General features: G+C 36.6%; 1 protein-coding gene, 2 long non-coding RNA genes and 1 other non-coding gene across 6 annotated transcripts; 2 read left to right on the forward strand and 2 right to left on the reverse strand.

The window, feature by feature from the left end:
* The first annotated feature begins 10,147 nt into the window (after window positions 1-10,147).
* TRNAL-AAG lies at window positions 10,148-10,228 on the forward strand. The gene has a single exon. It is a non-coding gene; the product is annotated as a tRNA-Leu (tRNA).
* Window positions 10,229-11,133: 905 nt separating this feature from the next.
* On the reverse strand, window positions 11,134-14,328 carry LOC110884481. Of its 3 annotated transcripts, none has more exons than XR_002561215.2 (7): window positions 14,031-14,328; window positions 13,773-13,892; window positions 13,533-13,623; window positions 13,118-13,217; window positions 12,416-12,516; window positions 11,399-12,120; window positions 11,134-11,316 (listed from the first exon to the last, which is right to left on the reverse strand). It is a non-coding gene; the product is annotated as an uncharacterized LOC110884481 (long non-coding RNA). The 3 variants fall into 3 exon arrangements; XR_002561216.2 differs by having other exon boundaries at window positions 12,028-12,120; window positions 13,533-13,635; window positions 14,031-14,325; XR_002561214.2 differs by having other exon boundaries at window positions 12,028-12,120; window positions 14,031-14,323.
* Window positions 14,329-14,994: 666 nt separating this feature from the next.
* LOC110881185 lies at window positions 14,995-16,170 on the reverse strand. Its single transcript, XR_004860284.1, has 3 exons — window positions 16,130-16,170; window positions 15,881-16,061; window positions 14,995-15,400 (listed from the first exon to the last, which is right to left on the reverse strand). It is a non-coding gene; the product is annotated as an uncharacterized LOC110881185 (long non-coding RNA).
* Window positions 16,171-23,598: 7,428 nt separating this feature from the next.
* LOC110884480 (photosystem I reaction center subunit IV A, chloroplastic) lies at window positions 23,599-25,265 on the forward strand. The gene is made up of 3 exons (XM_022132196.2): window positions 23,599-23,948; window positions 24,842-24,907; window positions 25,017-25,265. Exons 1-3 carry the CDS (start codon window positions 23,715-23,717, stop codon window positions 25,116-25,118), a joined length of 402 nt encoding a protein of 133 aa, XP_021987888.1. The 5' UTR covers window positions 23,599-23,714; the 3' UTR covers window positions 25,119-25,265.
* Window positions 25,266-72,089: the final 46,824 nt, after the last annotated feature.

The raw sequence follows: 72,089 nt of genomic DNA on the forward strand, positions 1-72,089 counted from the left end.
GACCAGCTCGTGCTCCTCCTCTTTTCTCAGATTTCTTCCGATTCTGGTAAGTTTTCATCCTAAATATTGTACTTTCTTGATCAAAACATGCTCCTACACCTTTCTATCTTTCAAATCTTGATTTCCAACCGTGAAATCCTCAAGATCTAAGCATTCTAGGATGATGTCATCATGGTGTTCTTCAAGAACATCATGTTTTGGCCTCAATCCACCAGGAATAGCTCGGATCTAACTGATTTCCACATAAACAAGTTAAGATCTATCAAAGATCTAAACATTTACATGATGTGAGGGATTGGAAAGAAAGGATTCCAATTTTCTTTCAACTCTTTTACACTCAATGCCTCCAAACCGGTAGAAACGGAGCTTGAGCCAACTCACTAATCATTCCAATGGTTGTGTGATTCAAGATCCGGGTTCTATCTACGAGGTTCACCGACTTCGGGTTAAACGCTAAACCGCAGTTCCGAACCGTTCACCGGCCGGACTTGGGTGATTCCTGTCCGAGCAGGAGAAACAAGTAAGAACGAAGGTTCACCGGTTAAGGTCGTTGTCAAACTACCTCGATATAACGTCAAATAATCAGAACAACCAAGTGTTAGACGAACAGGCCGACCATGTCAGGATGCTGGCCGAACGGTTAGGCTGTTCGAACGAACAGGCCAACCGATCGGACATGCCAGCCGATCGACCAGGCCAGCCGATCGGCTAGCATATGGCCCCACACTTTGACAATTTCATGAAGTATGGTATTGAACGAGATGATGTTCGATCGAACGAGTCGTTTGGTAAACATTACCCATCGGATCATGAGATACTATGCTTCAACACTTAATCGATTTTACAATTCGTTCGTAGTATGGAGTGCCACCCGATCGAGCATGCTGTTCGATCGAGTGACATCCAGCTGAGGACTCACTATCAAAGTGTCTAACCGATCGGTTAAGCCGGCCAATCGAACAGACCGTTCGATCAATCGACCTGAAAGGTAAGAACACTTCAGTGTTCTCAAATACTACAACGAAAACTTCAAAAGTTCAAACCATCATACACAAACACATCCTACTTAAAGGAAGAAACAATCCACTCGAACAGTCCAGCCGATCGAGCCTACCGACCGATCGAACAGACAGTCTGAACAGATTGTCTAACCGAACGAACAACCCGTCCGATCGAACCTGCTGTTCGATCGACCAGGCTGTTCGACCCCTTATCACGTGTTCCATTTTACGTATTGCTTATCGTCATACTATCGAACTATTCAGGCTAACCCTACTCTCAAGCGCTCCCTTCAATCCATCAACCAATCGCTGTGAGTATACTCGATCCCTTTTTGCTTATAGCACTTTTGGGTGTTACATACGTTACTTATCAAAATCACAATCGAACACACTACTAAATTATTTGGACGCTAACCGATTATGCATGTATTACGTGACTAAATGAATGCTTGTTGATTGTGTTTACACGTGGAATGCTGTCTACCTGCCTTAACGACGTAGTACTATAGTTTGGACTCAGCACCCGTTCACACGGTGGTTGTTAAGGACAATTACTTGCATGGATTACGGTGGTAATCATGTATTGCGAACTGTCTCGGACAGTCAACCCGCAGTCATTGGTATCAATAAATCCATGTCGATAATTAACATGCTTCGTTTTCCTCATTGTACGTGCTCGTTATGCGTAAACTATTTCGAACTCTATATGCTATTATCAAACTTGTATGCTCACCTTTACATTATATATATTGACTTTATTTTAACGTATGTGACAGGTGTTTAAGATATTTGCTTGCTAGGAAAGCGAGGCTAGAATAAAGCTCTAGAGGCCCCCAACAAATAGTTGTCTGTCACGAACGAGCAACTAGAGCATAGTTGTCTGTAGATCTTGTCAGGCTGGGTCTTTAGGAGCATTTGAACAATATTTATGTTATTTATTTAAAATCTGAGTTGTCGGAACATAATACTTGACTGGTTGTTATCTGTAATAGTTGATTTTATTATTTGGGATACGGTATGGGACGTATCATTTAACTGAATAGTATTAATAGTTGTTGTGGAAACTTCTGGACAATCTGTTTCGCTCAGTGCCATGCCCTGATGATTCCGCCATCGGTTGGGGTGTGACACGAATGATTATAAAATATGACTTTGCGAAATGAATTTGTGCACTTATGCCTTATCGTAGGTTAGGATTTACATGTCTGAGGTAACGAAGTGCATTACGGTCCGTTGTCTATGACGTCGATAGCAATTGGCACCTAAGCTTCGTGATAGTAATCCGTTAATCACTATATGCAATTGAATCAAGTTAAAACATGTAGGAACCCTAGGTCTTGCAATAATCGAACCGGGTGTGGAACTTGTCTCTAATTTCTTGTTTTAATCATTTAGTAATTTAGTTGCAATTTTAGTTAATCACAAGTGTTTTAGATAATACCAATTGTCGGGTCACTCCGATTTATTTTCCAACCAAATAAACTTATAAAAAAAATTAGCAATCTTCATAATCACATTGTACATTTTTGTAAATAGTCTAACTAATCGAACGGGTCGTGCGATACTGACCACATGCTCTTCGTGGATTTGATACCCGACTTACCCTAGCTACCTAGGTTTAATTGGGTTTTTGACTGATTGGGACGACACGGTTACGTCAGTTACCGGGTTTTCTCTGAAATTGGTGGTGGACTCGGATTACTCTCGGAGTACTCCGTTTGGTCTAGTGAATGCCCCGAAAGTGTTTTTATGTTTTTTTTCTTTTAACTTCACCACTTATACTACATATAATATATACTTTTAACTCGTTTGATTTCTAATTTTCTTTTTGTTTGATAACTTTCGTTCGTTAACTTAAAAAAAAACTTAATATGGAATTGTGTTTAAGTTTTTGTTCCTCCACATTCTGGTATAAATTTGATCGGAAACGAAGTCGTATTTGAAGTAGATCCTTTTTTTGGTATCGCAAGATATAGTGAGTGTGGTTAAGTCTTATCGTGGTATCAAAACTGATACCAGTATTCATTTTTATATATATTATTTACCGAATTTTGTTACACTCACATATTTACTGTTCATTTTTTTACTTTTAACCCCTAAACTTTTTGTTTTTTACAAATTTCTCACAAAACATTTTTTATTTTCAACCCCAACACCTTTTTACTTTAACTTTGGTCCATATATTTTTCATCGTTTACATTTTATCTAAATTTTGTGAGTTAAAACGATCCAACGTACGTGCGTGGTTGAACGTTTTTTCGTCTATTTTTTTTCTCGTTTAACGGCCGAGTCGCAACGTGTGGGTCTTGGGTTGACTTCGTTATTCTTTTCTTTGTTTTACGTTTCAGTCAATTTTTTGCGCGTTAAAATGCCGCAACGGACGCGCGTGCTTCAATGTTTTTACGTCTACTTTTTGTTCAGTTTAACGGTCCCACAACAACGCTCAGGTCCCATATACTAGTTATAATAAAAGTTTGTAACTAAATCAGATTCATTTGTGCTTCACAATCATAAATAGGGATGAGAGTGTTACCGGTACCGAATATACCAGTACCGAAAAAAATCGATATAAAATGCTCGTCCCTGATTATAAATAAGGGTTATTAGATTTTATCACCCTCAACTATTGTCTATTGGCCGCTGCTACCCTCAACTATCACTTTGACACCCGTCACCTTCAACTTAACACTTAGTGTGTTATGTCACCACGTCGTTAACCGATCCCTAACTTTTGAACCTGCTACTACACTTTTTGGGGTGTCATAGGGATCTTGGGAAGGTTTTAGGGATCTTAGAACACCCCCAAAAGTATAATAACAGGATCAAAAGTGAGTGATCTGGTGACAGAACACACTAAGTGTTAAGTTGGGGGTGACGGGATTCAAAGTGATAGTTGGGGGTGGCAGCGGCCAATAGTCAGTAGTTAAGAGTGATAAAATCTAATAACCCTATAGATAATATGTTATGGTTGGAAAAAAAATATGTTATGATATAAATAAGGATCATGCTAATCACACACGGCCAAAATAATTTTCACACCCCTAAGCGCCGCGCTATGGCCAAAGCGGGGCGTTTAGGGCGACAAAAGTTGATACGAGGTTTCGACTGACTGACAGACTGACAGACATAAAGGTGATACGAGGTTTCAGTCGCCCCGTGAACCCTAAGCGCCGCGCTTTGGCCATAGCGCGGCGCTTCGACCCCAAATTCTGCCTTTAAATCACTGGCCAGACTCGAGATTCATAACTCCGATTGTTTTTTGTCGATCTTCTTTGCTCTATTAGTTACATTTTTTGAAAAAACGATGTCGTGGTTCAGTAACTATCTTTTCGGTCAATATTCTGACGAGTCAGTTGTTCCTGATTCTTACGAGGGGACCGCTATTTCTGACTCGTTTGAGAAACCGGTGTCGTCCAACTTGAGGGAGACAGAGATTGTATCTGGCATTCGTTATCGTGATAACACGGTGCAGCTGGATTTGAATACCCCTGTGGAGGACCCTTACGCACAACAAGGTTATTCGAATTTCGGTTACGGTGGCGACTATAGCTTTGTACAGCAGGAGGGTTATCCAAACGACAGTTACGGGTGTCAACAAGGTTATTCGAATTTCGGTTACGGTGGCGAGCAAAGCTTTGTACAGCAGGAGTGTTATCCAAACCAGAGTTACGGTTGTGAACAGAGCTTTGAACATCAAGTCTATTCGAACCTCGGTGACGATGGTGAGCCGGAGGATGTGTCTGTTGACGAGGAAGGTTGTTACCCGGTTACATTTTCGTTTGATACAACGCAGACCTTTTCGTCACGTAAAGAGTTGGTGCGTTGGGTACAAGACACGGCAAAAGACAATGGTTACCTCATTGTGACTAAGAGGTCGAATAAAAGAGGAGAGAATTACAAGATTTGGTTTCAATGTACTTTTGGTGGGAGCATAAGAGTGTAGCTACACAGAGGAAAACGGGTAGCAAGAAAATAGGCTGCCCGTTCGAGATGATCGGGTTTTCGGAATCATCCGGAAGTGTTTGGAGGATCGAGGTGACGAAGGCGAAGCATAACCACACTCCTATTGAAAACTTCGAGGGTCACGCGTATGCGAGAAGGCTTTCTTCGGAGGACAAAAAACTGGTTAAGGAGCTGGCAGAGCAAGATATTCGCAACCAAAGTATCTGGCGAACGCTGACAAAAAACAATCCGGCTAGCAGTTTGAGATGAGTGTGCGGGAGTTTGCTGTCCACACAGGTTTGTAAACTGAGCCTGAGCTTGATACTGATTTATATACGCAGGCTGTTACGATGATGGACAGGCAGACGCTTATCAGTTTCTGGAGGGCCATTTCCAGGGCTCCCTTTGGGAAATCCTGGCAAAAGGCCACCACCATTAAAGATCCATTGTACCGATACCTGCACCAGGTGATCGCGTCGACTATCGTGCCGCGGGGTTCCAGCAAGGAGAAGGTCAACCTTAGTGACCTTTTCTTTCTTTACTGCCTACTACGCCGCCAGCCCTGCGATCTAGCAGCCAGCCTGGCAGAGTACTTTTCTACTGCATACCACCGGCAGCTCCGCGGGTTTCTTCACACTGGCTCATTTATCACCGCCATTGCACGATCGCTAGGGATCGTGCCCGAGCATGATCCGCTGCTGTCCGATCCGGTCCCGTCATCCAGGTTGGGCCGCGCGTCAGTAGCCGCTATGCAGATCACCCGTACCTTTGATGTCGGTTTGCGGTTCAGGGGTGCTGACGGGCTGATTTGGCAGCCAGAGGTGTTGCCGGAGATCATCCCGGTTGTTATTGAGGTGAAGCCTGGGGTGTTAGCCCCTCCTGATGTTCAGCGGGCCGCTCGGCGGGCTCAGCTACAGGCTCTAGGCATCGATGAGCCTGAGGATCAGCCTGAGGGTCAGCCTGAGGCTCAGCCTCAGGCTCAGGCTCAGGATGATCCGGCGCAGGAGGAGCGGGTCGAGGAGGTCCCGGTACCACCAGTTCAACCAGCTCCTGAGCCGCCACAGTACCCGCAGCACGTTTACGCTGACCTGCCTCCGGCAGCGCGTGAGGTGGCTCGGGACTTCGACCGGCGCCTCAGACGTCAGGGCGCACGCATTGACTGGATCGTCCAGACGCTCGTCGATCTATGAGAGCTCGCTGCGTTGCCTCCACTTCCCCTCCCACCGTCCCCACCGCACGAGGATTAGTACATTACTTTGTTTGCTTAGTGTTTTGTTATGTATTATGTACTTAGTTGTACCTTTTTGTTGTGTATTGTATGTACAAACTGATATGTATATATATATTGCAGTTAATCTTCTATTTACATCACGTTGGTTCTGGATTGTTTACGTTTAATTCTTATGGTTTTCTGTACATTTTATTTAACGTGTTCGTTTAATTTAACAAAATAAACAACGTTAAGAATTTATATTATACACCTTCTATAAAAATAATGACGTAATGACGTAATTATAAAACAACTATGAATTATATGTAATAAAACTAAAATAAAATTTTTTTCCTCCAAAAATCTGTATCAAACTAATTCAACCAAAAATTCCTACCAAACTAACCCACAACAACCCCAAATCAACCCCACCAGTCCTTGTCTGTTGACCAAAGCCAAAGCGCCCCGCTTTGGCCATAGCGAGGCGCTTTGGATGTGCAAAAAGACAACAGCCGTGTGCGAATAGACCTGGCCATAAATAATAATTGATGATTTTGTTTTATATAATAGGGTGGGGTTTCGTCGTGTTCCGGTAGACAAGCTGGCAAAAAAGCTGAGACAGTAGTAAAGATTAAAGAATTGAAATGTGTGACTTCATTAGAACCGTTGAAACAGTGACGTTGACCTTGTTCAACATCCCTGCCATATTTTCTACGTACCGGACCCACCAACCATCTCCATCTTGTCAACCTTGTTTATTTTATTAAACTAGAATCTATATTTTTGTTTTGTATTTTGGATGACTAAGTATTCGGATTATCCAATAACTAACATTATTACGTGTTTTATGTTAATTATTATGTTGTGTTTTATATTCATACTTCTACGATGGTATGTTATACAAGGAAGGATTGAACTCATGACCTCTTGTTCGCTAAGAGAGATGTTTACCACTATACCAGTGTTCCTTTTCTTTCTATGGAATCCACCTAATTGTATTTATGGGGTCCTTATAAAATTTAATTTACCGATTCTACCAATTTTTTTTAAAAGCATTGGGGTCCGGAGACCCCGACCCGTTATATGTGGGTCCGCTCATATTCATTATATTATTTGTGGGTTTTAATGGTTTTTTGTTTGAAAGATGGTTTAGTGTCTTTTAAGACTGAAATTATGGTGTTTATAACTTTGGTACACTGAGATGTATCATGATACAATTATTTGTTTTTTTCTTTCAACCCTCCTACCTACCATACCGACGCAGATTGGACCTTATAACTTAGGATTCTTTTTGGTAGGGATTTATTAATTTTGCTATGGACCCATGTTATATTTTGTGACCCCCTCCCTCACTAGGCCTACATGATCACACCAAAAACTCAAGTATAATCGCGTATCAAACTTCTTTTTTATTTTTAGCCATCCCATATTGAAACTGCTTATCGGCAAATTGGATTTAAATAATCCCAACTTACTGTTATTGGCCAATAATAATTCCAACTCATTTAATCACCAATAATAATCCGAACTATTCACTTTTGTTTGTAAAATACTCCCAGTTAAAAAAACACTAACTAGGTTAAAATTTTGCTGATGTGGCTTGCCACGTCACCTGCCACATCAGTTGCCACGTCATAAAAATGCCACATCAACTGCCACATCAGCTGACACGTCATAAAAAATGCCACGTAGACTGCCACATCAGCTGCCACGTCATCAAAAAATGCCACATCAACTGCCACATCATATGACACATCAGCTAAAAGGGCCACATCAGATGCCACATCAGCAAATTTTTAACCTAGTTAGTGTTTTTTTAACTGGGAGTATTTTACAAACAAAAGTGAATAGTTCGGATTATTATTGGTGATTAAATGAGTTGGGATTATTATTGGCCAATAACAGTGAGTTGGGATTATTTAAATCCAATTTGCCTAATTTATAAAGATTCTTGCAAATCTATAATTTAGGGACGGGGATTTGATTACACATGGAAAGCGAGAAACGAGAAAACCTTCAATGATCGGCAAATCAATTACAATAAAACGGCGGACATTATCAAAGAAAACTCTTTTCTTTTTGTTAGCGAGTAAACTGTTAAAATGGTCCCTAAGGTTTGGTCACTTTTGACACTTTATTCCAAAACTCAAACCTTTTGAATCTGGGTCCCTATAGTTTCAATTTTGTTGTTGTCATTTTCATTCAAAAGCAAAATCTAGTCAGATTTTTCAGTTAACGTCCAACTTTTTTGTCTTTTTCCTCCCTTTTAATGAAGGGCAAAATTGTCAGATTTTTTTAATTTGTTATAACAAAATCTTAAAATACCATTTTGCCCTTTATTAAAAGGGAGAAAAAAGACATAAAAGTTGGATGTTAACTGAAAAATTTGACCAAAATTTGATTTTAGATGAAAATGGCAACAAAATTGAAACCACAGGGATCCAGATTCAAAAGGATTGAGTTTTGGACTAGTATGACAAAAGTGATCAAACCTCAAGGACCATTTTGACAGTTTACTCTTTTGTTAGCTCTAGATCAAAATTTTGTAATCTCAAGTGGGACAAGTGGAGCGATTTTAACATCCGCGATGTAATTGTGTAATTCGGGTTTCAGTTTCGGGCTGCCCGGTCTTTCTATAATTTTCTATAGAAGTTTTGCCGTTCAAAAAAAAGTTGTTCCGCTCGGTAAACTATTACCTTTTTTAATAAATGGTTATTGATTTGATTATAGGATGCAATGAATATGATATGATCATAGTATCAGTGTGTCTATTTGTGTCTGCCCACTGTAACTTCAGGCTTTTTACAAATTTTGCTTTGGTCAGTTTTGGATGAGGGACCATATGTTTGGTTATTCTGCCTCTGGGTTTGAATACAGCTATGCAACATACAAAAAGCCATTATTGTCTCTTATTTTATTTGTTTATCAACATCAGCAATACAAAGCCGTGAGGCTCCTGTGAATTTCTTTACGGACCCTATGGAAGGGAGATCTACTATGCGACCAGCGGATCTGCTCGTCTTTGGTTGGGCTAGGGGGAAACATGCTTGTGTGGACCTCAAGGGGGTTTCCTCTCTGGCTGGTTTAAGAGAAAACGGGTTTATAGCTGGACAAGCAGCAAGAAAGGTAGAATCGAAGAAAGTTGATAAGCACAGTAAAGCTTGTGCAGAGAACCAGCATGTTTTTGTCCCTTTTGCCTTTGACACATTTGGCTTCCTAGCGCTAGAAGCTATACAATTCCTGACTAGGGTCCAACGGGTCATCCACAACAATTGCTCAGTCTCAGGGGGACAGGGTTTTGTCTTTGGTAGATTAGGGTTTGCAATTCAGAAAGGGGTGGCGGCGCAGCTTGTTGCCCGTCTACCTTCTGTTTTGATGTAATTGGCAAGTATGAATAAAAAGTAAACTTCATATATAGTTGTTGTGTATGTAGCACCTTATGCTTTTGATTTTGTACCCTTAAAAATATCGCATGGAAACTCGACCTTATGATAGTAGCGATAAATGACCCTAATATTGTTCGCCTTACCAATATGATTACCTTACCAGTCGAGTACAGAGTAACGTTACAGCATCGTACGAACCTATATTTTTTGCTCCTAACTATTTAATTTTTCCATTGTGTATTTCACTTATATATCTTTGGATACAAACTTATACAACTATTTTTTTACTAAAAAGTAAATCTTATTTAAGGCTTCTAAAAACATTTTGGTAAGTGTAACGGTGGAAGAAATAACAGACAAGTCAAGTATAAGTAAAATTGAGCATGTTTTTTTCATGTATAAATCATGTTTGCCATTGTGTATTTCACTTGTATATCAATGTATTAAATATAATATATATATATATAGTATTACATTTATAATCATATAAGTTTTAAAAGACTTATATAGTAGAGAATTTGAAAGTATTATGATAAGCAATATTGTAGTGTTTGTAAACGTTGTTTCTGATAAAGATATATAAAGTTAGAAGAAGCAAACAAACAAAAGTTGAGATGGCCGAGTTGGTCTAAGGCGCCAGATTAAGGTTCTGGTCCGAAAGGGCGTGGGTTCAAATCCCACTCTCAACATTTATTTTTTCTAATTAGACTCCAGGGAATGGGCGTGGCATGGCAGGTGGGAATTGGTGGGTTAAAACCGTTGGGGGATTGTGCCAATCAGTTCAATGGCTGCTGCATTTAAAAAAAAGTTTAAAAATTAATATATAATTTCTACTCTATACCTTTTTAAATAAAATATTATAGTTTTATAAAAAAAAAATATATCCACACAATCTAGGGCTTAACCCAAACCAACCACCTCAAGGGTTTAACCCAAATCAACCGCCTTAAACCAGGCCAACTCAGATTTATTCACCGTGCCCGAAACTAGCGGGGTTCGCATCATATATTGGTGGACGATTATTTACAAATTTTCCATTTGACGACTCGTCCATACGGAAAAATATGGAATGTAGTTTTTTTTAATTGATGTGTTTTTTATTTAAATGGATGTGATGTATTTTTTTGTTGATGTAATTTTTTTTTATTTAATATAACATGTTTTATAGTTTAATTTTCAATGTATTTTATTTAATATAAATGGTTTTTTTATAAATTAAATTCATTTATTTATTTAAAAGAAAAAAAATAAAAATAGTGTCACGTGTCAACTTATGCTTCAAACTCAGGTCCTTCCACCCCCTCCCTTTTTTGGGCTTCAATTGTGTAGCCCACAATGCTTACGTGGATGCGACATGGCGACTCATGCTGCACGGTAGAAACCTATGTAATATATATTTTTTTTTTGAAAATTGCAAAATTAGAATATATCTTAAACTAGACTAGTGGGAATGCCCGCGCGTTGCGGCGGGTGTCCCGATTGATATTGATTCAATTATGACATCTATTATAAATGACATCCACTATTATACAAAATTTAGGAATAAATTTGATAATACATCCAAATAATCCGTAGCTAGTGTGACACATCTAAATCAGCACCAACAAAAAAATAATTTGTTTGAACTCGCTATTTTTCACTAAGCTTGTCTTAATTTATAAAAACCATGACAAATAATGATTCATACAATCAGATATGCTTTCACCAGTTTCCGTTTCAGTTCTTGATTCTTCTGTTTCAGTTCCGAGACTTCGGCTTCCAGTTCCATAGAATAGGCCTACAAACACAAAATAATAAAATACATGATGCATTTCACATGAAGAAATACATTGATTATATGACTAAAAGAATTTGCATACATGATGCATATGTAACATGTTCCATAAGTTGTGGAACATGGTCCGGCTTAGTAGCGTGTGCTCTAATTACAATGTGGCCTGCATTCGAAGATTAGCGGTTTTCCTCTAACAAGTAAACTGTTTTGATCATACGCAAACTCACCACCTTTCCTTTTAGCACAATAACAACCGTCTATACATCCAGAAACACAGTCACAGCCACCACCAACCGCCCCGCGGTGGTAGACAAAAGTAAATTGTTTTGATCTTCATACCCACCCGAAACAATTATACTCATGGCAATCGGGTTGCCGATCGAGCTCTGACTCAACGACAGGTAATGAATCCCGGCTTGTGGTAAACCATGCAACCTGACGACACATATTTCCGTCCGAAAAAAGGAAATGTTGCCGATGTACTAAACCGACCCTTTTACCTTTGTACGTTTCCAAATGACCCGTTTGACCCAAACCCATTTTAACCTATATCCAACCCATCACTTTTTCAACATGTAGATGAAAATACAAATATCCCAAGTGTAGCTAATGCAAAAGAAAATTAAACAAAAAACTATCCGAATGCAAAACATGGAGATGCTACTACAAGAGTTACTGGCACATTCTTTAATAATCATCAGCATGAGATCTTACCTGTTCTGAACGATAAAGAGGTCACAACACCTCGAGTGGATTGACTAAAAGTAACAAGTTCACCTTAGCATTATGGCTGCTCCATGTAGCCACCTGTTGTATGCACAATGAACGATTCGTATTTCATAATTCAAAAAAAGAAGCTATTTTAAACAAGTGGAACTTGTAGGGTTCTGTTAATGTTATTATTAATTTCTTTTATAATTTTACCAACACGAGCCTTATTTTTAGTAAAACAAAACTGTTATAAATGTCCAAATGAACAAAAGCCATTTATTAGAATTTGTGGGTCGTGAAAAGCAAACGATTCAAAAAACAAAACATTCTTGAACACACACTTTAACGCTTTGAATATTAAAAAAAAAGTAAAGGGATTTGATTGAAAAACCTGATGCGCACGCTTGAATACGCCAATATCATTCCCGTATGCAGCAAATGTATAGTCACGATAAGATGCGAGAGCCCGAATCTTTTTTTCAAGTTGAGAACCTTTAAAGATAGCCCAAATGTTAGAAAATAAAATAATCAAAACCCAGCCTCATAGAATTTAGTTACAGACAACAAAGAACTAAATGTTTTCTACTTTGTCTATCCATAACTAATTCTAAACAAGGGTCGGCAAAAGGAAATTGCACTGAATGGTTCAGACCAGAAAAATACCAAATTCAGTCTCCTTAAAACCAAATAAAAAACAAAAAAAAAAGGTTGATAATTTAATAAGAGAATTTACTGCATATTATGCCCAAAATATGCATAATGACATTGTAATCGCCATCTTCAAAATTAAAGTGCTTCAAAAAAAGATAGTCAAATACGATAGGCGCACCCAATCAAGGGCCCGAGATAAGCAAGACACACAGTAGAGCTGTTTGAGGTGTCAAATTCATAGATTTTTAGAGAATTTAAGTATTGTTTGGATATGTGTTTTGAAATTATACGTAAAAAACAGTTAACTTTATGAGTGTATGTTACTATTCTATATTCTATATTATAATCTGTAACCAAGTAAATTCAACAATAAACACAATAGTTGAAGTGCTAAAAAACTAAAACTAATAAATCTAAAACCAGCAATGTTAAGCATGCCAACCTGTTTCCGAGCGCGTGATCTAGCCGCAGAGTCTCGGTTCTTAATCGTCTTCCTCTACCTCCTCTCCACAACTTTCTCAATAGCCCCATTTTTCCTCCCCCTAAAAACTCCATTTAAAACATAAGGAACAGGCGACACCGAAACTGTCGGAGACCCCGCAACAACTGTAACCCCCAGCCCCACCCAACCCACCCATCATCCCCATCCCACCTAACCCACCACCATTCATAACCGAATTCGAATTGTAGGCAAACACCAACCATTCAAAACTCAGTTTCACAAATAAAGGCCATAAAATTGAACATCTTGAAACAAATCACAACATAAAAAAACAAAGACAAACCATCCGATCATTCGTCAACAATCACTCGACCAAGAATTCACAACCAAAAAAATAACAATTAACAACAACTACCTCCCTTTGGTGCCTATTTTGATGATAACGAGCTTCTTCTTAACAACAATTTCAGTGAAGACGGAATCCATTGTTGGTAGATACAAGAGATCTAGAGGTGAAACTGGAAGAAGTTAAAAGTGTGATTTGATGTTTCCATGATACAAACAATAAACATAAATTGAAGGCTTAATGGACTTATCTTTCAGAGATTTAGAAACAAAATAAGCAATATCACATATATATAGAAAAGGTGCAAACCTTGCTTTGAACCATAATCGGGAAAACTGCACTTGATTATATTAGCATTGCCGATTTCAACTTCCTCTTGATTATCATGCCAAAACCCTAATCGGCAAAACTCTAAATTCGAAACAAATACTGTGAAATTGAAACGGGTGTTTGATTAATCAACCGAAATAGAGGAAAGCAAGCAAATTCAAAAGAAAATTTTCTGGATTGAGGCGAATAATTAAAATCACATAATACCAATTAGAGCATCAAACTGCAAAAACATACCTAAAATGAAAACAAATCACTGTCCTCGTTATTGCGAGTTTAATCTGAAATGGCTTCAATCTGAATACCCTTCGAATCCATTGCAGTATGCCGTTCACCATTAATAGAAAAATTAGGGTTTCAGAAAACTGACCGGCGAGGCGAAGGGCGTGTTTGGGATTCCCTCTTCTCAAAAGTCGGCTTAAAATAGTAGGCTTCAAGTGAAACAGACAGGGGAACCCAATCGCCGGTAAATGGAAGGGGTAGGGTTCTGAAGCCATTCAATGTCCGCCTTCTAAAAGTTCTAAAAGTTCATGGATGAAATCCCTATACTAACCCTAATGCGTCTTAAAATTTGGACCACTTTCCTAATCTATCTCTTTAATATGGCTACTATGCTCTTGTACATTATGCTTTTAAATTTGTATGTTTGTCAAAATTACATTTTGGTACATCACTTCTCCTTTTTAATATACTAGTGGAAACCCGCGCGCGTTGCGGCGCGTTAAACCGTAAAAAACATTAGCACACCCGAAACTTTATAGAGCAAAACAAAACCTTTACGTGTTTCTTTAAGTTCAATTCGCTTCTTCCTCTACCACATTTCTTCCTTAAAACATAGAAACTGATCAGTGATTTCGTTTGTTAAAAATAAACATTACATCTTCAAAGTTCTATATATAAAAATGCGTTTTATATATGTGGATTTTTTTGACCCTCGGAAACAACCCAATGCCGAACACTGTTTGATAACAGAAAACGTCCCAATGATAATAGATTGGCTTCCGACAACTACAGCAAGTATCGCGATTCCAAGAACCGGCCATCTTAACTTTTCTGTTTTCAATAACAGACACATAGTTAGCTTAACTTCACATGTAACTCAGAATAAAAACATGAAAAATGCACACTGGGAACGGATACGTAGAATGTGACGCTTTGAGAGATAAGTGGCTTGGCCCATGTAAGCAAGAATCAAGGATAGGTAAACCACAAACGTAAAAGCCATTTGCAGATAACATCATATCAAGAACCGCATTTGAAATACCAAATTGAGTAAAATGTCAAGAACCCAAGTCAACAAAAGTCGTTTTAAAAGTCAATCTACCAAGAGAATAGCCGATCTATACCTGTTATCCACAGCAAGATCTAACCCAATGACATCCATCCTCCTATTTTTGTTTTCTTAAGAAACTTGTACATGTAATAAGGCGATGACGCTTGAAAAACTTGTGGGTTCCGGTAAAAAATGTTGTGAACTCCGATGGCGCTGATGCACAGAAGCCACATGATCACGATAGGTGCAAACAAGAACCCTACACGGTGGGTCCCGTAATGTGGGAGGCAAAACAGGAGCACCAATATGACGCAAGCAACCGGGACTTCCACATCTGAAGTTATGAAGTTCAGTCAAATGGGTCAAAACCATAAATGGGTCAAGCGAGTCAAATGGGTTGAAAGTCACCATAAATGCGCACAATATGAACAAAATGCCGTAAATACTTTTATTTCGAGAAATATATTATCACCGTAACAATATAGTTTTCTTGATCATATTAAAAACATTAATTATTTGTAAAACCCAAAAAAAGAAACTAAAAAATATGTTTGTGGGTCGATCCAGCCCGACCCGTTTTGACCCATTACCGACATCTAGCAAAACTTGCCAATAATAGCATGGTCATTTTTATGCCAAAATTTATATTATCTTTCCCTGTAAGGTGTCACTATATTATTTGCTAAAGCATCTACAACGTAAACGGTCCAAACAAGATGAATAATTTATAATAAAACTATTATTATACAAAAAAATAGAAGCTTTATCTCAAAATGTCCCATGAAACAGTGTTGTTTCTTAATCAACTTGGTACCTCTCTATGTCCACCAACAGCATGTTTGGAAGAATATTGTTTGTATGTGTATATATGTAAGTGAAGTCCAGCATCTGAATAATTATAGAATAAAACCAAGAATTCATATCCTGATCATGATCCTGTCAGCATTTCTTTACAGTTCATAATCCATGTACTCATTGGATCCGTCACGTTCTGCCTGAAATATATGTTTAAAAAATGATAACTGATTTAATTACTGTACTTAGATTATGAATGTTGTTAAACCTCTTAACAGCTGCTAGAGCGTCTTGCCGTCTTGCAAATACAATCTCAGCCGTCCCCTAAACCGGTGAAAAGAAAACGATTTAAAACACAAAAATATAATAAAAATTTCTGCAATACAAATACCCGAACTTTAAATAAATACCTTTGATCTCCCACTTCTATCATAACTTATAGAATACTTTTTCAAATCGCCGACTTCTGAAAAAAGCTCCCACTTCTATCATAATTTATAGAATATCAAAGCCAATCGATCATTACTAAGAAAGAAAAACTAAATCATACTTTAAAAGCCTCTGCTTCTTCAACAACTTCATAGTTCGGTTCCATTGCTGCCCACCAATGTTGCTGCCCTGCCCCGCCTGTGAAAAGTTCGGATTTTCTCCATATTGCGATGAAGTTTGATTGCCGCCAGAACTCATTCCTCGTCCATGATATCCACCACCTCCTTGCCCATAAGTTCCGCCACTTGCCTGCCCGTAGTTTCCAGCGCCACCTTGCCCATAATTTCAACCCGTGCCTTACACATAATTTCCGCCACTTACTTGCTTGCCCGTAGTTTCCACCGCCACACTGCCCATAATTTCCACCTGTGCCTTGCACATAATCCATACACAATTTGGAGCAATATATGTTGAATAAGAATCAGATTAGCAGTACCGAGTAACTATTCAGTTGCAATATTATCTAACCATATCTGATGCTAAAAGAACATTCAAATACAGATTTCCACTGCTTAAAATCAGGCAAAAAAAAAAAACGCAAATATACCGAATTCGTTTGCAATAATAAATAGACCGGAAGAGATGAAAAGCTCTTACGGGATGGGGCTCGACGTGAGACATGAACATGATTCGGAACAGTGTGTTCACCAGCGAGAGGGGAACTAATGGAACCCTAGAGTCGATCAGCAGACGTTAATGAAGGCATTCAAAGATTAAAGCTTCAATAAAGCATACCTTAAACATGAAACAGTGTGATGTTGACTCAATGGGACCAGTTCACTCGCTGCAACTTAGGAAGGCCTTTCTTCATCTACAGGTCTTTTACTTATTAAAAATCCGCCTCTCAATAATGACAGGAAAAATAAAAACAAACTTCAAACCTCATGTACAATTCAAAAAGTTGCTATACATTAGGAGCATACTAAAATCATAATAATCATATGCCAACATGGTTTTCGGAGGAAATTAAAAACAAAAGTAAGCTGAATACGGTTGCGATGTGCAAATTCAAAAACCGCCCCCCGTTATTCTGTCAAATCCTGAAGTTCCCTCTGTCAATGCGATAGATACAATATCACCTGATAAAGCATGAGATCAAAACATACTGTTCTATCATCAACGATACAAGTCAACATGAATATCAAACAAATCAAAACGTGATCCGTTACAATTGACGGAGGAAACACAAACAATAGTTTACAAACGAATTCAATCTCAACATTTCAAATGAAACGTACCTCTGAAGAAGTGTATATTGGTTCAATATATATTGATATAAACAAAATGAAACCGTAATAAAACTTACTTTTGCGTGTGCTAAAATTGAAGCAAAAGATAAAGGAATTGATTTGGAATTGATGGAGAGGAAATTGTGACAGATCATTGTACCCTTTGAGAAGAATGAAGGGTTTCACATAACATTCAATTTGAACAACTGATGAATTTCGAAGGGCGATGTATGGATAAATAGATTAATGGCATTCAATCTTCTCAGTTACTAATGCTTAAGTTACCATACTGCCCCTATAGGTGTCTTAAATTAATGTTTACTGCCTATTTTACCCTCAAAATTCTAGTACAATTTCTTTGTATGTATTGCTTCAAAATATGTACGCGATGTAAAATTACATCTCCGTACATCACTTCTCCTTTTTATAATAGTATAGATTATAGATAACAAGATTTATATTATAATAACAAATCACATGGTATTAAGTAAGTTATTAGTAAACAATAAAATAATAAGTTTGGCATCTCTAGAATGCGAAATCGATGATATGTACAATAGGCTTTCTTCATATGTAAAATAGGCACCCACAGAAGATATAAATAAAAATTGGGAAATGCAAAAACACCATTACTATATATTACGCTGAAGGGAGTGGTTATCTAGTTTGGCAAATAAAAAACTGACAAAATAATTTAGGGTGAAGGGAGTGGTTACCTAATAGAATAGGTAAATTCCTAATTCACCCAATCACATAGCGACATGTCAATTGTTTACCTAATGCTTAAAAACGTTGGCGGTGGTTTACTTAATGTGATTTAGGTAAACTATTTAAAAAAAGGAAAAATGTGTGATTGGTTGAGAAGAAATGAACCCCACCACACACCTTCTCTCTCCCCCTTTCCCTCCCTCTCACCGAGTCGGTAAACCTTTACCGAATTTCCCTCCATTTTCGATAACATTGATCGATAAAATGGGTAGGCAGTGGTCATCGAGCGGTGAGGAGTGGGTTAACCACCCCACTCCGCTCACCCTTAGAATTATGTTATATATAGAGATCTTTAACCTTCTATTTTATAACATCAAATAAACAACCGTTTGATTTTGTAAAATGAGATTCGATTTCTATTTGTCAATATAACCTCGATATCCGTTGTTATCGCTAAGAACAAAAAGTATCATAAGTAGACATTTGATCAAATTAAGTATTTTATGTGTTGATGCATGTGGAATCTTGACCAATTGAAGATTATATTACTAGTTGCTGGATCTGCCCGCAACTTGTTTATGGCGCATTGATGTTGTTAGTGGTATAGATAATATTGGTTGATTTAAGCTAACCAAATACAATTTTTACATTTACTGATTTAAGTGGGGGGTGGTGTTATTTGGAATCACCAAAGTCAGGCTATTTTTTTTTATCACTAGCTTGGATATTGCCTCTCATGTATGGGACTTGACGCTCAAGTCTTGTTGCATTTTATTCATACCCTGTGGAACTTGGTACATTTGAGGCGATCATGCAAGTCTCTCTTATCTCCGTCATGCAATCTTTCCCGCATCTTGCGAGAAAGGAACAAAGTAGCAGATTCGCTAGCATCCTTTGCTCACACTCATAGGGACATCATGGTAAAAGAGAAGTCTCCCACTTGCTGCAAAAGTCATTTGCTTCATGATGCTTTGGGCTTATATACAGTGGCGTCTCTGATAATTCACATACCCTGACTGAGTTTGAAAAAATGTGTCTTCCGTAATGTTTTATTATTATTATTTAAAAAAAATCAAATTAGTATTGGGCTCAATAAACCCATGGGCGTAGCTTAAAAAAATATTATGTGAATGAAATTCAAATTGTATGTAATTGAAAGTAATTGACATAAATTATATCAAATTGTTTTGAATTTAATGATAAAAGAAATAAATAATTATATTTTTACTAACCTTCAAATGTTCATTTAATCAATACAACTTTGATCATAACTACCAACATAAAGTAAAAAAGAAAACATTATATCAGAGTAAAATAAAGCAAAAATAACAATAAAAAACGTTTTTTGTCAACATGTATCAGGAATCGATAGCATTACACATATATTGTTGTTCATTATGAGATATATATTTTGAAGATGAAAATCAACCAACCGCTTTTTCTATTCGTATGTTATTTATTTATTATGAATTATGAATAAGTTATGAAAAAAATAAAGTAAATATATGGTAAATGATAACATCAACAAAATGAATTAATTTTGTATACCTAAATAGTGTTTCTATTATTGGTTTGAATATCAAATCGTTAAGTTATTTAAATCTTACTATGGAAGAGAATTTGTGATTGAGAAGAAGAATAAGCTGTGAATGATTTTGCGTCTCAAAACACTTGAATGAATGATATTACATTGCCAAGTGGCAATAATAGGCCTAAGCTTATAACAAAAAAAATGTAATTAACATTTATCCGGATGTAAGGCTTGGCGTTTATATATTATGGCGTTTCACATTTTGTGGCGTTTTTGTAGCCTGAGAGCTTAAATAAAAACAAAAAAAAAAACTGCGCAGTGATAAAATTGGCGTTTTGTATTTATTTGGCGTTTAATATTTCATCGGCGTTTTATGTGATAAATGAAGTTTTACCGTTTTTACCCTTAATGAAGCGCGTCCACATAATAAAATTGATGTTATTTACGAAAACGCCACCGCGCCAATCTAGTCCATAGATTGTTTTGATCGGACGATCCATAACCGTTCTCACACTTTCCATCGTTTTCTCTAAATCCTGACCCTATATATATATGCAAGGGATATCTAATACTAATAGAAAAGTATGATTAATGCTACATGACATTCTTATACTAAAACAAGAGCCAACTTAATGCCACATGGCATTCTTTCATTCAATTTACTATTAATATTATTAATTAATTAATACAAAACAATAAAAAATCCTTAACAACTTAATACTAACAAATATTTTATTGTTTACTTAGATAATGATTATTTACGTTTGATTTATCTAAAATATATAGTTAATTCTTAGTAACAACTCTACTTATAATAAACAATTTCAAATAATGTCAATGTGATAATATCTTCTTATTCTTTAAAATGATTTTTTACTATATGTTTAAAACATCTATTAAATAAATTATAATTTAATATTATAATAATAAAAATGGTAAAGAATGGGTTAATCCGATATTTGAAAACCGGTTTACTTCCGTGCTTTGAAAACACTTTTAATGTTATTGGACTCGTGTAATAAACTGGTTTAAGGATAGAATATCTTCATAATAATTTTGATACAAGTCTATACTCACCGGATGTCCTAAACGGAGTTATATTTTTAGGCTTGCCAAATCATTGGTAATTACCAAAGTTCAGTGTTCCAGTGACGTTATCAAGAAATATTGATCAAAAGAATGGTTTATGTAATGGAACTCGACTACAGGTCCTATCACTGGGTGACCAGGTTATATTGAGACACTCATACTATCTGGAACTAATACTGGCACTTGAACGTTTATCCCTAGATTTCGTTTAATACTGTGAAATAGAAGGATTCCATTTAAATTGAAAAGAAGATAGTTTTCTCTCACTTAATGTTTTGCCATGACAATAAATAAAAGTATAGAACAATTCCTAAGTAAAGTTGGTGTGTTTCTAAAATAATCAGTTTTTACACATGAGCAATTATTGCGTCATCTATGGTAAAAAATTCACTTATGTAAATTTTTGAAGAGAATATAAATTTAAATAATTTATAAATTTATATCCTTAAATCCGTGTAGTACACGGGTCTAATAATCTAGTATATATAAAAAGAATATATCTTTTTCTAGCTCTAAACACGTAGATAAAAAAAACATATAATAATGACGCATTCAAACTTATATAAAACATTGTATATTAAAACTTTTAAAATGAAAATAAAGTTACACTTCAAATAAAAAAAACATGAAAGGTCTCCTGATTTCGAATGCGGGTCTCTCATGTACCTCTGAAGTTGATGCAAAGACCCAACCAGTTGGTTTACTAGCTGTTAAAAAAAATGAAAAACATAATTAGGGTATATATAAACGATGTGGTTAGTGATTGTATATAGGGATGGCAAGAAAGCCAAAGCCTGACGGGTATACCCGAAACCCGAAACATACGGGCCGGGTATACCCGAAGCCCAATGGGTATTGGTCGGGTACGGGCTTAAAAAAAGAAAAAAATAGGGTACGGGTATGGGTATGGGATTTAGTGATACCCGGCCGATACCCGGCCCATTTACCCCGAATAATACCCGAAAGTATCATATTATAGATTTCCATATATAAACTTAGTACATGTACTTATTACCTTCTCTATAGTCATATGTGGATATGTATTTGGCATGTGCTTAGTGAACAAATAACTTATTTTTGAGCATGTATATTGGATATGGAAGCTATCACCCTTTATTATATGGATATTTATGCAATTAGGTGGTCTTCATACAATTACTTAATTAAGTAATTGTTTTGATTTAGTTTGGTATATATGGTCTGAATATAATATGTAATTTATTAATCATGTTTTCATTTCTTATAGTCATTAAAATAGTAAATTATACAAACATGAAAGTAAAAATTGCACATTTGTCCCAACGAGTATTTTTATGAAATTAACGGGTATACCCGATACCCGCATGTATGCCCGATACCCGACGGGTAATTACCCGACAAATACCTGACGGGTAACAGGCCGGGTATGGGACAAAGAATTACAACCGGGTACGGGTCTGGGATCACCAATACCCGGCCCAAGCCCGGCTTATTGCCATTCCTAATTGTATGGGTGTAAAAACACGATTAAGATAGGATAAACATAGATTTCAAACTCAAAGTATTAACTCACAGTCAACAATTAACTTTAAAATAATTATAAACTAGGATTACGACCCGCCGCAATGCGGCGGGAATTCTTTATTTGTAACTAAGTCGATCTAAGACCCACACGTTATGTTAAACCTGTCAAACGGGGTAAAAATAGACGATGTAAAAACGTTCACCCACACACGCACGTTGCGTCGTGTTAACTCGCAAAATTTAGAACGAAACGTAAAAACGTTAAGCCAAAGACACAGCTATGATGTGTTAAGTCACAAAATTTAGAACCAAGCATAGAGCGAAAAATTTGCGAAAAATGGAAACTATAAATGACCAAAGTTGAAAGTAAAAAAAGTTATGAGGATAGATTGCAAAAGATAAAAAGTTTTGGGTTAAAAGTAAAAAAAACGAATAGTTTTGGGTTAAAAGTAATTTATGAAATACTTTTGGGTGAAAAGTAAAAAAAAAAAAAACATTTTTTTGAAACCCCCCAAAGCCAACGTTACGACAACAATATGCATAATAATTTTTTCTTTGAAAACCCCCAAAGCACACCCCGCGTTGCGGCGGGGCGTAAAACGGTGTCAAATAGTACTAATGTCACACAACCGTCATCGACAACCAACACTGACTTGACCTATAATATGCGTATTGCGACGAACCTGTCAAACATGGAAAAATAGAGGTAAAAACGTTGAACCGCACATGCACGTTGCGTCGTATTAACTCGAAAAGTTTAGAACTATACGTAAAACGAAAATTTGCGAAAGATGAAAAGTATAAGTGACAAAAGTTGTGAAGTTAAATTGCAAATAATGAAAAGTTTTGGGTTAAAATTAAAAAAACAAATTATGTAGGGTTAAAATTGGAAAAGGTACAAACCTTTGGGTTAAAACTAAAATATCAAGTTTTTTTTTTGAAAAACTCATAAAGCACAACTTACAAGTAATAATGCACAAAAAGTTTGCAAACTTATATAGGTTTTAATAAATAGTTGGATCATTCCAATTATAGAACTAAACTTGAATTAGCCTATGATTAGAATAATACACCGATCCCATGGAGATTTTGGATAGGTGGTGAATGGGCTGAGTTGAGAAAACAAATGTCATGGGACAACATTATCCAAACAAAGATATGACTACCCATGTGGCAACACTCTATTGGTTGTCTCAACTGAACTAAAACTATTCACTCAATGTTCTCCAAGAAAAAGATTTGAAGCTCAATTATCAAGTTTTTCATCATCTTGACAGTTAAGTCTTTTTGAGTCTGCCTGCAGAATGACAAGTTGCAGTATGGCATCTGCTGCTTCAAGTTTTGTGGTGACACCAAATGTCACTTCTAACACAACCACAGTCAAGCCCAATATGGTTATGTTACCTATTCAAAACACAAGAGGTTCAAGATTGGTTCTAAAGGCGGCTGAAGACGCGGCACCACCGGCTGTCACCGTTGAAGCGGCCAAGGAAGAGAAGCCGAAGCCACCACCAATTGGACCTAAGAGAGGAGCCAAGGTACATACGTACATTTTGTTTTTTGAGAACACGCGTAACAAAATAAATTATTCTAACTTTTCAAATCTTTAAACTATTATAATATAAGAAAACAGTTGAAGTGCATTGTTTATTGATTAAAAAAACAATATATGAAGATATTTCGTTTATATATAGACGTATACATGTTTAGGGGAAGGTTCAAATGAAAACCACTAGTTATTGTGAAAACTCGAAAACTAATTAAAAAAAGCCAAAAAAACATACAAAAATTTTTTTTTTAATTTTTTTTTGCAATCAAAATTTCGCAGGTTTTTTAATATAAAAAAAAATTTTCAAAAAAAGAAAATTTTTTTTTTGTGTAGTGCACATGTGTAGTACTGCACATATGTATGTGTACTACACATGTGTATTATTACACATGTGCACTACACAATTTTTTTTTTTTTTGAAAAAAAGTTTTTTTTTTATATATAAAAACTAGCGATTTTTATAAAAAAAAATTGAAAAAAAAAATAAAAATTTTTTGTGTGTTTTTTAGGCTTTTTTTTAGTTAGTTTTCGAGTTTTCACAATAAAAGTGGTTTTCATTTTAACCATCCCCTACATGTTTAAGTCATGTTTAGGTAAAAGGTTACAAAAACATATGAAAAAAATTATTTTGATGGCTTTTTATGCACATACATGTATTTAAGAAATGCGAAAGATTTAAAAAATGAACGATTTATGTTTGTTCGTTTTGTTCTTGCAATAATTTAGTGTTCTGTAATAAAATTCACTCTATGATTTAGGTTTGTTTTTATGTATCTTTGTATGTGTGAATCTAGATATACTGATTAGTATAGCATTGTAGTTTGATTCAATAGATATGTAATGTAAAGTTAAGTGGTTGAAAATATTATCTTGTGGACACAGGTGAGAATTCTTAGGAAGGAGTCATACTGGTTCAAAGGAGTGGGATCAGTTGTGACTGTTGATCAGGTAAAGTTTATAACATATATGTGTCATTTGCGCGTGTGTGTGATTGATGTGTTAACTTGGTGTATATTTGATTGATGCATATGTTGATATCAAATGCTATGATGTGCAGGACCCAAAAACTCGTTACCCCGTTGTTGTGAGGTTTAACAAAGTGAACTATGCAAACGTCTCAACCAACAACTATGCATTGGATGAGATCCAAGAAGTTTAGAATGAGTTTCTTGATCATGTTGTGATTGTAGAATGCCTCACATTTCAAGCTTTTGCAACATATTTATCAATGAATTTGTATTATATTCTGTGTGTGTTTCTTAGGCTCCTAAATATATGGTTTTACTGAACATTGGTTTAAACATCATTCTATATGTATCCTCTTCTTAGATCAAACCCAAGTGAGATTCAGTCCTACAAACAATTTTAACCTTAATTGTAATTGAAAACCAAAAAGAGAATCAACAAAATGGCACATGTCGCCGCTAAAGGATGGTCGCTGATGGTAAAAAAAAGTGACGCTAATGCTGCAAGTCACCACAAGCTCTATGTATGGAAACATCAAATAATTCTAGAAACACATCTTACAAGTGAAGCAAAAGAAAAATACCAATATAAAAGTTACTCCACGCGTACATATCATAAAATTTTGGGGCGGATTTTTTTTATCGAAGGCATGTACCCATTACCTAGGATCTGTTAGAGATAAGTGTTTCAATCGGCTCATTTTATACATCTTAATTGATGTTGATTATCTAACTTATAATAAAAGACTACAAATAATGCCACATGGCATACTCTATTTCAACCTCATGAATATTATTTATATTTGTTTAATAAATTTTTTTAATATTAATATTAATTAAAAACCAATATATAGACATCACTTATTTTTATCCTTATCTTTATCTAAAATTAATAAATAACTTCAATTTTGCAATCTAGACCCCTTTGTTTTTTTACTTTTAACCCAAAGTTTTTCAACTTTTGCAATTTAATCCCAACTCCTTTTTATTTTCAATTTTGGTCCACCATACTATTCATCTTTCCCAAGTTTTTCGTTTCGTTCTAAATTTTATGAGTTAACGCACCGGCGCACCGCAACGTGCGTGTAGGGTTCAACATATTTCGTATATTTTTTTCCTGTTTGACTGGCCCGTCGCGTCAAACTATTTTCTGCGTTTGACAAGTTCGTCCAACACGCGGGCCCTGGATGGACTTAGTTATTTTTTCTATGTTTTACGTTTCGGTTTAATTTATCAGCAACGAGCGTGCGTGATTCAAAGATTTTACGTCTGCTTTTCGCTTGGCGTTATTTTTAGGAGCTTTTCCGGTGATGGTGGTCGCTGACAATGGTATAGTATTGCTATTACTTAACACAGTTTCATGACAACCGCTGCAACGCTGTGACAACCCTCATAATTCCATGTATCCGTACGATTTATTAATGATAATTAAAGTGCTTGATGACTGTGCTGAATCACTTAACTGCTTTCTGATTACTGTGTCATGCTTACATTTGCTTGTTAACGTACTAGTCTTGTGCAGAAAATTTATTAAATAGTCATGTATGCTTTCCTGAGTGCCGGAATTAATCACATAAAGTAACATAAAAGGCACCTTACGGATTAATTAAGCACCTTAACGAAACAACACCCAACCGAACAACCGGACATTTCCCGGAACACCAAAATAATGCTAGAAGCATTGTTTTTTTTCTAAGCTAGTTAGGGTCCCCGAACACCCTAACGCACTATATATTACTTAACACACATAAACCCCTAATTATTTCACTTATCTCCTAACTAGATTAGTAACTAACCATTACATCTCAACCAAGCACCCCCCCCCCCAAAACCGGTTATGGAGTGGTCCCACTCCTAGATTTTTATTGAATTGTTTAAGTGATCTTGTCTCCATATTTGGTGAACATAAGGACCATTGGATCAAGAGGTGCGGGAAACAAGTTTATAAGGACCACTAGGCTAACATGACTTACCATTCTCAACACACATCAACACCATCACTCTCTCTTCCTCTCTTCTTGATCTCGGCCGCCCCTAGTAGCACCACCACCACCATCACTTGATCACTTGCAAGCATTCTAAGAGCACACATAGGTGTTAGAAGGCATACAACGAAGCGCAGTGTGTTTGGAAGTTGAAGGACCTCTCTTATCTTCTTTTATCCACCACTTTTCTTCACTTGAACTCTCCTAGCTTTGAGCTAGTGGTAAGTCTCTTGATCTACTCATTTTACATTCTATGAAGGTGGTTAAAGTATGAATCATAATGATGAATGTGAAGAACATCAAGAAGACTAAAGAACATAAAGATGAAACTTAAACATAAGCTTTAAATATAAAGAAATCATGTTGTTATAGTGTTGATATACTTGTTGATTATTGTTTGTTGTATAAATAAGGTTGACCATCATGTAATCTTGCTAGACTATGATTAAAAAAAAAACATAATCTAGCAAGATGAGAGGATGAACATGTTAAAGGTTATGAATCATCCTCACAAAAAGTCATGAACTTAAAGAAGTATGATGTTTTCTTGTAAAATAATGAACAAGTAAGTTTAAAGTCTTGTAGATCTAAATGTTTCAAGTATGATTTACCAAGAAACCAAGTTAAAAATACAAGTTTACTAAATCTTGGTTCTTACATAAATAAATATCATTTTTTGTGGTTAACAAAGTAAAGAAACACATGTGTAACAAGAAAAATACATGAAGAAATATTTTTAGAAAATTATGAACACAAGTTGTAAAGAATTATATTCTTTAAAAATGGAGTTTTTAAAGAAGCAATCACACTTTAAAGGGGTACAAGACTTACTAAATACACTAGTAAGTTACTACACATTTTTATAAACTTTCAAAGTTCATGATGTAGATATTAATGCTTGTTTCTAACAAAACTGTTAAGTAGAAATTGTATATTATGGATTGTTGATTGTTGAATGATTTTTTTTGAAAAGAAAATGATATACTAGTAAGCATGGACACCTCCATTTACAAAGGAAACTCTGGCGAAATTTTCTAAAATCCCGACACTTAGAAAATTATTTTTCTAAACAAGCGTTACGAGTGTATTTTATAACTTGCATTTTGAATATAAACTTCGCCATAATTTTTGTAACAAAACACCAAGTATCGGAGGTTGACTTTCGTAAATAAAATTTGATAAATATATATTTAATATATATATTGTATACTAAAACTCTTGTGTGAATATTTGTTTATTTTACCGTTATATTATTTTAGGTAAAATAATATATAACTTAACAAAGTGCGTTGACGTTTAAATTGTGTGATATGTGATAAAAGTAATGGGTAGATAAACCATACGTGTTATGCATGAGAAATTGATTGTTATCTGTACCTTATTAGGACGTGCTTGATTTCCTGATTTTTAGAGTAACTAATCTAATCGAGCAAACCGAGGTGAGTTCACACTTTTCTACAAAGCATGGTAATTCCCGGTGGGAATGGGAATGGGTTCAGGAATAGGGATTCCTCGTCCTGTTGAGACGGAATTAGACTAACTGGACTAGAACTCTATCAGCGAAGTCCCTCCCTTTATATCGACTTAATCGCCGAGGCTATGGCGAGCGGGTCCTTAGTTAATAGCGCTATTAGGTTTAACAAACCTCACACCGTGCCAGTCGGACGGGCGTGTACTAATGGACTATGGCACGTCGGTGATGATAGACACCGACGCTAGGGCACAAGTAATTTTCTGTTAGTAGTCGATATTGATAAACGAGTCTGGTAGTTTAAATAATGGGGCAGTCCCCACGGCCGGAGTGCCGGGCTGGATAGCCAGGGAAGTTGGACATGGGATGGTTAACTAATAAACGTTTTCGAACTATGGGGTAACCCCCACGGCTGGATAGCTGATTAAGATTAAACTACGTTTTTGGAAACAACTCTAAAATGGACAACCAACCGTGAACTCACTCAACTTTGTTGTTGACTCGTTGTTACATGCTTTGCAGGTTACTAGATGCTATGGGGCTTGCACATGGAGGTGGTCGTTGTGGGATGCGAACTACTATGTCACGTACTTAATAAATAAACTTTATGATCTTATGAAACTTATGTTTTGGGTCTTTAAACTTATGAACTACGAACTTATGTTTTGGTTTAACGTCTTAAGCTTCCGCTGTTTAAATTGAACTTGGTTAACTTCCTTGTGGTCACCAAATTGTATTGTGGTTGGTCTTATTTACTTAAATACGTTGTTCAATATGATTGGTGGCTCGATCCTGATCATGTCACGCCTCCAAGCGGTGATACTCCGCATGGTGGATTTTGGGGGTGTGACAAACGCAGAGGCTTAATACTAGTATTTAATATATGTATCAACATCGATATGAAATTAATTACAATGATTTGTTTTTAAAGTTTGTAGGTTATGGATCAATGTTCAGATGACTTTGATGTATTATTATTAGAGGTCTTACTTATGGTTGAGGTTTTAGTAATGGACCATCAAATTGATTCATTGGAGTAGAATTATAATCAACCATTGACAGGCCAATTTTATAAAGTGGTGGGCTTTGAATTAAATCCTATTGGGCTGAACCAAAAGAAAGGAGGTCCGAAAGAAAACGGCTGTATACAAAAATCATAGGGACAATTGCATATTTCCCCTTATAAAACATATTTATTGCGTATTTACCCAAGCCAAATTTAAAATTGCATATTTCCCCTTCATTAACTAATAATATTGCAAATTTACCCATTTTGATTTATTTTATTAAAATTTAATTATACAATGAGTATTTTACCCTTAATTTTACTAAACCTCAAAAAACATTGCATATTTACCCATTTTCACTAGTTTTTGTGTCTTTTTCACAAGTTTCTTTATGTTTACGTTTCGCTAGTTAGCTTTTTTCATTTCTTGCCTCTTTACTAAATTAATTTTTCTTTATTGCGAATTTTCATTGTTTGCTTGTTTATCACAAACTAGAGTAACAATCATAAGAAAATACGAGTGACAATCATCTGAACGAAAAGAAAAACCAAAACTTTAATCTATAATCGAAGAAAATAAAAAATAACATCCATCTAAAATCAAAAACCATATGAATTCATATAACTATCCGCATTATCATCTCCTCTGCTTTTGTGATTTTACTATATATATGGATCAATATAACTCCCCATCTTCACGTTACAAGGTTGAACATTTGACTTCAAGCAAATGAAGAAAATAAAAAATAACAGCAAATGAAAGAAAATAAAAAATAACTAATGCTTTATAGAATTCCTCAAAAAGTCATTAACTAAATCAGATCCAAGGTCAAATGTTCACGGAATCGCTGTATTCACAGGTCAATATTAGATTTCCGTTGATCTTGTTTGGTTATAGATCAATATAACTCTCCTACTTCATGTAAATCACCGTATTCACAGAATCGCCGACGATTACTGAATCACTGGCTGGTTGAATAGCAGAAGGATAAGAGTCCCTGGCTGATTGAGTAGCATGGAGAAGAACATGAAGAGTCGTTTGACTACTTTGATATCAGATTTCATCTGATCTGGTTTGGTGTAGGTGATAAAAGAATCTTTTAATTTTCAAAAGGATAATTTAGTCATTTTAATTAATAAGGGGAAATATACAAGTTTAGTTTATGCTTGGGTAAATATGCAATTAAGAAGTTTGTTAAGGGGAAATATGCAATTATCTCAAAAACATATGCATATAATAATAAAAACACGCCTTCGTTCCTAACTTCTTATGGCTGATTAATTCTTTTTCCTTATCTCGAAGGTGACTACAATTTGATTATTTATTTAACTATAATGTTTATGTTTAGTATTTGTGTTCATGTGAATGTTTACTCAATTAGGACAATTTGGATTTATATTTGTTACAAGTAATGTGGTTTGGTTTGGTTATGTCAACCTTAAGCAATTTATTGTTGATTTCCCGACGATGACATTCCATTTTAGATTTTTAGGGATACTATAGTATAGATGTGTTGCAGACATCCTGTCGGTGCGGTTTGCTATAATTTGTGTCCACGGTTAGTCAATCAAACATTATGTGTTATGTCTATATATGTCACCAGTCAAATATTTATATCACACATCTTGTTAAAATGTTGCAATCTTATTTACTTGAATGTTAACTATGTTTAAGCATTTAATAGGTGTTAATCATACGCATGTGATTTGTATTTATTATGATGTGATTGATTCATGTGTTGATTGGACAGATGGTTTATCGCAAGCCATATGTTCGCGTCCAGTATATCTTAGTTAGTTTAGTCCTTAGTTTAGTTAAGGACTGAATGGTTGATGTGTAAGTACATAAATCGTGCTCCATGTTAGTAGATGGATCAAGATAAGATATATCTATGTAACCGATTAAACATTATTATCACCGATTAAGTCTTGCAACTAAGTAGCCAAACCTGAAATTGAAAGTGATTGCTTGTTTCTGTCTTCATAACTGATCTTATCTTTCTTGTGTTTCGTGCTTCTTAGGTGTTAATTGCAAAATAGTTTAGCTTTAGTTTAACTCAACCTTTAATCAACCTTTTGATTTTAGTTTTATGCTCAACAAAATGTGTAATTCTAATCGCATGCTTCTCGTGGATTTGATACTCTACTAACCCTAACTATTTAGGTTTTTGGACGACTTTACGACATTCATCATGCATGTGACATGGAAAATATATGAAATAATCTAATCTTTAATCAAGAATCTAAAGTAGGCTAAATCAAGCATTCAGGTAAATAAATGAATATAATCAAATAATAATCTAATTATTAATCTAACAAAATTATATAAGTAGTTAAAGACTAAATTAAGCAAAATTTTTTTTTGATTAATACATAAATTCGGATTTGAGGAACAACCAATGGAAGATAATGAGATGATTGATACTCAATAAAATTCGGATATGAGATGAAGTGATGATCAGATATAAGGGTATATTGATCAACTATTCGATCCAAGGGCTTCGTAGCATTGCCAATCGTGAATTGTCCCAACTCCCACATCTGGTTTCTGAATTTTAGAACCTAGAATAGTCGCATTAAGATTTATATGTTAGGTTTAATTAGGTTTACATAAGCTAATTTGTTTAAAAAAGTTATTGAAATTTAGATTTAAAAAATGTTATTGGGTTTTAAACTTTAAAGGTATTGTTTTAAAGGTCACTAAAGCATATAATATGCAAGTTAGAGGTGTTTAAAACTATCCGTATCCGAAAATCCGTTCTGAATTATCCGATATCCGAATCCGAAATATCCGAAAATTCGGATATCCGAATTTTCGGATTCGGATTCCGATAGTGATTTTCCGAAAATTTAATTTTTATTTTTTTCGGATATCCGAATATCCGAAGTATCCAAAAATATCCGAAAACTTAATTTCGGATATCCGAAATATCCAATTTTGAACATAAAGATAATAATAAAAATATAAATTAAATAAAAATCGGATATTCGGATATCCGAAATTTCCGATACGGATTCAGATAGTGAAATCTAGTATCCGAAATTCGGATATCCGGTTTTGAACACCCTAATTGCAAGTCATTAATGCACTCCAAATTAAATAGGAAAAAAATGATAATACAAATTAAAAACATTCAAACACTCCTTTGCTCGTTGATGCCCTTGTAGAAGTCCAATGCATCCCTATGCAACCTTAAGGGTATCCCTCTATGGATGGTCTTATTAAATAGCCTTGTGCCGCCTTTCATAGTGCCGTTATAAAACAAAGGGAATTAAGTGACGGACATATCCATTGATGAAAGGGGATGTTATCGGTAATCCGTTGGTGATTCCCTATCAGAAAACATTACGTGTGTAACGAATTTACCAACGGGTTACCAACGAAAAATACTGTAGGATTACTGATGAAATGTATCAGCAAAAGATTACCTACAACGATGTTGCCGTCGAAGCTAATATGTTTTTTTCAGACCGATTACTGACATCTTACTGTCATACATCGTCAGTCAGTCGGTGAATTAATAATTGTAAATGATACTTGTTTTTCTTTATACATGAACTTGTATTTTGCAAGCCTATTATATATTCTATTTTGTAAGCGATATATGTATGATTAAGAAATCTACTGTACATCTGTCGTACATCCATATTTGGATTTTTGGATAACGAAAGATGTGTGAACAATAGAAACGGACAAATTTGCATTGGTTGTGGTTGATGATAGTGATTTGATAAATGTGGGTTGGGTTTGGGTCACATGGTCAAAGGCATGGGTGATCATGTGGCTTCTTCAAGAAATTCTCTTTTGGGCTCACCAATGGCTCGTGGGCTGCATTTACTCACTTTCTCAAATTTCAACTCTCTATGACTTTATTATTTTTTGTACTTCTTCTTGGTCTTTATATTTTTACTTATACATTATCAACAAAATCTAAAACAATTTTTTTTAAAAAAAAAATTGCTGCATAAAAATTTAGAGTTTAAAAATAAAAAATACTTATATTAACTTTAAATACAAGAAATTAAATAAAATGAAACAGTCAATTGTTTAGTTAACGAAAGAGAAGTAAAATTACAAGATTAATGTATGTTGAAGAGATCCGATCGGTGCAGCTTTGACGGGCATTAGGTTTGTTTTGTCAACTGTAATCCCGAAAGTCGTATGTTTGAGTTCAATGCGATGACATTAAGTTGAGACATGGACCACTGAGTTTGACATGATATATTTCGTGGTGCGGAACTGGTTTCGTTGAATCAAATAATTAGTTGCCACGGTTCTCAACGCTAGTAGATAAAAGTCACAGGCAAATTAAAATTCCTCATAGACCTTTACTGCTTTACAGACGGATTATAGAGGGATCCTGCTTTTAACGACATATTATAGACATTTTTTTGGTCCTTGAAAGTCCTTTGATTTGTAAGTGTAAAAATGTCACTTGCATAGCCTAACAACGTGCAATTTCGTTTAACCACAACTTAAACCTAACCGCGCAAGGAGCTTTAACCGAGTAGGAGTTAAGAGGCTTGTGACCACATCACAGAAACTTCTGGATGTGAAAATGACCTTGGTTGGTGACTCAATCATCAAGCTGAAATTCATCATTAAGGGCCCTGATTTTAAATTTTCCCATAAAATTTAAGGTTTTTCATCATGCAAAATGATATCAGGAATTAATTATATCACTTAATTACTCAGTCTTTGCAGTTATTATTATTTTTTATAATTTTAAATTTTTGGTAGAAATAGCTTAATTGTTGTATCGTATTTAACTATTTATATTCGTTGACTCGATTAATATTTTTAAATATATTTTTTTTTAATTTACATGTTTGTTACAACTTACAACATGGATAACATGTTCATTGAAGAAACTGAAAACAACTATATCTTATCTTACCTAAAGCTTTCATGACAGGAAGGTAGCAAATTTGACTTTTTTTTTGTTGTTAATTTTGAAGTTTTCTTATGCTTCAATTTGCATGGGCCGTGGATATGGTGTGGACCAAAACAGTTCATGGACTACTATCACCAGCTGGTTAACAGCGACCCAAAATCGCCTGTCTCAATCCATTAATTTTCTATGGTTTTCTACTCAGTGTAACATTAAATTTTCATATGATTTTTACATGAATTGAAATATTATTGATATATATCTATCTATCTATCTAATCTATCTATCTATATATATATATATAGAATGAGGATCAATACAGAACACTAACTATTGCGAGAACAAAAATAACAACTCTAAATTACTAAATTTTGGAATTTAAGGCTCATATTTTTTTTTAAATTTTATGTTTCTTAAATTCATATGTGTTTTATATATATATAAAAAACCATATATTTTTACCTACACATAGCCTACACGCATGTAAGTAATTTAGCCTACAAATAACCTACATATGTGTTGGTTATATAAAAAATGAAAGTTTTCCATATTTTGTTTTGAATTGTAGACTTGTAGTGTGAGAAACAACAAATCTTACATTTGTAACATTTTCATTTCCTTTTTATGTTTTTAGGATTGAAAAAATAGATGATTTATTTTGTTCTGTGTGTTCTCGCAATATTTAATGTTCTGCATAGAACCTTCCCCATATATATAGTGTGAGGTTCATTAAGGAACACTAAAAAAGTGGGGAACGGTGGGGAACTGACTCATACGAACTCCGATTGGACTTTATTCTAGCGGCGTTGGAACCGGCTTATCAAACCCTAACTAGAATCTCTTAACCCTAAACCCTAAATATATTAGGGTTTGTCTTTTAGGGTCTTATATTAAGGTTTAGCTTTAGGGTTTAGTTTTAGGGTTAATCATTAATATTTCGGGTTTAGTTTTAGGGTTCAGCCTTTAGGGTTTATAGTTTAGATTTTACGGTTTAGCTTAGGTTTTAGCCTTATTGTTTAGCTTTAGGGTTTAGGGTTAAGAGATTCTAGTTAGGGTTCGACGAGCCGGTTCCAATGCCACTGGAACGAGTCCAATCGGAGTTCGTTTGATTCGGTTCTCTCTGTTACTCACTTTTTTAGTGGTCCCCAATAAATATATTAATGGTAAACATATTCCTAGACAATTTTTTGAACTAAATAGTACGATAAACTTAATTTCTATTGTCTATGTAATTATGTGATTCTATTTATCATGTTCAAGAAGATCTTGTAATCATTTACATATTGGTGATTAAGTTACAATTTAACCGAAGTGAGTTGCTTTTTCTAAACTATGAAAATAGTTTGTTAACATGATAACTAAGATGTATATATATAGAAACTGTTTGAGGACTTGGCGAAACGTTACAAGACGAACTGCTAAATTGGTGTAAGTATCTTACAAACTAAGGACAAACTGATAAGATATCTAGAACATGAACATTGCACGTGAAATGATACATGTGCAACTCGAACCTCTACCCAACTGTATATATATCAAACATATGAAAACCAAACTCTCAATTTACTAAACGAAGCCCTACCCATTGTATAACTAACCATGCATCCTCATTGTTGATGACTGGCTCACCAAAATTATCACCATTTGGAAACATCACAAGTCTACCCATTGCAAACATACCATGATACTATTAGAAAGAAAGAAGAAAGCAAATCTAGCTTAGCTAAAAAGATGTAGAAACAAGAAAAGTATATGCATGTATCTCAAAGTAATAAATTAGAGTTTTAAGTTTTAACGAACTTAGTTGTGTGTCCTACAATCAATATTTCTAGTTATTGGTTGCACTAAAAAAACACCCCCCATTTTATGGCATACAAAAAGTGGACAAAAGAAAAAAATAAAAAAAGTTCATTAAAAACATAAATTAGCGGTACATGCAAAGTGTCATTTAAAACTATCGAAAATTGCAGTGGCATTTGCAAAGTGTCTATAAAAACCTAAATTAGTGGCACAAAAGCTAAATGCAGACCACTAAAAGTTTATGCTAAGTAAACATGACATACGTAAAGTGCCTTAAAACTTAGACTAGGGACACAAACGCTAAATGTCATTAAAAGTGTTTGCCATTAAATAGCTTTTTTTAGTGTTGTTTACCTAGAAGGCAAAGTATAAGTGTCTCAAAGTTTTTTTTTTATAATTGTTTACCTAGACCAAAGTATGTGGTGTCTTAAACTTATAAATTAGGTCATGTAAAACCTAGATGCATATCTTTTATGCAAATAAGGCTCCGTTGTTTATCTAGAAATTAACTAAGTTCTATTTCATGAATACACTATACCCAACATTAAAACTTATTTTCTTTTAAGAGTAGTGTTATATATTGAGATGATATAAGAATAAACTGACGAACTGAAAATTCTTAGAATGTGACCTTGATTGGAACATGAGTACAACAGTAGGTGACTAGGAAAGAATGTTACTGATGATCAAATAGTTGTAGATTTGAACCCTAACAGATAGTGAATGGTAGATATTCTAGTTCTAGGGTGATATATGGTCCCTGCCTCAAGGGAAAATAGTTTCGAATGTGAGCTTGCACGTGATGAAAGTTGGCGATATGGGCGTTTGGTTTGGACCGCTGTGGGCTAAGGCAATAATTGGATAACAATAGTGGTCTCAAAAGTCAAAATAGAGGAGATGATCAAGAAGATCAATGGATATTTAGGTATACAAAATTGTTGTTATAAAAATGTGCTTTATATATAAAGGTGATGATTAAATAGGAAGTTTATTTTGGTTAGAAAGAATAAGAAGCAATAAAATTATGACATGTAACAAAATTTAAAATAAATAGAAAGAGTATTTTAGTCAATCCAATCTTTTCTTCTTCCTTCTTCTCCCCAGTAATTTCAAAACTCACCATTTTCAAAACCCACCGTCTTCAACCTTTTCTTCACTTACTATCTCAATAATCACTACATTATAGTGCGATTTTCGTCATCAATCAATGATTCAAACACCCGATCAACGTGTTCGTCAGCTTTTTTTTTTAAGAAAACCCAGTTTAATTTCATTCAAAATCTCGTTTTTTCCCGTGATTTTGAAGATAATCACTTGATCCGTTCGATTCGATCGCTGATAAGTGTTTCTATCATTCAAATTTCGTCAATCGTTAAGAAATCGGCTTCGATCCATGTAAGAAATTCTTTAATTTCATTTTTATGATCTAGGTTTTTGATTTAATCATTGCGTTTTACGATCTTGGCGGGGGTCCGGGGGCAGCGCCCCTGGTAGCAGGGTCCAAGGGGCAGAGCCCCTGGCTGGGGTCGAGCTATTGTCCTGGTTCAATTCACACACAAAACTATTGTCCTGGTTCGATTAAATTGCTTTATTAAAAATGCATCAGAAAATTTAATTTTCTGTAAATTGCCTCTGGAAAACTGCATTCGTAGACAATTTTTGATCTTCTACTTCCTGGTTCAGACAATTCACAGACAAACTATTGTCCTGGTTTAATGCGTTTTAGAGAGAACACTTTTTTGGTGTTTTCTGGCCATTGCGTTTTAAAACTAAGACATTTTTATGTGTTTTCTAGCCATTGCGTTTTAGAAAAACACATTTTTGAAGTGTTTTTAGTCATTGCGTTTTAGATAAAACACATTTTTATCTGTTTTCAGTCCATTGCGTTTTAGAGAGAACACTTTATTTTATGTTTTTAGGCCATTGCGTTTTATAAATAAGACATTTTATGTGTTTTTTGGCTATTGCGTTTTAGAAAAACACATTTTTGAAGTGTTTTCTAGCCATTGCATTTTAGGTAAAACACATTTTTAGGTGTTTTCAGTCCATTGCGTTTTAGAAAAAAAGACATTTTTAAGTGTTTTCTGGCCATTGCGTTTTAGAAATAAGACATTTCTTTGTGTTTTTTGTGCATTGCGTTTTAGGTAAAACACATTTTTATGTGTTTTCAGTCCATTGCGTTTTTGAAAGTACACTTTCTTTTGTGTTTTTAGGCTATTGCGTTTTAGAAATAGACATTTATTTGTGTTTTCTGGCCATTGCGTTTTACAAAAAAAAAATACATTTCTTTGTGTTTTTGATGCATTGCGTTTTAGAAAAATGTCATTTTTTAGGTTTTTTTTTTCTATTTAGTTTTCCGCAACTGGGTTTTCAAATTTTTTTTTCCAAAAATATAGCAATAGTATACTCGTTTTAAAGATAAAATAACGCTCGTTTTTTTGGTGCAATTTTTATAAAAAAAATAATGTCGTATGAAAGAGTTATTAACGTTTAAAAAAATGAGGGGAATTGGAGGAGAGAGAAACTATTGCCTGGATTGACTAGAATGCCCCTAACAAACCTACGCGCCTCCAAGTTTTTCCTTCAATTTCACTTATTTAATCTTAGTCATTGATTAAATAAATAGATTACCAAACTTACTTTCTAGGCTTTCTACCAAAATAAACTTCCTATTATATATTCTAACCCTTATATATAAAGTCCGTTATTATTATTATTACCATAATATAAATTAGCAACACAAAGTTGCTTTAAGTTGTTGTACACTATATACTGGGGGTCTTTCAAAAAATAATTGACTTTTTCATTTTCAACACAAAGGTTTTTATCTTTTAAATTTTGCCACTTTATTTATTTATTTTTTTTTTTACTTTTTCTAATGGTGTATGGTTAGAATGTCATTAATCAGGTTTGTATTTAGTATTACTAAGTTAGTATTAGAATTTCTCATTGTCTGGATTTGAATTCAAGACCTCCAAGAGAAGCAAAGCTTCCCACATCCTCCTTAACCACTAGCCCAACATATCATTGGTTAATTGTTTTACTTTTAACCCAAGATTTTTTATCTTTTAAAATTTAATCTCAGCACTTTTTTATTTTCAACTTTGTGTCTTATACTTTTCATTTTTCGCAAACTTTTCGTTTTACGTTTCGTTCTAAATTTTGCGAGTCAACATGCTACAACGTGTGTGTGGGGTTCAACGTTTTTCCATCTGGCTTTTCCCGTTTGACAGGCCGTCACAACCCCTCTATTTCTCCGTTTGACAAGTTCGTCGCGAGACACATGTCCTAGATGGACTTAGTTATTATTTTATACGTTTTACGTTTCGGTCTAATTTCTTCGCATTAACAAGCTGCAACAGACATGCGTGGTTAAACGATTTTACGTATGTTTTCTTGCTCGGTGTTATTTTTTCCTTTTTTTTATTTAATTTTTACAAACTCTTCCAATGTTGGTAGTCGCTGGCAGTGGTTCTACTTAGCACGATTTTACGAATGTATTTAACCTCTTTAAGTTTTTTACTAATAATTTGTTTCGAGTTTACCCCTATACCTCCTTTACTTAAAAAAAACTATTTTTACGTGCATATTTTTATGTACGTGTCGGTATGAATTAGATTTGCTCTACGTTTTGAGGTAAACTTTTTTTGGAAACGGGTCAGGTCAAATATAATACGTTTTCGTTTTAAAAACATTTTTACGTGCATATTTTTATGTATGTTTTAGTATAAATTCGAGATGGTGTATGTTTCGACGTAAATTTTTTTGGAAAACGAATCAGGTCAAATATAATATGTTTTCATGCTTATTTTATGAATGTTTCGTAAATTTGTTTCGAACCGAGTAGAGTCAAATTGTGGTTTCTTTTTTCCCTTTTTTTTTCAAAAGCTCTAATTAATCTCTTTTGATTATACGCGTCGGTTTTTCCTTTATACCCGTTACGTTTGTCTATATATGAGTCGAGTCACATATAATACGTTATGATTGTACGGTATAAATTTGATTTACTTTATGATTTGATCCAATCACAATGCTTATATAGGTTACATTAAGCTCGATCAGATACGTCGAAATGCGTGTTTTCATGTGGTTAACGCATCACATAACGTTTGTACTAATCTATTCGTTGTTTGCGATGTAGTCGCGTCGCAACACGTGAAAATCTTTTTGCTAGTTGTATATAATTAACATAATTGTCTACGTGTGCTTAGAGGTTGTGACTAAAATAATAAAATAGTAAAAGAATTTTAAGTAACTGTTTCGATATTTTAAAGAGATGTCACTCAATTGATTGTGATTCATGTTTATAACTAAAATATACAAATACATCTTTCGGGTAAGGTTCATTTAAGAAGAAAATTTAATTGAGAATAAAAAGAACAAAGTGTAATTTTGTAAAACATTAAATAGTTTTTTTTCATTTATCTTATTTATTATCATTTATCTCATTTATTATCATTTTTGACTAATTAATTAGTCATAAAGACTATTATCCTCCACACTAACTTTTTTTGCCTACACACATCAAAAGTTATCCTACATATTTCGAAATTCATCCTACATGTTGAAATTTATCCTACACAACTCGTAATTTATCCTATACAACTCGTAATTTATCTTATACTTTAAATTATTTTTTTTTATTTTTTTTTTTGAAAAAAAAATATATATTTTGAAGATAAGTTACAAAAAATTTAATGTAGTAAGCTATTAAAGAGGAACACTACAAATTAATGACTTATGTAGATTTACCAATGTACCCTTATAATAACATTAAATACTTATATTAAATGAAATAAAAAAAACATTCTTATTGGTTGAAATTTCTTTTTTTTTCTTATTACAAAAAATTTCTTCTCATTTGAACTCTCCATTACATCTTAATTCGCTCAAATTCATGTATTCACGATGAATTGCAACAATATATTATAATATTAAACGCATAGCCAATGAGGTAATGGTTGGAGTGGTTGCGAAAAGACTTGGTATTCCTTGTGACCTAGGTTCGACTCCTACCCTCCCCATTATTTTCTGCGGCATCCGGGTGAAGTGCGAATACGGGTGGCGCCGGTTCGCCTTTGATGAGAGGCGAGGTTTTACCGATTATTCCACTGTGGTGCCTTCGGGCGGGTGTAGGTCGGGTTTCCGCGCATCTGGGAGAGCCAAGGGGCTAGCGGCAGTCGACCTTGGCCACAGCGCTCGGTGTCACGATAGTTGGCACGTCGTTCCTTTCCGTTCAAAAAAAAAACATTAAATGCATAGTACAAAAAGAATCACCAAAGACAAACAATTATATAGAGGTGCACAAAAACCCATACCTGGAACCGGACCCAATAAAAAAACCTGAACCGGTTATTTTTGTACCCTGGTATTGTATACCCGTAACCAAACTTGACCCTACCCATAGGGTATGGATAAGAGTATACATTTTGAGCTCAGTATGCGTAACCGGACCTGTACCCGATTTATACCCGAGAATACCCGGAACCTTTCATACCCTATACCCGAACCCGGTTATACCCTATATCCGATACCGGGTTTTTAATACCTGATAGAATACCTGAATTTTTAAGGTATATTTTTATGTTTACTCTGCAACTTTTATATTTAAGTTTTTAAAAATGCATATTATAAAAAAATAATTTGTATTTGAGTGAATTTATGTTATTGTAATTTGTTTTTAATTACTTTTACAAATTACAAACCAATTTAATTTCTAAACGCATTTATTTTTATGTAAAAGAAAAAATATTTTTTAAATAGGGTATTAATACCCCGATTTATACCCGGTTATACTCGAACCCGATTATACCTTACCCGGGTACATAGGGTATGACTTTTCTCTTTAATACATGTACCCGAACCATATCCGGTTTCTCATAATATCCGATTTTTCAATACCCAATTATACCCGAAACCGGGTATTAATAAAAACTCGATTTGTGCACCTCTACTATTATATCAATTTTTAGGAGTTTAAAAAACTAACTTTAGAAAAAACTTAAAATTTTAAATAAATAAAATTAATTATTATATATAAAATAACAACTTTAACTACATTGTGGATTTTGAATTTAGAGCAACATAATTTCTTTTCTTTACTTTTAGCCACTATGTATCATTTTTAGCATTTGACATTTTCATCTATACTGTAATATTCTTTGTTTATATAATTATCAAAGCTTCATGTAGTTACATTTTTAAATAACATATAGTGTTTTTATATTTTTATTATTTTAATATTACAGTAGATTATGATTATATTTACTTTTAACATTTGAATTTTAATTTTAACTTTTGATGATATTTATTTTATAATATTACTAACTAGTTTAGAACCCCGTGTATTACACGGGTTGAATAAATGTAATTTTATATATTAAATAATACTAAGTTATATATTTATGAACTCCGTGTATTGTACGGGTTAAATAAATGTAATTTTATATATCAGATAATAAAAAAATTATATCTTTACCATGTGTATTACACAGATTAAATAAATGTAATTTTGTATACTAAATACTAAAAACGTCGTATCTTTAAAAAACCCGTGTATAATCGGGTTGAATAAATCTACCAAATAATAAAAAAATTAGATCATTAAAAACCTCGTATATTACACATGTTGAATAGATCTAAAAAATAGTTATATCCGTAAAAACCATGTGTATTACACAGATTAAATAAATTTAATTTTGTATATTAAATACTAAATGGAATTTTATATATTAAATAATAAAAAGTTATATCTTTATGAACCCCATGTATTGTACGTGTTAAATAAATGTAAGAGTTATTAGAGTTAATTACATAGTTAGTCCTTGTGGTTTGCACAAAATAACATACTTAGGTACTAATTGTTTAAAATCACCTTCTAGGGTATTAACTTTTTGTTTTGTAACGTTTGCAGGTATTAACTTCCAGGGTATTAACATAGTTAGTCCCTGTGGTTTGCACAAAATAACAAACTTGGGTACTAATAGAATGTGATTTTAACCCTACAAATAACGTTAATACCTCCAAACGTTACAAAATGAAAAGTTAATACCCTAGAATGTGATTTTAAACTATTAGTACCTAAGTATGTTAATTTGTGCAAACCACAGGGACTAACTATGTAATTAACTCTAAATGTAATTTTATATATCAAATAATAAAAAAACTATATCTTTAAAAACCATGTGTATTACACAGCTTAAATAAATGTAATATTGTATACTAAATACTAAAAACGACGCATCTTTAAAAAACCCGTGTATAATCGGGTTGAATAAATCTACCAAATAATAAAAAATTACATCTTTAAAAACCCCGTATATTACATATGTTGAATAGATCTAAAAAATAGTTATATCTTTAAAAACCATATGTATTACACAGATTAAATAAATGTAATTTTGAATATTAAATATTAAAAACGCCGTATCTTAAAAAAAACCCATGTTGAATAAACGTGTTGAATAAATCTAATTTTACATAGCAAATGATAAAAAAATTATATCTTTAAAAACTTCGTGTATTATACGGGTTATATAAATGTAACTTTGAATAGTAAATAATAAAAAAATATTTTTAAAAACCCCGCGTTTTACAAGAGTTGAATATTTTCTCGTCAAATATAAAACCACTATGTTTTGTAATTCTAATATTTTCAAAACAATTTAAAAAATACATATAATTACCACTTACCATAGATCATTGTTTATAATATACATAAAAATATGGTCAAATTCAAAGAAAACAAATGTCGTAAAGAATATTTATTATTTATTTATTTAGTTAATATAAGATAAATATAGATTTAAGGATACCTTTAATTAATGACACATGTCTAAAAATTAGTTTCTTTTTTTTTTATTTATTTTTTGTTTTTTGAACAGCATCTCGATCAAGGCTATACATGATCAAAGCTCGGTTGAAATGGGATTCGAACCTGAGTACTCCCGGACAGGAACCCACAAGATGGTAAACCTTCCCACCTCCATTGCAACCACTAGGATACAACATCATTGGCAGTTTCTTTTATTATAGTAGACAGATGTCATGGATGTGAACGACATCGGTACTCTATAACTATATTAGTATCATTTTGTTATCATTTCACATTTTTATTTGTCTTGTAATATTCTTTCTTTATATAATTTTAAAAGTTTCATGTGGTCTATTTTTAAATAATATATATTTTTTATACTTTTATCATTACAAGATATTATTATATTTACTTTTAACCTTAAATATATTTTGATTTTGAGTTTTAACATTTGATGATATTCTTTTTATAATATTACCGATGTCATGCGAACAACATAAGTACAATATAACTTCAGTTTACGGTTTTTTTTATATAAAATGACGTTATTAACTTTTTCGTTTTTTGTTAATTGTTAATGTAACGTAACATTTTATAAATTCTGAAAATATATTGTTACGGTGTGCTTGTTATTATATACGATTCGATAAAAGTTCCGTTCAAACGAGTTAAATATAATTGATTTTTTATCCTCACAAATCAAACATATACTGACCAAACAACACTATACCGGTATATGTATTCGTCTTTATGGTTTTCAATCGATGTAAACGCGTGTCGATAGCAATGTCGAGTTTCGGCATTGTACTGATCGTTATTGTAATGAACCGAATCAATATCAACCAAAAGCCCGCCGCAAAACACGAGGAACTACCACTAGTTGAGTTAATGGCGGCCCCTTTAATCAGAGTGTTAGCAAGAACACGTTGCTGAAAAAAGTAATATATATTTTCTATATCCAAATAAAGAGTAAACTGCCATTTTGGTCCCTGAGGTTTGGTCAGTTTTGCCATTTTAGTCCAAAAAAAAGCATCTAGGGCCATGTGGTTTCGTTTTTATTGCCATTTTAGTCCAAAAGCAAAATCAAATCAGATTTTTCAAAAAGAACCTTCTATTTTGTCATTTTCTTCAGGGGCAAAATGATCATTTGTCACCTTCAATAAACTCTGCTCTCTCTATAAACTCCGCACCTGCACTCCCTCCCCCCTTCTCACCACCACCACCTCCTCCCCCCTCCATTAACACCACCAGTGCACGACTACCATCCCCACCGCACCACCACTACACCACCACCATCCCCATCGCAAAACAACCAAATCTCTCTCTCTATCTCTCCTACTATGTACCATCTGGTTTCAGATTTACCCAGATTGTCATCCCTATCTCTACACTCTACTCCATCTATGTACCAAAACATCCTTCACCACCTCCACCTGTTTCCATCACAAATCTTACATAAAATAAGCATAAAAATTATGTCTTTCCAACAACAACAACCACAATGAAGCACCTTTTAAAGAAACCCTCTTTCAAAACAAACAAACCTACCTCGGTTCTTGACTGTAAATAATACCTTTTAAATCACACGCAATAAACCCTAAATCGGCCAAAAGAAACTGATGTGAAAGTTTAAAGGGGTGCTAGGAATATACCTCTTAAATCACACGCAACAGAGACAAGAAAAGAAAGTTTGATGTTGTGAGTTGTGTACATGTCGGAAGTCGACATCGATGCCGTGAGTCCGCCGCAACTCAACCATACGCCACGACAGCAGGGACGACGACGGTGGTGTTCGAGAGAGAGCCTTTACAGTAGAGACGACGGCGGTGGTGTTCGGTGGCGGTGGTGTTCGAGGTTGAGAGAGAGAGTGAGCAGATGTTGAGAGCAAAGGTTTAAAGAGAGAGAGTGAGGAGAGGTTGAGGGTTTTGTTATTTTAAATGACCATTTTGCCCTGAGGAAAAGGACAAAATAGCATGTTGCAACAGTCAAAAAGGGGGTTTTTGAATTTTGGACTAAAATGACAATAAAAGTGAAACCACAAGGACCCAGATTTAAAAAGTTTGAGATTTAGACTAAAATGACAAAAATGCCCAAACCACATAAATTAAAATGGCAGTTTACTCCCAAATAAATGTTGACCTGCAACACGTTCAAAAGGTATATGTGTAATACATATTTTATGAAGATCATGATTAAAAAGAAGAGTTAATTACTGTTTTCGTCCCTGAGGTTTGTCAAAAATAACGGTTTCAGTCCATTAGTTTAAAAATTGCGATTTCAGTCCATTAGTTTCATTTTCGTAACCATTTCAGTCCACTTTTCAAACGGCGTTTGTTTTATGCAGATAATGGAAGCACGTGCTTGTCACGTGATGGGCAATTTGGTCATTTCCATTCCAATTGGGGTCAGGGTTTGGATGAATAAGGGGTAGGTGGTATTTAATACAACTGGGTTTGTGAGAATTGGAATGGAAATGACCAAATTGCCCATCACGTGACAAGCACGTGCTTCCATTAACTGCATAAAACAAACGCCGTTTGAAAAGTGGACTGAAATGGTTACGAAAATGAAATTAATGGACTGAAATCGCAATTTTTAAACTAATGGACTGAAATCGTTACTTTTGACAAACCTCAGGGACGAAAACAGTAATTAACTCTAAAAAGAATTATGACTTTTTTTAATGGAAAAAAAAAAGAACAAAGAAAAAAAATAATTATGACTACTTTACTAGAACATGTCAACAGTCCAAACAATAAAGGAGAGAGAGCTGAGAAGGATCTTCAAAATATGATTATACGAGATTATACTAGTCGTATCTTATGAAAAAAGCATTTTTTTTATTATATCATATTGTTTTTATATTATATTGATTATATATACAAAATAAAGCAAAGTAAATACTATGCATATTTTTGTTGTATAACTCAAATTTGAGTTGAGAGTGCTCAACCGCTAGGTATTGAAATAACAGTGAAATCTAAGATTTTTTTTTATTTTTATAAAAAGACAATAGAATTATTATATTATACTAATGTTATATATGTGAGTTCATGACAGAACTCATGCTTTGTGAGAAAAAAAAAACTCCATATATATACGAAATGTGATGACAGAACTCATGCTTTGTGAGAAAAAAAAAACTCCATATATATACGAAATATGTGACATGTGGAATTTTCAAACGAAAACCACTAGTTATCGCGAAAACTCGAAACTAACTAAAAATGCCTAAAAAAACATACAATTTTTTTTTTGCATACCAATTTTCGCTATTTAAATTATATAAAAAAAACTTTTAAAATTTTTTTTATTTTGTAGTGCACATGTGTAATAGTACACATGTGAATTATTACACATGTGAATTATTACACATGTGCATTACAATTTTTTTTTTTGAAAAAAAGTTTTTTTTTTTATATATTAAAACTAGTGAATTTTAATAAAAAAATAAAAAAAATTGGCGTGTTTTTTAGGCTTTTTTTAGTTAGTTTTCGAGTTTTCGCAATAAAAGTGGTTTTCATTTGAACCTTCCCCTATGTGATATTAGCAATATTATGGGTATGCTTGGCAAAAGTAGCTGGTGGCTGGTGGCAGGAAGCTGGTAGCTGGTGGCTGGAAGTTGGTAGTTGGTAGCTGTAGCTTTTTAGATATATTTGGTGTTTGGCACAGTAGCTGGAGTTTTTAATAAAAGATATAAAATGACCAAAATGGACAAAACTAAAAATTTAAAAAGTTTGTGCATTAAAATGTTTATTATCTTTAGAGGTTAAAATAGTCAATTTTTTCTCTAAAAGCTTGTAGCTCCTTCTAAACGCTACTAGTAGGAGCGTTCAACCAAAAGTTTCAAGCTCTTAACCTAAAAGCTTCAAGCTCCTTCAACCAAACAAAACTTTTCATTGAGTAGGAGTTTTTTCATAAAAGCTTAAAGCTAGAAACTCCTAAAAGCCCTTAAAAGGTTCATACCAAACATAAAGTATAAAGTTTTTTAGTTACAAAAAGATGATTTTCTCATAAACCTTAGCATATACCACGATAACTTCAAATATATTAGTACGCACATAGATCTTGTCGATTTTATGAAATAGCCTTAAGGTTTGATATCCGTTTCAGTCATTTATAGTCCCCTCACGGAATTCTTTATATCCGGGCCAATTTTTTTGTGCAAGCGCTTTTCAATAGTTTTTAATAGGGGTGAGCAGAAAACCGAAATAATTGAACCGTAATCAAAATAACCGAAAAAACTGAAACAAAAACCGACGGTTTGATTTTCGGATAACCATTTTCAATTATCGAAAAAAACCAAACCGAACTGCTAAGTTACAATAGGGATAGTATGTTATTTTTATGTTTATGTTTAAGTTGGTTAAGGGCTGTTTGGCAACTTCTGAAAGGTTAAGGGGCTGTTTGTTTACCTCTTAATGAGACTCTTAATGTTTCAGACCCCAGACCTCTTACTGGTTCATCACTTAATAGTTCAGACTGTTTGTTTAATGAGCAGATGTCTGAATGGTTCAGACATTTGCCTCTGAATGGTTAAGACCTCTAATCTGAATTGGTCAAACATTTGCCTCTGAACGGTTAATCATTATACAGGCTCTTAATGGTTCAGACCTCTTACTGGTTCAACACTTAATGGTTCAGACATCTTACTGGTTCAGCACTTAACAATTCAGATTTTGCCAAACAGCCCCTAAGTGTTGAACCGGTAAAAGGTCTAAACCATTAAGTGCTGAACCAGTAAAAGGTTTGAACCATTAAGAGCCAGTATAATGCTTAACCGTTCAGACTCAGTATAATGCTTAACCATTCAGAGGCAAATGTCTAAACCGTTTAGACATTTGTTTGTGAAACAAACAGTCTGAACCATTAAGTGTTGAACCAGTAAGATGTCTGAATCATTAAGAGTCTTATTAAGATGTAAACAAACAACCCCAAAGTTTTTAACCAATGATAATAGAAATTATTAATTTTATTCTTGAATGTTAAGTGTTTATAACAAAAACATTAACATGTTAATTTATAACTGAAAGAGTGAATTGCAAGTTTTGTCCTTTATCTTTAGGCCTCTTTGCAGGCGGTGTCCTTTATGTTTAAAATTGACGAGCTTTGTCCTTTATGTTTAAAAATCAAGCATGTTTTACCCTTTGGGCCTAACCCAGTTTGTTTTCCCAGTTAAATTTGATCACGTGCATGTCACGTGAGGGTAGTTGTGGCATTTAATGTGCACCCTGAGCATTTACCCCCAATTTAAATAACCCCAAACCCTAATTCTTCCCATTCCTCCAAATCGTTCATCATCAACAAATTTAGTGAAGCAAGAATCGAGTATAGGGAAGCAACAACAATAATTTATGTCACACTCCAACTGATGGCGGAATCATCGGGGCATGGCACTGAGCGAAACAGATTGTCCAGAAGTTTCCATAACAATTATCATTACCATTCTGTTTAAATAACATGTCCCATACCATGTCTCAAATAGTAAACAAATTATTACAGACAAAATCTAGGCAATAGTTCTATTCCGACAACTCAGATTTTCAAATAGCCCAATTGTTTATCTGCTTCTAGAGACTCCTGATTACATTAGTACAGACAACTATTTGTTGGCCTCTAGAAACTTATTATAGCCTTGCTTTGCTAGCAGATAAGCATCCTAAATACCTGTCACATACGTTAAAATAAAGTCAATACACATAGTGTAAGGGTGAGCATACAAGTTTGATAATAGCATATAGAGTTCGAAATAGTTTACGCATAACCAGCACGTACACAGAGGAAAACGAAGCATGTTAATTATCGACATGGATCTATCGATACCAATGACTGCGGGTTGACTGCCCGAGGCAGTTCGTAATACATGATCACCACTATAATCCATGCAAATAATTGTCCTTAACAACTCCCGAGTGAACGGGTGCTGAGTCCATGTAACGCTCCGCGTTTTCATAACTTTCCTAATTTAGAAATCGAGTCATAAAAATCTATTTGTTTAGAAGCTTGCCTCTTTCAAAATTATAATCCGTTGTATCGTCGAAAATCTTTTATCTTTATTTTAATTTGTTATAAACTTGGTTAATTTTTTTTATTGTTTAATTAATTAAATTAATTAATGATAAAAGTATTGTTTGTTTTAAAATAATAATAATAATAATAATAATAATAATAATAATAATAATAATAATAATAATAATAATAATAATAATAATAATAATAATAATAATAATATTAACCTAGTTAGTTGTGATCTTATACAAGTTAACTAAGTTATATAACCTAACCAAGTCAAATTACCTAGTTAACTAAATTTTAGAACTTAAGGGGGGGCCTTTGTGCAAATTATAAAACTCAAATTTTGGAAACAGAACCACTCCGCCCATCTGTAAATTGATTGGTTTTACTAACATTTAATGCCTCTTTACAATTAAACTACTTTTAAGTTTGCCGCCCAAAAACTAAACCTTGGAACTGTTTTTAAATTTGAAGTTGTTTTGGTTGCCGACTACATATCTACCTCCTTTAGTTATTTTGTTTATTACACCAGTTCACCTCCTTCTACACGCACCAAACATCTTGCTGTCAACTTTCTTTCATTTTCCTTGACTTCTTGATTGAAGTAATTGAAGCATTCTATGATTTTGTATCAATCATAAACAGAGCCCTGATGTCTCCATACATTCTCATTTCAAAAGCAAATTCCTTAAACCCTCACACAATCATCGATGGTTGCCATCTAGCAAACACACCCACACCTGTTCTTATATAAAGTTGCGGACCCCTCCGATTCGTTTCACTTCACATCCTCTCTACATTTTAGAGATAATACATTACCCGGAGAAGAACCCGCACGTCACTGAAACCCGAAGACAACGTCGGAAAGACTCAAAGCCGCTGGCGTAACCGAGACCGATGCCGAAATCACCTTTCACTTCGCCGCAGTCGCCAGAACTCGTACTAACGCCGGAGAAACCGGGGATACGAAAACGTCATCGGAACGCAAGCCGGAAAACCTCCATCGTTACTATCTGTTCAGTATACATTCTGAGCTCTGCCTATCTTTGATTTTCGTTCGTTTTATTCCTTACTTAATCGAAAGGTTGTAGTATTAGTCAAATGAAAGTGGTTAACATGGGGGTTTTGTAAATCATATAAAGAAGTAGATGTATATTAACAGTCTAAGTTTAAACGAAATCCCAAAACAAATACAATTCAAAACTGTTCGCTGCAAGCATTTCTTTTTATTACTAAAATACATGAAGACGCCGCCGGTGACAACCGGGTTTCGCGTCGGAGTTTAACTCGCCAGTTCGGTATACTTTTCCGTTTTCATGTTATTTGTTTCATTTTTTTTATATACAAAGAAAACTATAGCATGTATATAAGAAAGTTTGAATTGAAAACAATGGTGTTCGATGAGTTTTAATGAAAATGAAAAACATGATGTTGAAAATAGTCTACTGTGATGTTTTCAAATGTTGTTGTTCTTTTTTTTATTTTTTTTATTTTTTTTTATTTTTTTAACTATATTATGAATCAAATAAGATGTCAAGCTTTGATAATTATATATGTAACGGAGGGATTCTTGTTTTATGGTAATAAAGAAGATAATGCCAATAGTTAGCATTTTATTATAAACCCTTTATATCAATAAAGGTTTATCACTAGATAAATTATATTATACAAACGAATGGTTTATAAAACAATAAATATTAGGGTTATTCATTTTAACCAATAAATAATAATTAGATCGTTATGTGTAAATTCTAAATATCTAGGTTAGTCGCTCTTGTTCGTTCTCTTGGATTCCCGATCTTACTCGTGCGTACTTACAAGAAATCGCAACGCAACCAATGTGAGTATACTCGATCCCTTTTTCCCCTTTACACTTTGGGATGCAACATGTATACCTATTCAAAACAACTTTTATGCTTAAACAAAACATACTCTATCTATGAAGGTGACATGAAACTATTGTGAATATTTGCTATGCTTGTATGCTCTATGAACGATTTGGAACGTTATATGCTCATTAACTTTGCTAGCCCACCTTAACAATTATAGCGCTATAGGATTAACGCCCCGCCCGCTATTCTATTGGGTATTGTTAAGTTAAACTTTACCACCCCGCTGAACGATTGGGATTAGGCTATTTTTTTATGCGTTGTATTCATGGGTTTGATCATATTGTACGCCAAAAATTGCATTGCTAGTAAATTTATTCATTATGTAACATGTTGGATATGAGTTTTTTATTCTATTTATGCTATGTAACAAAACTTGTATACTCGCCTTTGCTTTTGCATTGAACTCTATTTTAATACATGTTGCAGGTTAATTGATGAAGCGATGTTACAAGATGAAACAAGATTTAGGGTGGACTAGATACACACCTAGATTAATCTATCTTTTGTTGTTATGTTACAATTCGAAACAATGTTGCTATTTTTATTTGAATCTTGTATGACATTTAGTCTTGAAATGAAATTTTGAATTAAATTAATATTGTCACATAGTGTTATGATGTTTTGAGCAATTTGTTCGTCTCATCCCGATGTTTCCGCCATCAGTTGGGGTGTGACAGTCCAAACTATAGTACTATCGTCGTTAAGGCAGGTAGACAACATTCCATGTGTAAACATAACAAACAAGCATTCATTAAGTCACGTATAACACGCGATAACGGTTAGCGTTAAAGTATTGCGTAGTGTGTTCGATTGTGATTTTGTATAAGTAACGTATGTAACACCCAAAAGTGCATAAAGTAAAAAGGGATCGAGTATACTCACAGCGGTTGATGGATTGAAGGGAGCGCTTGAGAGTAGGGTTAGCCTGAATAGTTCGATGGTACAACGATAAGTAATGTGTATAACGGGAACAAGTGTTAATGGTTGTAACACCTCGAAAATTTACGTCCTATAATGTACTGACACGTGTCACAAGCTTGAACGTGTTAATGAATACTATAGAAGGACTAAAGTTGACAAACATAGAAAGTATGTGAATTCAAGGGTTCAAACAAATGAAGCATGGATCATACAGAACCCTACATGATGCTCGTACCTTCAAACAAATGAAGCATGGATCATACGGAACTAAAAGTGGAAGAAAGTGAGAGATTACAAACTACAGGGGTTAAATATGTCAACATGTTTAAGTTATACCTCTGAGTGACCTTTTAGCAAACCCGAAGCTTTGTAACGATTAATTATGCTCACTAGAATACATGACAAAAGTTTCATAAGGTTCCGTTATCGTATGAGAAAGTTATGATCAAATTCGTATACGAGGGGTTAAAAGCGTCAACGATGAAGTTTATGACTTTTCGGGTAAACGCAAAGCAAACCAAGGACTTAACAAAGTGGGTATAAGTCTTGAAGCCCTTATAAGTCAACTTGGAGGGTTCAAAATGCAATAAATAAAGTCGAAACAAAGTTATGAAGGGGCAAGGACCAAAGCTTAAAAAATCAAAAGTTTGGATTTGATCAGAAGGGGCGTCGCGCGACGCGAGGGCCCCTGGGGGGGGGGGGGGCTACGCGTGCCGTGAGGGGCTATCTGCTCCGAAAACTTTGCTAGGTGTCTGCCATTTCCATTCTAACCGACTTAGAACCATTATTTTTGCAGCATGGGCGCCCCCTACATGCTTTAGAGCCCCTAGGCACACTTGTAAATGATCCATGGCCATTGGTAGACTTGTTTGTCAATGATCTATGAGATTTAAGTTACTATAAAAGGCCCTCATGTGCAACATTTTGTTCACACCACACTTCTGCATTTGTGAAGACTTCTGGAGCTCCAAAGCAGACCCAAGTCTTCCCTAGTCGTGCATAGGACTTTGGTAAGCACCTTTGACCTTCCTTAATTGAGTTTTTCATAGTTTATAGCTTAGAAGTCAAACTGTCGTAATTAACGGTTGACTTAACGATTAATCACTAATGGTCCAGTGATTAGTCGAATCAAAGGTAGTTATATGCTGGTAATTATGTGGGCATTAAACCCTTAAAAGGGCACCCTCTGATTCCCACTCTAACTAGTTCAAATGTCGGGTCAAAGTTGTTTAGAAAAAGTCAACAGAATGCTAATTTTCGATTTAACGCATAATTAACAATGTAGATGGTATGTAACCTGTTTTATCACTCATATAACTTGATAACAAGTTTAAGAACTGGTCTAAGCTTGTTTGATCCGACAATTTACTGTTTTGGCCCGGTTCGGAACCGAAAGTCGCAAAACTTTGACTTTTGCTTTGACTTCAGTTCTGACCCGATTTGGTATGACTTAGATATGCCTTAGGACTCCCTTAGGACCAGGTTACATGATGGTATGACCCTCTGTGACTGGTTCGTTGTTTCTCCGAGTCGTTTGCACATTTCCGTTATATGCTTAAAAGTTGACCATAATGCCCTTTTGACCTTAAAACGAGAATTTTGGATATGTGAAAGGACAATAACCTTAGTTACTGATTTCTAAACATGTCCCTAAAATTTCATGTCAATTCGAGGTCTAGAATAGGAGTTATGCCAAATAGCGCAATTAAGAAACTTTTATTAATTAAACGACGCAATTAGCATAAAGCCTATCTAAATCCAAATTTCGACACCAAACCTTTTACACGCTAATGTAATATAATATTTTGAGATTTTTAAAGATTTTTAATTATTTTTAACCTGCTCATAACCTAAGGTTATGGCATTGATTCGGTAAATACCGATTATACCCTTTTCGGACATAAAATGAGTTCTACATAGTATTTTGACACGAATCCAGTTGCTGCTGATTTTAAATAATAAATAAAGTATTTTGAACTTAATAACCTGATCAGAAAACTCAGATTTCCTGTATAACCCGGAAATCGCTTAAAACGACTTTATACGCGTATTAAACGAATGAGTTTAAAACCATTTTGTCAAGTAAGGTTTATTGCCTACTGATATAGCTTGTTAAAATAAGTGGTTTTACTAATTACTTCAGACCCGAACATCAGAAGTATAAATAATCTCTTTTATAATCTTTAAAATGACCAAAATACCCCTACGGGGCGTATTATGGGATTAAACTCGTTATGGGCATAATGGAAGGTATCCTACTGATATCACAACATATTTAGAGCATATTGACTCAGGAAACCTGTGTAAGACTCTTACGGTTACCCGTTACGCCATTTACGCGTTCGGTTCGGTTTATGTAACTAGTTTACATAAATTAGCCGAAACGGGTCAAACCTTGTCGTTTTAATCTCGAAATCCAGAATGTGGTTGGATTACCCATATTATACAAGTCTTCAAACTTGTCGGGTCTAAATCACATTCTATTCTGGTCTTCGCTTATTCGTGCGTTCGAACCGTATCTTTCGTTAAAACTAACCGGTCTAAGTTTAGGCTTAATTAAAGACCCGTTAGGATTCTAATAGGTTATTATAAACCTTCGTTCCAGAATAGGAGACCCGGTAAAAGCTACCGCACTTGCTATTTGTGAATTGATACTTGCAAAGGTAAATACTTTTAACTTATTTCCCTATACGGGCTTGGGGTACGGTATATAGAATACCGCTTGGTCCAGCATCGAATCTTTAATCGAATAGAGATTAAATCATTGATATGCTTTGTTTTGAAATGTTTTGTTTGCTTAAAGCCTTTGGGGGGTTAATGACCATGTCCCGGATATCCTTGGCATCATCTTACGAGATGGCCACGACCTGAGCACGGGGTGTAGGCGTACACCCGTCGGTGCATAAATGATTAAATATTGTGGTGTGTCTATTGATCTTTAACCCGGTCTACGGATCGGGCTACTGAACGCATAAGAAACATGTAATTCGTTTACAAGTATTATATTAAAATAATGATCCCAAGTTATAAAAGTTTGTGCCACGTGCATTCAAATCAATTTTATTAAACCTTTTTCAAAAGTGTCGGTTGAATGTATTTACCAGTGTAAACTGACGTATTTTCCCAAAAAGGTTAAGTGCAGGTACTAAGCGAACTAGGCTGGTTTTCTCCTAGCATCCTCAATAAGTCCCGCAAGCTTGGATGTCAAACTGTTGAACATGTTTCCTATTTATTTTTGGATCCCCTGTGGATTAATTTCGACCGTTGTGATACTTGATATTACTATTTATTAAAGTTGAAATATATCTATCTTTTGCTTCCGCTGAGCATTTAAATATTGTGTTGTTTGACTGTAATGTTACCAACTACGTCACGATAGTCCCCCACCGGGCCCACCGGTGAGACGTGTGAAAATCGGGGTGTGACAATGGTTCGGTCAGCTAGTTGATCGGATGGCTGGCCGTGCGCGTGACAATCCATTCGGACAATTGTCCGGTCGGACGGTAGTCCGATCGGGTGACTGTTCGAGTGGATTGTTTCTTCCTTTGAGTAGGATGTGTTTGTGTATGATGGTTTGACTTTTGAAGTTTTTGTTGTAGCATTTGAAACCATTGAAGTGTTTCTACCTTTCAGGTCGGTCGATCGGACAGTTGTTCGATCGGCCGGCAATCCGATCGGCTGGACACTTTAGTGAGAACAAGTTCACAGAAGAATGTCACTCGATCGGACAACAGTTCGATCGGGTGGCATTTCCTAGTGCATTGAACATGTTAAAAAAATCGATTAAGTGTTAAGGCCTAAGTATCTCATGATCTGAAGAGTAATCCGATCGGATGGCAGTCCGATCAGTTAGCAGTTCGTTCAATACTCAAACTTTGGATGAAGCGGTTAAGTGTGGGACCCAAGGTGCAAGCCGTTCGGCTGACCGGTCGATCGGGTGGCTGTCCGTTCGGACAACAGTCTGATCGGACGGCACCTCGTCCTGGTCGTCCTGTTCGTCTCACACTTGGTTGTTTTGACTGTTTGTCATTTTATCGAGGCATTTTGATAACGTGTAAAACAACAGCAACCTCGTCACTACTTGGTGCTCCTAATCGGACAGGAATCACCCAGATCCGGTCAGTTAACCTTTCGTGACGGTGTTCCATGTTTAACCCGAAATCAGTAAACCTCATGGCTAGAATCCAGATCTTGAGCCAAACAACCACAAGAACGAGTAGTGTGTCGGCACAAGCTCTGATTCCACCGGTTTTGAGTGCATTGAGTGTAAAAGAGTTGAAAGAAAGTTAGAAAACATTCTCTCAATCCTTTTTCACCGTGAATATGTTTAGATCTATGAAAGATCTTTGTTGTTTATGTGGAAATCGGTTAGATCTAAGTTGTTCTCGGTGGATTGAGGCCAAAACATGAAGTTCTTCAAGAACACCATGATGACATCATCCGAGAACACCTCAAATCTAGTGATTTCACGGTTAAAAGTTAAGATTCAAAAGATAGAAATGTGTAGGAGTGAGTGTAGATCAAGGAAGTACAAGATTTGGGAAGAGATCTTACCGGAATCGAGAGAAATCTGAGAAAAGGTGAGGAACACGAGCTGGTCGGACGTCACTTGCCAAAAGTAGTAAGTTGGAGAGTGACAAGGGGTATTTATAGGATTCCAAAAGAGGAAAGGGCTGGCCGATCGGCCAGGCAGCTCGATCGGACAGCTTGTCCGATCGGATGACAGTCCGGTCGGACGGCTGGTCGATCGGCTGGTTGGCTTATCGATCGGTCGCCTGGTTTGAGTGTTCGATGCGGCGAGTTTTGCTGTTTCGATTTCGATTGCGAGCGATGCGAATGCGATAGAGTTTCCTAGTCAAATTACTTTTAATCCCAACTACTCATATCGCATGCTGTCTCTTCTCCACTAATTATCATACTATGTCAACATATAACTATCCTTGTTTCGTATTCGTTTAGCGTTTGCGATTCGATTGCGATTGGGTTCGATTGCGTTTCGATTGATCACCACACATAACATAAATAAACATGCACAAGTAACACATAAGGCACACACACGTATAAAGCGATTCGTAGTGATAAATATTCACAGTCGTAAAGCGATTCGTAGGGATAAATATTCGATTACTGCGATTTTAATTAATTACTGCACATAATACAACTAACGTAAAACATAAAATAGACTAACTATAAGTCAAAGAAGTCAAAACAGGAATGGAGCAAGGAGAGACAGATTGCGATTAGAAATCTTTTCTTCCTTTGACTTCCACCTTGACTTTGACTTTGACTTTCGAAACACTGGGGTGTTACAGCCTCCCCTTGTTTAGGGAATTTCGTCCCGAAATTAGGATGAAGCCGTAAACAACTGCGGGTACTTCGCCTTCATGTCGCTTTAGAGTTCCTAAGTGAACTCTCTGCCTCGTTTGCCTTCCCATCGGACTTTCACAATAGGAATGCGCGAGCATCTGAGCTGCTTGGTTTGGCGATCCATGATTTCGACAGGCTTCTCCACGAAGTGTAGTGTTTCGTTTATTTGGAGGTCATTGAGAGGTACAATTAAATCATGCTCAGCCAGGCATTTTCGGAGGTTCGACACATGGAAAGTCGGGTGGACGTTACTAAGTTCCTCCGGTAGTTCGAGTCTGTAGGCGACTTTTCCGATCCTTTCCAGAATCTTAAAAGGTCCAACATATCGAGGTGCTAGCTTCCCTTTCTTGCCGAATCTGACCACACCCTTCCAAGGTGATACCTTTAGGAGTACGTAGTTGTCAACATCAAATTCAAGGGGCTTGCGTCTTCTGTCGGTGTAACTTTTCTGTCTACTTCGAGCTTTCAACAAGTTGTCTCGAATTTGGAGGACTTTGTCAGTCGTTTCTTGCAATAGCTCAGGACCGATTAATTGCGATTGACCGATCTCGTGCCATACAATAGGTGATCGACATCTTCTTCCATATAGAGCCTCGAATGGTGCCATTTGGATGCTGGTATGATAACTGTTGTTATACGAGAATTCGACTAACGGCAAGTATTTATCCCAATTACCACCGAAGTCTATAACACACGATCGGAGCATGTCTTCAAGAGTACGGATCGTTCTCTCAGTCTGGCCGTCGGTTTGAGAATGGAATGCGGTACTCAGGTTAAGCGTAGTACCAAGAGAAGCTTGAAATGTTTCCCACAGTCGCGAGGTAAACCGAGCATCACGGTCAGAGATGATGTCGCGAGGCGTCCCATGATTACAAATGATCTCGTCGGTGTAGATTCGGGCTAATCGTTCTACCTTGTAGTCTTCCCGTATTGGCAAAAAAGGTCGGATTTGGTCAAACGGTCGACAACAACCCAAATGCTGTCGTGACCTGATGACGTGTGCGGATGTTTGGTTATGAAGTCCATAGCTATACTCTCCCATTTCCACATAGGGATTGGGGGTTATTCGAGTAAGCCAGAGGGCCTTTGATGTTCAGCCTTGACCCTTGCACAAGTCAGGCACTTCCCAACATAGAGAGCAATATCCCTTTTCATGCCCGACCACCAGTACTTGTAGCGAAGATCCTGGTACATTTTGTCGGCACCAGGATGAATAGAATACCGGGATTTGTGGGCTTCGTCGATCAAAATCTTTCGCAAATCGGTCCGCTTAGGGATCCAAATTCGGTCCAGGAAATGGAAAATCCCATTTGATTTACTCACTAGCTGAGCTCCATTGTGATAGATTCTCTCCTTCTTCAAGGTGCGTTCATTAAAACAGGCATGCTGGGCTTCGCGGATGAGAGTTTCGAGATCGTGTTGGGCTTGGGTATTGCGAATGTTGGGCAAATAACTCCGTCTGTTGAGTGCGTCGGCAACGACATTTGCTTTGCCTGGGTGATAACGAATCTCACAGTCGTAATCGTTGAGAAGTTCTACCCATCGGCGTTGACGCATATTAAGTTCCTTCTGATCAAAGATATGTTGTAGACTCCTATGATCGGTGAAGATCGTACACTTGGTACCATATAGGTAGTGTCGCCAAATCTTTAATGCAAAAACAACCGCACCTAGCTCGAGATCATGGGTTGTACAGTTCTTCTCGTGGATTTTGAGCTGACGAGATGCGTAAGCTATAACCCTGTCTCGTTGCATAAGAACACAACCAAGACCAAGGTTGGAAGCATCACAATAGACAATGAAACCATCGTTTCCGTCGGGCAATGTGAGAACAGGAGCATTGCATAGCATGTGCTTGAGGGTTTGGAAAGCAGACTCTTGTTCGGTTCCCCAAACAAAAGACCTTTCTTTATGCGTGAGAGCGGTAAGCGGCACAACGATTTTAGAGAATCCTTCGATAAATCGTCGATAATAGCCCGCTAGTCCGAGAAAAGAACAGACTTCAGACGGGTTCTTAGGTGTAATCCAACTCTTAACTGCTTCAATCTTCGCGGGATCAACGTGAATACCTTGACTATTTATAATGTGACCCAGAAACTGAAACTTCTCTAGCCAGAATTCGCACTTGGAGAACTTGGCATAGAGTTGATTCCCCTGGAGTAGCTCGAGAACCAAACATAGATGTTGCGCGTGTTCGGCTTTCGATTTGGAATAGATCAAGACATCGTCGATGAATACGATGACGAAACGGTCAAGATAAGGCTTACACTCGTGATTCATCAGATCCATGAAAACCGCGCGTGCGTTGGTTAATCCAAAAGGCATAACAACGAACTCATAGTGGCCGTAACGAGTGCGAAAAGCAGTTTTGGGTATATCTTCCTCTTGAATGCGCAACTGATGGTAGCCTGAGCGTAGATCGATCTTCGAGAAACACGTAGCACCTTGTAGCTGATCAAACAAATTGTCAATGCAGGGCAGGGGATAGCGGTTCTTGATGGTTAGCTTATTCAATTCCCGATAGTCGATGCACATCCTGAACGACCCATCCTTCTTTTTAACGAAAAGGACTGGCGCGCCCCAAGGAGAGGTGCTCGGGCGAATGAAGCCTTTCTCAAGCAATTCCTGGAGTTGATTCGAGAGTTCAGGCATTTCGGACGGCGCGAGTCGGTAAGGAGCTTTGGCAACAGGGTTGGCTCTAAGAATGAGGTCGATACGAAAGTCGATATCACGACTTGGCGGAAGTCCAGGAAGATCATCAGGGAACACCTAAGGAAATTCCCGGACTACAGGGACGTCTTTAACTTCAATCTTCCTTTTCTTTTCCTTCTCCGCTACTACAATGTTAGCCAAGAAAGCTCTGTATTCCTTGCGGAGATACTTGCTAGCTTGGACACATGACATGAGTTTGAGGCCTTTCGAAGTAGTTTCGCCAAAAACACACAATAAATCACCATTCGCGAGGGAGAATCGAATCATCTTGTCGAAGCATACAACTTCAGCATGGTTTTCGTGAAGAAAGTCCATGCCTACTATGACGTCAGAACTTCCGAGTTGCATTGGAATAAGGTAGATTGGGAAAATGTGATTGTTGAGCTCAAGAGTACAATCACGAAGAACAGAATTTACGGTGACAGTTCTTCCGGTAGCGACTTCAACATCGAATGTCGAGGGCAGATAGGAGCGCTTACGACTAAGGGGCTTTTCAAATTCGAACGACACAAAGCAATTATCGGCTCCAGTATCAAACAAACACGATGCATAAATACCATTCTCACGGAACGTACCATTAACCACGTTGTTGTCAGCCTGGGCTTGACGTGTATTGATGTTGAAGGTTCTTGCGCGTGCTACTTGCTGTTGTTGCTGTTGATGAGGCTGATGCTGCTGGGGCTCTTATTTCACAACCCTGTTCGGGCACATGTTCGCAAAGTGGTTGGGATCACCACATGCGAAACAGACTCGGGCGTTGATCGCGGGTGCCTGAGCCGCGTGCTGGCCTTGAGGGGCTGGGAGTAGAGCTTGATGGGCAGTGGCAGGAGCTGCGGTGTTGCGGGGACCATAATGGCAGTTGGCAGTGAAATGACCATACAGATTGCAGTGGGTGCAGAAACGACATGCAAGACCCACCGGATGATGATATGAGCATGTCGGGCAAGCCGGGTGGGGGCCTGTGTATGCACGCTTTGCTGGTGGTGCATGAGTGACTGGTGCTGGACGGTGATGATGCTGCTGTTGGGACGGTACGGCTTGGAGAGGAGCAGAAGTGGTAGTGACAGCACAGTTCTTGTTGCTGGAGCTGTTGTTGTTGTTCTTCTTCCTTCGGCGTGAGGACTTTGATGATTGAGGAGCGGCGGCGGTGTCAGCGGTTGGTGCGGGGGTAGCTTGATGTAGAGACTTCGAAGCTTTATCCCAAAAACCAGCTTTTACCCGCTTGTCGTTGATCTCGGCGGCAAGCAGATAAGTTTCTTCGATCGTTGCTGCCTTTGCGGCATGAACAAAATCAGCAACACAGTCGGGTAGAGCTCGGATGTACTTCTTGATTGCCATATCAGACGTCTTGACTTGATCGGGGCAGATGATGCTGAGCTGCTTAAAGCGAGCAGTCAGGGCAGCGTTATCTCCATCCTTCTGCTTAATGTTCCAAAACTCGTCCTCCAGCTTTTGGCGTTCATGGGGAGGGCAGAATTCGTCCATCATGATGGCTTTCAGCTCTTCCCAAGTCAGCTCATAAGCTGCATCATTCCCGCGTTTGTTTCGTTCGGCCGTCCACCAGTCTAGAGCGCGGGACTGGAAGACGCCGCTTGCGTTTAGGGTACGGAGATTTTCAGGGCAGCCGCTTTGGCGCAGAGTGACTTCGATGGAATCGAACCATTGAAACATAGCTATTGGGCCATCTTCTCCGGTGAATTCCTTTGGACCACAAGCCTTGAACTGCTTGAAGCTAAAGGCAGCTTTGGGAGTAGCCTTAGGAGCTTCGGTTCTCGACTCCTCAGATGATTTGCTGATGTTCTCGTAGACGTCACTCACAACCTTTGCTACTTGCTTAGCGATGATAGCAGCAAGGCGTCTGTCTCTCTTTTCTTGGCGAGAAAGTGGGTGACGGGATCCTGATGACGGTCCAGTTGACATTGTCTGCAACAGACATCGTCATGGGTCTCAGACACATCATAATTGGAACTCACCTCACACGTCTAATACTTACTAAAGCTTAGGTACACAGTCGAATATTCACATAAACACATAGGCACGAAATCACAGATGCACATAAACACAGTAGCACGTAAGCACGTAGGGCACAGATTCACAGAAGCGCGTAATCACAAGATGCAGTCAGAATACAGAAACCTATCATTCCAAGTTCATGAGCGTTCGAATGTAGCGATCGCGTTTAGCGTTGTGATTATTTATAGTATACGCGTATAGTATAGCGAGCGTCATAGCGTACGACGTTTCCTGATTTGTTAACGTTTTGAGATAGAGGAGCAATGCGAGTCATATGTGTCGATCGAAGCGAATGCAAAAATCGGATAGGTCTCAAAATTTACACACATAAACAGATAAAATACACATAAACACATAAAATCAACGAGTCATCAGAGTCAGCAGTTGCGGGCTCAGAATCGAAACACGTAGAAATCAAGAAATAGATTTTCTGCGGCTATTAGACATTGACTACCCAAAGCGATTCGACTATTCTCAAGGACTTGTTATTCACATTTTGACTTTCAAGATTGGGCCTCTGCCTCGATTCTTGGGCATTCGGCACACATCCCTCTAGTCATATTGTGAGTTCAGGTCGTTGGAGTCCGTCGAGACTTTGGTGAGAGTTTTGTAAAATGTCACACCCCGATTTCCACGTGTCTCACCGGTGGGCCCGGTGGGGGATTACCGTGACGATGTTGGCAACAATATAGTCAAACCACACAATTATATAATGCACAGCGGAAGCATAAGATAAATATATAAACTTCAACCTCTGGTTTTAATATCAAAATGTATTACAGGGGTTGAATATATCCACAGTGGATCGTAAATAAACATAAAGTATTGTTCCATCAGATACTGCAATCAAGCTTGCGAGACTTATCACGACGCTAGGGAGCTAATACCAGCCAATTTACGTCTAGGTACCTGCACTTAATCTTTTTGGGGAAAATACGTCAGTTTACACTGGTAAATACATTCAACTGACACATTTGAAAATGTTTATTAAAATTGATTTGAATGCACAAGGCACAAACTCTTTTATAACTTGGGAAAATTATAATAAAATCTTGTGAACGTTTTACATGTTCTTTTATGCGTTCAGTAGCCCGGGTCATGCCGGGTTAAAGATTTATAGACACACCACGTTTGCGTAAAACCGTAGTATAAAAACCAACGGCTACGTCTTTTAATTTAATGTCGACACTTTATACCGGGTGTACGCCTACACCGGGATGTCGATGGTCGTGGCCATTTCGTAAAATGATGCCAAGGATATCCGGGACAACGGTCATTAAACCCCCCAAAGGCTTATAAGCAACAAAACTGTTTAAATGAGCCGATCATATTTAATCAATTAACCACCTAAGCGATGGAATTATATAATGCTTAATCAAGCGGTATTAATATACCGTAACCCAAGCCCATATAGGGGAAATAAGTTAAAGTATTTACCTTTGCAAGTATATTTTCTTAATTGGATTAAATCACCAATAGCTTTTACTGGGGCTCCTAATCTGGAACGAAGGTTTTAATTAACCTCTTAGAATCCTAACGGGTCGTTATAATGGCCGTAGCCTAGACCGGTTGGTTCCGATATATATAGATATGGTTTAATCGCGTGAAAGGCGAAAACCGAGAATGGAGTGTGATTCTGACCCAACAAGTTCAGAGACTTGTTTTATATGGGTTAATGGTTCACACTCTGGATTTTGGGGTTCAAATAATATAATTTGACCCGTATCGGCTAATTTATGAAAACTAGTTTCATAAGCCGAACCGTGCGCGCAATAGGCGAAACGGTTAACCATGAGAGTCGTATGCTTATTTCCTAAGTCAATAAGCCTTAAATGGGTTGTGGTATCAGTAGGATACCTTCCGTGACGCCCGTAACGAGTTTAAGTTGATATTATGCCCCGTAGGGGTTTTTCGGTCATTTTAAAGACTTTAAAAGGGCTTTTCGAGTTCTACAGGAAATCTGAGTTTCCCGAACAGCTTATAAAGCTTAAAATACTTTATTTATTATTTAAAACCAGTAGCAACTGGAATCGGGTCAAAAGACTTTGTAGAACTCATGTTTTGGCCAAAAAGGGCATATTCGGTATTTACCGAACCGTAGCCATAACCGCAGGTTATGAGCAAGGTAAAAATTATTAAAAATCTTTAAAATTCCCAAAATATTAATTTATAACAGTGGGTAAAAGATTTGGTGACGAAATCTTGGTTTAGATAGGCGTTATGCTAATTGCGCCGTTAATTACTAAAGTTTATTTAAATTGCGCTAATTAGCATAACTCTCATTCTAGACCTCGGATTGACGTGAAATTTTAAGGACATGCTTATAATTTAATAAGCAAGGTTTTGGTCCGTTCACGTGTCCGAAATACTCGTTTTAATTTTAAAAGGCCGTTACGGTCAACTTTTAGGCGAATGACGGAAATACGTAAAAGACTCGGATAACTCATGAACCGACCACAGAGGTTTATACCAACATGTGACCTGGTCCTAAGAGAGTCCTAAGGCATATTCATACCTCACTAAAACGGGTCAGAACTGAAGTCAAAGCAAAAGTCAAACTTTTGCGACATTCGGCTCCGAACCGGGTCAATATAGCAAATGATCGATTCAAACGAGCGCAAACAAGTTTATATACTTATTATCATGTTTTATAAGTGTCAAAACAGGTTCCATAACATATACATTACAGATTATGCATAAATCGCTAAAATAGCTTTCTGTTGACTTTTTAACCGCACGTTTGACTCGATATTTGACATAGTTAGAGTGGTGATCAGAGGGAACCCTTTTAGGGGTTTATTACCTCCATTGATACCAACTTATAACCACCTTTGATTCGTCATAAGACAGAACCATCATGGACATAATTTAAAGTCAAACCGTTTTTACGACGGTTTGGTTTTTAGCTAAATACTAAGCATAAACTGAACTACGGATGATCAAGGTAACTTACAGAAGTTAGACTTGAATATGGAGCAGAGAAGGATGCTTATTAGCTCTTGAGATGACCAGAGAATGTGTCTTTGAGTGTGATGAATGTTATGAACTTACTAGTGCTATTTATAGCAAATGTCATGGCTCAAGATCATTACACACAACTCTACAAGTGCCCTTGGATGAATGGCAGGTGTATTAGAGGGTTATGGGTCGAGTAGGGGGCACCCATGCCTCATTGATTGGTGTTTGGTCGTTCAAATGGTCCAAAGGTCAAGTAGTTACAATGTTTCTGCATCTGGGCGTCCCACGCGGCCCGCATGGGAGTTCCATGCCATTTTAATGCGGGCCGCCTGAGTTTAAGAACTCAGACGCGTAATTGAGGTGGCTCGCGGCCCGCCTCAACTCTAAACCTCACGCGGGCCGCCTGAGGTTTATAATTCAGAAATTTTAAATCTTTTGTCATGATTACAGAATCTGGTAATTAATAACGAAATCTTTCGTAATGATTTACCTAACCTTTCGGGTTTGAAGGGGTAACTTTGCGGTTTGGCCCTCGGTTATTTACCGATAGGGGCCTCGTGTTATTTACCCGCGTTGTTAAGTCCCCGTTTATTTTATTAATTGTTCAGAAAGCCTTAACTTTCATTATTGACGCTTTTAACCCTTCTCATACGAATTTGAGTATAACTCTTTCGTTTTAAGACGGAACTTCGCGGAATTTATACAGTATATTCTAGTGAGCGTATAATACTGTTACGAAGCCTTGGGAACGTTAAAGGGTCACTCAGAGGTAATATTAAACATGTTGACACAGTTAACCCCTGTAGCTCGTAATCTCTCACTTTCTTTCGCGTTTCGCTTCCGTATGATTTATGATTTATTCGTTTGAAGGTACAAGCATTTATTTAGGGTTATTATACAGTATATTTACCCTTGTTGACATTTATAACCCTCGAATTTATATACTTTCAAGGTTTGTCAAAATTAGTCCTTTATTTATTATGGATGCCACGTGTAATCAAATGACACGTGTTAACACATCATTGGACACAAAAATTCGAGGTGTTACATCCTCACCCCCTTAAAATAAATCTCGACCCGAGATTTACTCAAATAAATAGGGGTATTTTTCTTTCATTGTAGCTTCGACTTCCCACGTATATTCAGGACCTCTACGAGCATCCCATTTGACTTTTACAATCGGTACGTGCTTTCTGCGAAGCTTCTTCACATGTCGGTCTTCAATCGACAAAGGTTTTTCTATAAATTTTAAGCTCTCATCTATATGCACATCTGTGTGTGGAATCACCAATGATTCATCGGCGAAGCACTTTTTGAGATTGCAGATGTGGAACACATTGTGAATTCCATTGAGCTCTTCAGGCAAGTTTAACTTATAGGCAACTGATCCGACCCGTTCAATGACCTCAAAAGGTCCTATGTATCTCGGGCTCAGTTTGCCTTTCTTGCCGAAACGCATCACCCCCTTCCAGGGTGACACCTTAAGTAATACCTTTTCACCTACTTCGAAGTGAAAATCCTTACGCTTTGGATCCGCGTAGCTCTTCTGCCTATCACGGGCAGCCTTGAGACGTTCCCGGATCTGGACAATCTTGTCCGTCGTCTGGAAAACAATCTCTGGTCCTGATAATTGGACCTCTCCTACTTCCGCCCAACAAACAGGCGATCTACATTTCCTACCATATAATGCCTCAAAAGGCGCAGCCTTTATGCTGGTGTGGTAGCTATTATTGTAGGAGAATTCGATCAGGGGTAGGTTTTTATCCCAGTTACCACCTAAATCGATCGCACATGCACGAAGCATGTCTTCTAGCGTTTGGATAGTACGCTCACTTTGACCGTCCGTCTGTGGATGGTAAGCCGTACTAAAGTTTAAACGCGTGCCCAAAGATTGCTGGAAACTTTTCCAGAAGTGAGATGTGTATCTAGTATCCCTGTCGGAGATAATAGACACAGGTATACCGTGTAAGGCTACAATCTTATCAACATAAAGTTGGGCTAACATATCGGAGCTATACGTCTCCTTGATGGGTAGAAAATGAGCTGATTTAGTCAGCCTATCGACTATGACCCATATTGTATCATTTCCTTTCCTGGTTTTGGGTAACTTGGTTATGAAGTCCATAGTTACGCATTCCCACTTCCACTCGGGAAGTTCAGGCTGTTGTAGCAAGCCAGATGGCTTTTGGTGCTCGGCTTTGACTTGAGCACAAGTCAAGCACTTTGCTACGTGGGCGGCTACAGACTTTTTCAAGCCTATCCACCAATAATTTGCCTTTAAGTCTTGGTACATCTTGTCAGCACCAGGATGGACTGAGTATTTGGAACTATGGGCTTCCTGGAGAACAACATCTCGTAGTCCTCCATATATCGGAACCCATATACGTCCGTTCAGTCTAAGAATTCCATCCTTGCTAAGAGTCAACTGCTCCTCAGTTACTCCCAGCTTTTCATTAGGATAATTAGTTTCCAACACAGCCTCACGCTGCGCAGCTAATATCCTTTCCATCAAATTATTCTTAACCTCAATGCTCTTGGCATTGATTCGAATGGGTTTTACCCTTTCCTTCCTGCTCAAGGCATCGGCGACCACATTCGCCTTGCCGGGATGGTACCTGATTTCACAGTCATAATCATTCAGGGTTTCCATCCAACGGCGTTGCCTCATGTTCAACTCTTTCTGGTTGAACAGGTGCTGGAGGCTTTTGTGATCAGAATAAATCACAAATTTAATGCCATAAAGGTAGTGCCTCCACAACTTTAGTGCAAATACAACGGCACCCAACTCCAAATCATGGGTGGTGTAATTCTTTTCATGCACCTTTAATTGCCTTGAAGCATAGGCAATCACCTTGCCTTTCTGCATAAGCACACACCCCATGCCTGTGTGTGATGCATCGCAGTAAACTACGAATTCATCTGTACCTTCTGGTAATGTCAGCACAGGTGCGTTGCTTAGCTTTTGCTTCAGTATTTCGAAGGACTCTTGCTGCTTTGGGCCCCAAATGTACTTTTCTTTCTTCTTGGTCAAAGAAGTCAAGGGCGCAGCAATCCTTGAAAAGTTCTCAATAAACCTTCGGTAGTATCCTGCCAATCCCAGGAAACTACGAATTTCGGTAGGCGTCTTTGGCTCTTGCCAGTTCATGACTGCCTCTACCTTAGCGGGATCCACTTGGATACCACGCTCACTCACAACGTGTCCTAAAAACTGAACCTCTCGTAGCCAGAATTCACATTTCGAGAATTTGGCGTAGAGTTTCTCACGCTGTAGTAATTCGAGAATGCAACGGAGGTGCTTCTCGTGGTCTGCTTGGTTCTTGGAATATATAAGGATATCGTCGATGAAGAAGATGACAAATTTGTCCAAATACGGCTTGCAAACACGATTCATGAGATCCATGAACGCAGCCGGTGCATTTGTGAGCCCAAAAGGCATCACTAGGAACTCGTAATGACCATAGCGAGTCCTAAATGCAGTTTTGTGTACATCTTCATCTCTGACCCTTAGCTGATGATAACCCGACCTCAAGTCGATCTTGGAGAAGTAGCTTGCTCCTTGCAGCTGATCGAATAGATCATCGATCCTTGGTAAAGGATATCTATTCTTTATGGTAACTTTATTTAGTTCTCGATAGTCGATGCACAACCGCATCGATCCGTCCTTCTTCTTTACAAATAGGACAGGAGCTCCCCAGGGAGATGAACTAGGTATGATAAAACCTTTCGCCAGCAGTTCATCCAACTGGGTCCTCAGTTCTTTCATTTCCGTTGGAGCTAGCCTGTAAGGTGCTCTTGCTATCGGAGCTGCTCCAGGAATGATGTCTATTCTGAACTCCACTTGTCTATCTGGTGGCAAACCAGGTAGTTCTTCAGGAAAAATCTCGGGGTATTCAGAAATGACAGGAAGATCCTCGATCTTCGGCTTTGGTTCTTCTATTATCACCTGAGCCATGTAAATTACACAGCCTCTGTTCAAACATCTAGAAGCTTTCAGCATAGATACGTCTTCGGGCAATTCGTAATGCGTATCCCCTCGAATGGTAAGAGATTCACCACTCGGAGTCTTTAAAACTATCTGCCTTTTGCCGCAAATGATTTGGGCCTGATTACGGGATAACCAGTCCATGCCTAGCACAATGTCAAAACCCGCTAATTTGAAGGGAAGTAGAGATAAAGGAAAAGAATGGTTCCTAATGGACATTTCACATCCTTCTAAAACAGTAGAGACGGTTTCTATCGTGCCGTCTGCTAACTCTACTTCGTATTTCACGTCAAGGGTTTTGATTGGCATATTTAGTAGTTGGCAAAATTTCTGGTCTACAAAGGATTTATCAGCGCCAGAATCGAATAGTACTCTTGCAAATATATTATTTACGAGAAAAGTACCTGTAAGCACATTGTCGTCCTTAACCGCTTCCTTTGCATCCATGCGAAAAACTCTCGCATTTGACTTCTTAGTCTCTTCCGCCTTCTTGGCATACTTTGGGCAATTACTCTTTATGTGCCCCTTTTCATTACAACCATAGCAGGTTGCATCCTTTATCTTTTTGCACTCCACGGTCTTGTGATCCTTGGACTTGCATAGCCCACAGGATGGAGTCTTTTGTTGCGACTGTGAACCAGACGCAAACCTACACTTCCCGGAGTGAGGTTTCTTGCAGACCTTGCAGTGAGGTCTTCCATCAGCTTGCCCCTCCTTCTTTGCCTCTGACCCTCTCTTGCCCTCACCGTTTCTACGGTGCTTTTTCCCAGACTTTCGTGAGGTATCATCCTCACGTTTTCGCTTTTCAGCCTCCTAGCTCCTTTGTGCCCTCAGACGGACAGCATCAAGTGTAAGAGACAAGGAGAGGTCAGTAACTGACCTGAAGGGCGTTGGCCTAGAGGCCTTCACACTGGCCTTGATCGCCGGCTCTAAGCCCCCAATGAAACGGGCAATCCTTCGAGGTTCTGGTGTCACAAGATATGGCACCAGGCGTGACATAGTGTTAAAGCTTGTCAGATATGCTTGACAATCCAGGTTTGTCATCACTAGTGAGACAAAATCCGCCTCAATTTTCTCAACCTCATGTTGAGGGCAGTAGTTTTCTTTTATAAGGGCAATAAACTCCCCCCATGACATTTTGTATAAGGCAGACTTACCTGAAGCCTGCACCAGAGCTCTCCACCACGCCAGGGCCTCGCCCTTGAATGACTGGGACACAAATTTTACCACGTCCCTCTCAGCGCATCCGCTGATGTCCACAATCGTGTCCATCTCGTCCAGCCAGGTGATACAATCAACCGCACCTTTCTCCCCTGTAAATTCACGGGGCTTACATGATACAAAGTATTTGTAGGTGCAACCCTTAGCACTGGACGCATCAGTATATTCTCTATCGCGATGAACGCTGTGCTCAGTAGACGAATGTTTGTCGTCATCTTTCTTGGGTTCAGAGGGTGGTTTGGAGTGTGTCTTTGGTTTAGAGGGTGGTTTCGACACTGTTCTGCCCTGGGACTCCGTATATTGACGATCAATAGCTGCCTGAACAGCATTGTCAATCAGAGCCTTCAGTTGTGCGCCTGTCAAATGCACTGACGCATTGTCATAGTCATCTTCATTTGTGTGGCTGTTCTCTCCATTGGGATCCGCCATTGTAACTTGAATCTGTTACAGAAGATAACAAAATTTTATTTAGGCGATTATTATATAATTGTCTTTTATGACAATTCGTCAACCATGGTACAGAGACCATATTTGGTTAACCTATTATTTCATTACATATTAGGATTTGAATATATCCTATTTCAGCTATATAGATAGTATTGGCGGCATAAAGCCTAATCATGATGATGTTTTATGATATTAGCCGAGATTTCAGAGAATCAAAGGCATAGAGATTTGAACCGTAGTTCTTTTATCTCTTTCTGACAGAGAATCATAGACTACCACTGCCTTTTGTCTTTATAAGACAATTATTATGGCCCATAGGCACTACACCTCTAATGGATGTTTTAGTATGGTTGGCCCGTAGGCACTACATCTCTAATGGATGTTTTAATAATATTGGCCCATAGGCACTACATCTCAAATGGATGTGTTTAATAAGGTTGGCCCGTAGGCACTGCATCACTAATGGATGTCTTTATAATACTGGCCCGTAGGCACTACATCGCTAATGAATGTTTTTTATAATACTGGCCCGTAGGCACTACATCACTAATGGATGTTTTTATAATACTGGCCCGTAGGCACTGCATCACTAATGGATGTTTTTATAATACTGGCCCGTAGGCACTGCATCACTAATGGATGTTTTTATAATACTGGCCCGTAGGCACTA

This window comes from Helianthus annuus, chromosome 6, assembly GCF_002127325.2.
Source record: "Helianthus annuus cultivar XRQ/B chromosome 6, HanXRQr2.0-SUNRISE, whole genome shotgun sequence".
NCBI lineage: Eukaryota > Viridiplantae > Streptophyta > Magnoliopsida > Asterales > Asteraceae > Helianthus > Helianthus annuus.

Excerpts from the sequence above, each read along its gene's own strand:
- LOC110884480 (XM_022132196.2), top strand. The coding sequence starts at position 23,715 with ATGACAAGTTGCAGTATGGCATCTGCTGCTTCAAGTTTTGTGGTGACA. Across the intron at positions 23,949-24,841 it reads GACCTAAGAGAGGAGCCAAG|GTGAGAATTCTTAGGAAGGA; the intron begins GTACATACGTAC and ends TTGTGGACACAG. Across the intron at positions 24,908-25,016 it reads CAGTTGTGACTGTTGATCAG|GACCCAAAAACTCGTTACCC; the intron begins GTAAAGTTTATA and ends TATGATGTGCAG.